The sequence below is a fragment of the Glycine soja genome, chromosome 2 (assembly GCF_004193775.1).
Source record: "Glycine soja cultivar W05 chromosome 2, ASM419377v2, whole genome shotgun sequence".
Lineage (NCBI taxonomy): Eukaryota > Viridiplantae > Streptophyta > Magnoliopsida > Fabales > Fabaceae > Glycine > Glycine soja.
This window is the reverse complement of record NC_041003.1, coordinates 44431754-44503842: the sequence shown is the minus strand read 5'-3', so window position 1 is coordinate 44503842 and position 72089 is coordinate 44431754. Positions and strand designations below refer to the sequence as shown.

The 72089-nt window shown below is 31.0% G+C and overlaps 7 protein-coding genes, 1 long non-coding RNA gene and 4 other non-coding genes across 16 annotated transcripts; 10 read left to right on the top strand and 2 right to left on the bottom strand.

Annotated features, from left to right (window-relative positions):
* Positions 1-2644: 2644 nt before the first annotated feature.
* LOC114397255 (expansin-A8-like) lies at positions 2645-5758 on the top strand. Its single transcript, XM_028359345.1, has 3 exons — positions 2645-2860; positions 3497-3809; positions 4931-5758. Exons 1-3 carry the CDS (start codon positions 2713-2715, stop codon positions 5232-5234), a joined length of 765 nt encoding a protein of 254 aa, XP_028215146.1. The 5' UTR covers positions 2645-2712; the 3' UTR covers positions 5235-5758.
* A 6530-nt stretch (positions 5759-12288) lies between these two features.
* On the top strand, positions 12289-21600 carry LOC114397235. Of its 3 annotated transcripts, none has more exons than XM_028359330.1 (9): positions 12289-12852; positions 14576-14761; positions 15480-15572; positions 15855-16037; positions 16166-16268; positions 16344-16526; positions 18335-19182; positions 19325-19761; positions 21209-21600. In XM_028359330.1, the coding sequence occupies exons 1-9, from the start codon at positions 12604-12606 to the stop codon at positions 21276-21278; spliced, it is 2352 nt and encodes a 783-aa protein (XP_028215131.1). In that variant the 5' UTR covers positions 12289-12603; the 3' UTR covers positions 21279-21600. The 3 variants fall into 3 exon arrangements, with proteins under 3 accessions (XP_028215131.1, XP_028215133.1, XP_028215136.1); XM_028359332.1 differs by having other exon boundaries at positions 12290-12852; positions 21212-21600; XM_028359335.1 differs by lacking the exon at positions 21209-21600 and adding an exon at positions 19919-20532 and having other exon boundaries at positions 12292-12852.
* Positions 16535-17908, top strand: LOC114397250. The gene is made up of 2 exons (XR_003663341.1): positions 16535-17626; positions 17746-17908. It is a non-coding gene; the product is annotated as an uncharacterized LOC114397250 (long non-coding RNA).
* Positions 21601-22532: 932 nt separating the features above from the next.
* Positions 22533-22603, top strand: TRNAG-GCC. Its single transcript has one exon. It is a non-coding gene; the product is annotated as a tRNA-Gly (tRNA).
* Positions 22604-22609: 6 nt separating this feature from the next.
* On the top strand, positions 22610-22697 carry LOC114404451. Its single transcript, XR_003664985.1, has one exon. It is a non-coding gene; the product is annotated as a small nucleolar RNA snoR114 (small nucleolar RNA).
* A 10015-nt stretch (positions 22698-32712) lies between these two features.
* LOC114397214 (probable serine/threonine-protein kinase WNK4) lies at positions 32713-38218 on the top strand. The gene is made up of 7 exons (XM_028359315.1): positions 32713-33480; positions 33861-34126; positions 34522-34745; positions 34849-35006; positions 35087-35390; positions 35541-35876; positions 37191-38218. Exons 1-7 carry the CDS (start codon positions 33430-33432, stop codon positions 37676-37678), a joined length of 1827 nt encoding a protein of 608 aa, XP_028215116.1. The 5' UTR covers positions 32713-33429; the 3' UTR covers positions 37679-38218.
* A 3344-nt stretch (positions 38219-41562) lies between these two features.
* LOC114397225 (transcription repressor OFP1-like) lies at positions 41563-43119 on the bottom strand. The gene has a single exon (XM_028359322.1). The coding sequence runs from the start codon at positions 42838-42840 to the stop codon at positions 41689-41691; it is 1152 nt and encodes a 383-aa protein (XP_028215123.1). The 5' UTR covers positions 42841-43119; the 3' UTR covers positions 41563-41688.
* Positions 43120-47866: 4747 nt separating this feature from the next.
* Positions 47867-48766, top strand: LOC114397205 (transcription repressor OFP17-like). Its single transcript, XM_028359308.1, has one exon. The coding sequence runs from the start codon at positions 48049-48051 to the stop codon at positions 48604-48606; it is 558 nt and encodes a 185-aa protein (XP_028215109.1). The 5' UTR covers positions 47867-48048; the 3' UTR covers positions 48607-48766.
* Positions 48767-49202: 436 nt separating this feature from the next.
* LOC114397186 (protein GRAVITROPIC IN THE LIGHT 1-like) lies at positions 49203-51767 on the bottom strand. Of its 3 annotated transcripts, none has more exons than XM_028359291.1 (2): positions 51434-51767; positions 49203-50977 (listed from the first exon to the last, which is right to left on the bottom strand). In XM_028359291.1, exons 1-2 carry the CDS (start codon positions 51540-51542, stop codon positions 49650-49652), a joined length of 1437 nt encoding a protein of 478 aa, XP_028215092.1. In that variant the 5' UTR covers positions 51543-51767; the 3' UTR covers positions 49203-49649. The 3 variants fall into 3 exon arrangements, with proteins under 3 accessions (XP_028215092.1, XP_028215096.1, XP_028215105.1); XM_028359295.1 differs by having other exon boundaries at positions 49203-51077; positions 51434-51765; XM_028359304.1 differs by having other exon boundaries at positions 49203-51046; positions 51434-51765.
* A 3733-nt stretch (positions 51768-55500) lies between these two features.
* Positions 55501-55571, top strand: TRNAG-GCC. Its single transcript has one exon. It is a non-coding gene; the product is annotated as a tRNA-Gly (tRNA).
* A 7-nt stretch (positions 55572-55578) lies between these two features.
* LOC114404459 lies at positions 55579-55666 on the top strand. Its single transcript, XR_003664990.1, has one exon. It is a non-coding gene; the product is annotated as a small nucleolar RNA snoR114 (small nucleolar RNA).
* A 1979-nt stretch (positions 55667-57645) lies between these two features.
* Positions 57646-60238, top strand: LOC114371808 (premnaspirodiene oxygenase-like). The gene is made up of 2 exons (XM_028329139.1): positions 57646-58536; positions 59397-60238. Exons 1-2 carry the CDS (start codon positions 57646-57648, stop codon positions 60030-60032), a joined length of 1527 nt encoding a protein of 508 aa, XP_028184940.1. The 3' UTR covers positions 60033-60238.
* Positions 60239-72089: the final 11851 nt, after the last annotated feature.

Below are 72089 nucleotides of genomic sequence, written 5' to 3'. Positions count from 1 at the left end.
CTAAAATGGTAGGCTGCCAAGTGCCAAGTCGAAACTTGCATGTGCCTCTCGATATACTAAAATGGTGGGTCGTGTCGTGTGAAATTAATTACTTTTAAGATTCAAATTTTAACGACGATGGTTTCTTTTTTAAAAGTTTGATTTATAATATTTTTAGATTAGAAATATCTTATTAAAAGAAGAAAATGTATTAATAAATTATTATAAAAGATAAAAATATTAATGATAATGATAATTTAAAAAAAATTATAAATTATATTTAAGATAAATTTATTGTTATTAATTAAATTAATCATTTTTTAATTTTGATGAATTGAGTAATTAAATATTATATATAAAAACAGATATACTATGATTTACCAAAAAATAATAAATGCAAATTGAATTGATTAAAAGAAAAATAAAAAAATATCTCAAAAAATTACTCGTTAACTTTTCAGCTGCTGAAGACTATTCTGAACACCCAAAAATAAAAACCGAACCATATCTGCCTTAATCACAATGAATTGTTCTTGTTCATTGCATTTGCATGTGACCTGTATGCAAGACATATATCTGACGAAATTATATATCCACAATGTCTGCTGCCGCATCCCATTGCAACTTGCAACACACATATCTGACTTAAAATTTTCGTAAAATGTCTTTGGAAATCAATGAAAATATACAGAAGAATACACTGATCGAACTTTTCCAAGATGAAGAAAAATTGAGATCCTTAGTCTCCAAGTCCTTTTTTCTTTATGAACAAATAGTTGACGCTACTATCCTAGCTACTAGCATGAACTCGAGATTAAACAATAAGGGAAGAAAGAGGCATATTTTAATGTCATTTCCTAGAGATAAGAAGGGAAGAAAGAAGACAAATTAATTAATAATTTAGTCTTAATTACATAAATAAGTTTTTAATCACTATAAAATGTGTTTTTTCGTTTGTATTATTCTCTTCAGCGGATAGCAGATCCAACGGGCCTTAGATCCAGAAACCTTAGCTAGATTAGATTTTATTAATGATGTGATAAAAAAAAAAAAAAAGAAAGATATCCAAGGTAAGAAATTAAGTTGTAAAAAAATCATAATTTATAAGTCTTGCGTATTAGATTTTAAAGAGAAAAAATTGTACGACTCTACGCTACCATGGTTTATCCGCATGCATTTTGGGTGTCAAATACATAATTAATGATCGAGTGTGATAAGTGCAACAACTAATTTCCATCTCATCCAATATATAAAGAATTCTGAGCATGCACATCAATTCAATCATTCTTCGTGTTACTTTTTGAACACACACGGGGATACATTAGGCCATGTATCACTCCCACCACGATTTGTCAAAGGCTCTAATCTTAATTGCAACAGATTGGAGGCAAGGCTGTTTGTATTAAATTATCAACCAAGCACTTTAATTATATTCAAGAACCACATAGTTAATGACACATACCCTATGTAATCCTGTCTTTGTGCCAAACTGTGAAGCACATAGAGGATACTATCCTCTTTTGCTCGTGGAAAAGGGGAGGCATATATCATGCAAATGCCCTCAGATGCTCCTGCTTTTGGTTGCCCAGATAGACCAGATACCCTTTCATGTGCTAAGATAAAGTTGAGTTTATGATTTCCTTAATTGAAACCCTACCCTACCCAATTTAATAGGGAATGCAATTATAGCTGCTGTCGCTCAACACTCTTAAACACCAAGCACCACCTAATGGTACTTATCAATAACACTTATTTGTTAAAGATTCAGAGTTAATTTTTTTAAAATTTAATTATTGTTTTAGTCTCTGAATTTGAATTATGTATCTTTTTTGTCTCTGAAATTTAAAAATATTATTTTTAATCCCTGAATTTTTGAAAAATTATTCTTGTTAATCTCTGACATAAAAAATTGATATATTGTAATGATTTTTAAGTATTTTAGGACAGCTTTCAAATATAAATTCAAACAGTTAAAAAATAAAAATTAATATAAGATAGCTAGTGTCAATTTAATATGTTGAGGACTAAAAAATACAATTTTTCAAAATTCAGTGACTAAAAATAACTTTTTTAAATTTCAAGGAACTAAAATAGTGATTAAATATTTTTCTAATGAAGACAAATTTGATTCTTTTTAAAGCCACTAAATTCTAGCCTTTTAGGTCAATTTCATGGGGAGATCCCCCGACTCTCATAGACTAGTTGAGTAATTGTGACCAAATAAAACTATTTATAATTTAGGTTTAAGTAACCATCATATAAATATGTCTCTACTGACAATTGATTGCATGTCGTTGGTGTCCTGTCTGATAGCTTTTGAAGATCTCTCCCAATTCTGTAACTCTTGGCCAATGAAACAAATGATACCCAAGCTCTTAACAATTTTAAAGAAGATAAAAAGAGAAAAAAAGAAAATAAATTAAAAAAAATACCCTAAAGTAGTAGCTGAAAGAAATATGATAATAGGCCTATAAAGTTTGTTGGGCCGTTGGGGATGCATGTGCTAGGAACTGGCCTACTAGATTAGCGGTTGGGAATCCCAACTAGAACCAAAGCATGTGCACTTAATTTGGCACTTGTTCTGTGCCTTTAAGGAAACAACCCTACCATTGTGCTTGTAAACCAAATGATGTTTATAAATAGAGCTCCCCCTATTGCCTTCAACATCACAGCAGAGCAAATTAACTACACATTCCCCTGTTTTGGCTCCCCTGTTTAACCAAGAAGCTTCCAATGGCACCCCATGCATCTTCTTTTGCTCTAGTTCTTCTCATTTTTCTCTTTGTTGAAATGCACTTCCATGGTGCCACTGCTGACTATGGCGGTTGGCAGGGTGGTCATGCTACTTTCTATGGTGGTGGTGATGCTTCTGGAACAATGGGTGAGCTTAGCTTCTATCTTTGCTAACAAATTTTCTTGGTTTTTTATATGAGAATCGGGTTGTTTACAGAAACTATTATGGGATGGTGTGGTTAATTCAAAAGTTCTTAAAATTCTTGTGTAGCCAAAAAAATGTGACTAAGTATCTTCAAAGAAAATTATTGAGTATTAAAAACTATTACAAATATGAAACACTGACAAATTAAGACTTTTATTCAATATTATTGTGTCTTCAATTTCCTACACATATATTGGTCTTGACTATCTTAGTAAATATCTTTAAGGGAAAAATTTAAGTAATTTTGATATTGTTTTCTAATTTGAATTGGAGTTTTACCCGTATAATTCACATAATAAAGGTTTGCATTACAAGTTAGCATAAGTTACCAATATCAAACTTTAATTCAAGTTAGAGAACCGATGAGGTTTAAATCAGTTGGTTGAGGAGTTTGCCCGAGTTGTTGTAAACTTTCTGGTAGCTAACTATTAAGTACGATTCCTACGGAAAAAGAAACAAACAAATCTAGTTTGAGAGTAACACAATAAAACATTTAAAGAATTGTATCTAAGTTTTGTTCTATTTTCTAAGTTTGCATATGGTAAAGGTTTACTATACCCTTTTGTTTGGTACATGCAGGAGGTGCATGTGGCTATGGGAATTTGTACAGTCAGGGATATGGAACCAACACTGCAGCTCTAAGCACTGCTTTGTTCAACAATGGCTTGAGTTGTGGGGCATGTTATGCAATGAAGTGTGATGATGACCCAAGATGGTGCAAGCCTGGCACCATAATTGTCACTGCTACAAACTTCTGTCCTCCAAACTTTGCTTTGGCCAACAATAATGGTGGTTGGTGCAACCCTCCTCTACAACACTTTGATATGGCAGAACCAGCATTCCTTCAAATTGCTCAGTATAGAGCTGGAATTGTGCCTGTGGCATTTAGAAGGTACGTGAAACCATAAACTTGGTCATGTTCTCAAAGCTTAGAGGTTCTATTAATTCCCTTATATAGCTATACAATTATGAAATATACTAACTATATTGATTCAAGACTAAATTTTGAAAAACAACTCCACCTACCTTCATTAGAGACCTAATAAAGTTCAAGAACTTGTTCTTTGTAAATTGTAACTCCTGGCCCATTCATCACCATTGAAAATTGCGGTTGCTTACTTGCTTTTACCTAGCCTCAATTTCCAGCTTATATATAATATATCCATGAATTTGAGCTTGAAGGACTTGATCTTTAACATTATGTTTGTACCCTTGTTTTTTAAGGGTGTTGATAATTAAATTAGTTCTTCAAAACTTTATATAAATTAGTGTTCAAAAAAGTTATATATCTACATTAGTTTTTAAAAATTTAAAATGTCACTATATTTATTCTTAAAAAAAAGTAAAGTGCTGATAAAAATAATCTTAACAATGTGTTTAGATTATGTTGGCAAATTATGGTTTGATTCAACAGAACTGCAACTATTTTTTAACTTATACTCAAATCACAATACGAAGCCAAAAATTATGTTAAAAAAATAACTCAATCATAATTTTGCTACATTTATGAATAAGAAACTCTATTTGCATTTTCCAAACTAAGTTATGAAGTGTTCAAACTGTAATCCATCCATGCACAAAACTTGTGATACAACTTATATAATGATATTTTCAAGAGATTAATTTAGGGACCAAAATTTTAAAAGAATAACAGAATGACACACTTATGAAACTATGATTCATGCTTATCTTTCAAAGTCGTACTTCTTCATTATGCTTAAGTTTTTAACTCCCTTTCCCTACTCAAATTACCAACTACATAACACAATAATCCCTTTCCTTTTATGAATAAAATGTCTCATCCTTTATGATTAGCTGTCTATAAACTAATAGACAGTCAAATTGGAGCATAGACACTAATTCCTTAGATCCTATATTTTTAAACTTTTTATCTGTACTTGAGATCTTTAATTAATTGATGATGATAGGATAGGAGACTGTATTTACCATGTTCTAGTTTCCTACCAACCTACTTACAAAGCTTTTTTTTCTCCTATTTGGTGATGATGACAGAGTGTCCTGTGTGAAAAGGGGGGGAATAAGGTTCACAATAAATGGCCACTCTTACTTCAACCTGGTTTTGATCACCAACGTCGCGGGTGCAGGGGATGTTCATGCAGTGTCAATCAAAGGGTCCAGAACTAGTTGGCAACCCATGTCAAGAAACTGGGGGCAAAATTGGCAGAGCAACTCCTACCTCAATGGACAAAGCCTCTCTTTTCAAGTCACCGCAAGTGACGGTAGAACTGTCACAAGCTTCAACGTGGCACCATCTAACTGGCAGTTCGGTCAGACCTTCCAAGGGGGTCAGTTTTAGGAGAGAAAAAAAAATGTTAGCAAGTAACATTTTCCTATCGATCTAATATCTAAATTAGAAAAGAAAATTATTAAATGAAATGTGAATCTACTCAATGACTTTTAATAAATTTTAATTAATCATAATAAAAAAAATGATCAAAAAGGTGTTGTTAACATTTTTAAAAAAAATCACCATTATTAACTTTTTGTTAGTAAATTTAAAATGTAACTCACAAGTTATAAAATGTGTTTATATATCATATCATGTGGAGATTAGTTTGGAACTGCATAGTTCGAGACTATACAATAATGTCTCCAAAATAAGACTTTGCAATGTGGGGTAGGTTAATTTAAAAGCTTGTAGGTATTGTTGATGCAAGACTAGCCGAAGAATGTTAAGAGAGGCATTTATTCTTGCAGCTGTGTGATTCTGTAAAGTAGCTGAGGTGATTTATAGCATATGTATTATGGCACCCGCTGGGGACTTCACAAATGTAATGTTATATACTTAAATATTGAATTCCAATTACAATTAACTTCCAACCTTCTTTCTTCTTCTTTAAAGATAATGTTATCTCTATTATTTTTTAGTTTAATTTATATACTAGTTAGTTACCGTGTATATGTATGGGTCGTTTCATTCTGCTATATTTTTTTTTGTTTTAATATTAAAATTGTGCTTAGATTAAAAGTAAAATATTTTTTTAATGTTTAGAAGATTAGAATATGAGATAAATTAATAGACTTTAGTTGACAATATTTAAACACAATTTAAATATAATTATCATTATACATTTTTCTTGATATTGGTGATAGTTGATGTTAAACTTTAACTCTATTACATTAAGCACATAATGGTTTTGCTTTGTCTGTAGCAGAGGAATAGCTATAAATTATTCAAATGATGTAAGAAACATGATTTAGAATGAAAGCACCATTTTGGTGCATCTTGATAAGTTTTGCTAAGGCATCACTACATGTTGGATCCTTCTTCAACATATCCCAAAAACAGCTATGAAGCAAGAGAGAGTTGTTTCCATCAAAATGCTCCAAGAGAGCAGTCGTTACTCTGCAAGTGCATACATTAGTAAATTTACTGAACATAACAAAAAAGCATTATGAGTAAAATATAGAATCTTACTCAAGCATAAAATGGGATATATATATATATATATATATATATATATGCCTTACTGGGAGTACAGAGGCTGAATTACAGCATTGCTTCTCCAGCATATTTAGAGGCTCATCAACATGACCTCTAATCAGCAACAACTGGCAACAAAAAAAATGTGAAGCTAGATGCAAAATATAGATGTGCATGTGCATCCAGAAAAAGAAACATGTTGTTAGATTGCAGAACATAGTCAGTTGCTTTGTGCAAGTAAAGATGAATAATATGCGTGTAAAACTATAAATAGAATAAGCATGTGGTAAAGTAAGGGCCAATTAGTAATAGCAATAGCATGCACAAAAGGTCAAGTGAGATGCAAGGAGAGAATTCTGTGCACAGGTCTACAAATTATCATCAGTATGATTGTTAGTGACATAGATGCAGTTTGGGCTATTGGAAGATATTTAATTTGGCTCCCATTTTGATGGTATAGTTCAACCAATCTATAAGGAAAAACAGAAAAAAAAAAATCAATATTATGAGTATAATATATAAATTATATAATTGACATTATTAAATAAATTGTTGTTTAATGTATATACCTATGTCGTAAAATTCAGAGATATTTGGACTGGACACAACTTTCGTCACTTGTGGGAAAGGTTGAATTGGAGGGTTGCTTGAAAAATGCGGGTGACTAAATTGTAACTAAACAAAATTAATAAATATGTTATATAGTTCATATATTAAAGGCTACCTACTTCATAGATTATCCAATTCTGAATAAATTATAGTCTATTTAGTAGAATCCTATTGCTTAATTTCTACTCATATGAGGGTGGACTATGTAAGTCCTAAATCCAAATGTTGGTGTAGTTGAATCAATGATATTTGGCTTGCTATTTTTCCCATACCAAACGTACCCAACAAATTAATGTCAAGAAGAAAAGACAATTTCAGAAATGCTTATACTTAATGATAATTATAATTGTCATGAAGTTATAAGATGCTAGTTAGGTTCTAATCATGCTAATATCATGAATGAATAGTAGATAACCAAATGGATGAATTAGTGTATCACTAATCCAGCACAAGCCCAACAGAAAAAGGCTTCCACATGTCTCTTATCCGCCATGTCCTTCGGATGCTTCATGTAACACAAAACCAAAATGTAACTATTAGCAGACATGCCATTCAAATCAGTTTATAGTTATGAAAAATGTCTAAAATATAGTAAGGTAAACACAGATAATTTTTTTCCAAGAGGAAACAAAAATGCAGAAAGAGTCGCTTCTGAAAAGTACATCATAAAATCCATATCATAAAAGCCAGTATATGCAGCAAAAGAAAACAACCCCACCAACAACACAGTCAAATCAGCTTACTTATGCGTTAAAAAAACAGGACGACGACATTCTGACCACTCTTACCGACAAAAAGAAGTACTCTTATCGACAGACAGAGAAAGGAGAATGGAGATTCAGATTGTGATTATTAATGTTGGAGCATATTGATAAAGATGCAGGAATGGAATTTGAAGCCCTAGCACAAAGACACATAATGTGTGTGAAAAGAATGAGTGAGAAGTATGTTTTATAATTACGAAATCTAAGTTAATTTTATAGTTAATTTTGATTAATAATAATTACAATTTTTTATTTTACTATTATTTTTAATGAAATAATAAAGAAATTAACATCTTTACAATTTTTTTATAAGTAGGAGTTAAAAAAATAAGATTTCAAATGTTTTAGAGAAAAATTGATGCAAAAATTAAAAGAAAAAAACTTTAAAGAAAAGTTGAAAGAATTGAACAATTCATTTAACACATGATCCAGGCTTAGTGCACATCATGCTTAGCGAGCGATCTCAGTCTTAGTCTTAGTCTTAGCACAAAGAAGACATATGAAGAAGCCTAAAGATGCGCTTAGCGCGAAAGTTCAAGATATCAAATGTCTGAGTCTATCTCTTAAGGAAAACTCTCATTCTTTAATCATTCTTCCCTTTCTTTTAGTCATCAGTCCCTTTTTCTATCCACATTAGATTCTGAAGTGTAACGTTTCTCATGGCTTTGCTTTTTTTCTGATCTTCATCTTTATTGTATGGTTTGATCATCCATGCATTAGTCTTAGGGATTATATATGGGAAAATCAAAGGAATTTGGGAGAGAGAATAGATAAATTAGGTTCTTCATCGTAAGAGATCAAGGTTGAGTGTCTTAGCATATGTGGATGGAAATTGGGAAAACATTTAATAGAGAAAAACATTAATATTGCATCAAGGATAGATAAACATGTTAGGCCCCAACATATTTATATTTTGATATTATCTTTTGCATTAACTTTTGTTTATTTTATTATTCTTGCCATTTTAATTTCAAACTCTTTCTTTCTTTTAATCTTTATTATAATTTCTTATCTCCTACTTGAAAATTGGGAATACATCAATTCAAGTATAAACAAATATAGTTTCTATGAGTTCGACACTTTGACTTTCATTTTAACTTTACCACAAATTAATATACTTGACAACGGGTTAACAATGTTCGAAGCTCATGAAAGGGTGAAAAGAAAAGGAGAGAATGAACGAGAGAGTTTTAAAAATTCACGCGTATAAATTTTTCAAAATTCTCATTTTGTCAACTATGAAAGGACAAGTGTCAAAGAAAGGAATGGGGCAAAAATATATTTTTGATAGACTATTTTATATACATATTTAGAATATAATTTTTTCACACAGGCATATAATAAAAACAGACTATTTTATCATGTCATATATTTATTATATGATGCAATGATAAAGTAAAATTTTATTTTATATCTTTGGGAAAATCAAATACAAGTCATACCTACAAATCTATTGTGTGTTATTAACTGAACTATATTTATTGAGTATAAATTTTCCATCTAATAGCATTGTTGTTATTTTCTTACAGCAAACACTTTAAATTGTAGAGTATTTTAGTTTTTTACTCGTACAATACGAGTCGATAGCCTAATTTTATACAATAAAATTAAAGGGTGAATTATGTAACTAGTATGTTAAATAGTTATCATGTGTTTGCTTTTAAGCTATTTGATCAATAAAACTTAAAACATTTTTAACTTCTCAATTATTACCTTTTACCTGATCTTATTAGATTAAATGTGACAAAGGTTTTTCACATATATTTCTCGAAAATCAACCCTCCAAGCTTGATTGATAAGAACTTTATCTAGTCTTTTAGCAATAAACGTCTCTTGTATTAAAAAAAAGCAATAAATGTCTTAGAATTTCTTCTAAACCATGTAATTGATGTCTTATTTCCCTCATGTTGAGGAGATGACAATAGTTAATCATATTTCATGTTGAGGAGATGACAATAGTTAATCATATTTTAAAATTTAGAAGCTTTAGAAAAAGAATATTTACGACAATGAACTTTAGATGGCTTTAGCACTTCATTAAATTCACCAGTAGCATCCAAGGATCCACAATTATACTACACAACCCCATTAAGTGCACCCACAAGTCATTTCTTTGACTAGATTGAGTACTCACATATACTATCATGCACATCCACCAATTCTTTCCCTTGGAAAATTTTAAAGTAATTGCTTGTGAAAAAGTGTCCATAACCTAGATTTCAAAGTGACAGATGTTTTCTTCAAGAACCCAAATACCTCCTGCATATCCCATAGCCTCCACCAAATGACACATCAAAACCAATAACTTCCAAAATTGTTTAGCATATGCAAAAAGACAATACGTCTCTAACAACATGAACATAGATGGTTGATATAGATGAACTATTTCCCTTACTCTCTGTCTTCCTTTGCCATTAACAACCCCATAAAATGTTTCAAGCTATTAATATTCATATCATTCGACATATTCTTCATAACATAATGATAAAAAAAGTAAAAGAATCCACAACATGGAAATCATGTTGCCTTTGGCACATCATGAATTGATTTAACTTCCAAGGCAATGCCATTTCACACCATGCATCTCAACAATCTCCATATCTAATGTTCACTAGTCTAGTGAATTAGTGGGTTGGCTTATTTAATTCATCCTCAAAGACTCCTCCTTATCCCCTTCCTTGAACCTAAAACGATTTCCTTCCACATAGACTATATCCATGGCTGAAAAAAAAACTTTTCGTAATCTCCATAGAAGGTCTTGCTGGTATCTTGAAAGTCAGAACAAGGGCATGTCGTTCCATTAAATTCATTGCTTTTGATGGAATCTTCTAATTTATTGCCTTTCAATCCTTGATTTACTTCCTTTTTGTTTTGCAAGTAATAGTCAACTAATCTTCATGTGGGGCTGAGGGATTGGAAAAATTGTTGAATATTAGGCACATTCGCATTTTGTTCATTAATTGTGATGGTTTAGATCTCCTCCTACACCCCGACTGCCAGTTTTGTTGGGCATTGATGAGTAACATGCCCATAACATCCACAAGACGAACAGAGGATATGTAAACCCTAATATTTTTTGACATTATACCACCTCTCATTATGCCCAAACTTGCCAACCACTAAATTGTTTGGTCAATCTCCATACACACCCTCACAAAATGCCCTCGGAGCATGCATGTTTAAGGTATTGGAATCAACATGTAGAGGTTTCAATGGATTACAATATACCACCATCCTCATAGTACACTATTCCTAGACAATGAAATCTAACTCAAACCAAGGTCTTATTAATATTAACATCATCCACAAAAAAACTCAATGTCCAATGACGTATAACTAAGTAACGATAATAGATAGTCCATGAGACCCTAGCTTATTGATATCTTTCTCATGATCTAAACTAACCATAAAGCACCATGGCCAACATCCACCAAATCAAAACTGCTAGACAATTTTCACAGAAACTTCAACTTATCATTCATGATGACAAGAAACCCCACCTTTCTCCCTAGTAGCTTCACGATCGATCAAACACTTACTCCAATTACTCCATGGTTTACATAATAAACTGTTAATGTCTAGAGATTTTAGTTGCAACCCATCCCCATTGAGAGAATTTTTGCTCATCTCCATTAGTTTAAGAATATTTTTTTTATCACAATATTCATATAATTACTATATATATATATATATATATAAAATTTCTTTTAGTTTAACCGCATGATGTCATTTTTTTAAAAAGCAACCACATGATATCATTAGCATTGTCAATAGTAGTATTAATTCTAGATGATATCATTACCATAATGTATTATCACTAAGAATTTATCTTTCATAATTTTGATGACTTTTTGGTAAGTTTTCTTATAAAATTACAAGAATTTCGACACTATTTTCCGACAACATTAACATTGTTGATTGCTATTTTAAAGCAATTTTAATATCCAGATACGTGTCTATATATATAGATATTTTCCATCTATACTTATTAATAAAATTATTTTTCTTCCCAACAAGAGAAATAATTTAAATTTGAATGCAACAACAGCCAAATTACAAAGTACAGTGCATTTTACACAAACAAAAAAAGTCATACATATAAAGGTTATTTACATAAACCTATAGATTACACAAAGCCTATATATACCTACAAAAGTCAAATTTCTTAGATCTTAGGTAGTATAATTGTTCATGATAATTCCTACAGTTATAAACCAAGGCCAAGGTCCACATTCCCAACATACATTCAGTGTAAGTTAATTACAAACCCTAAGAGAAGGAAGAAGAAAAATAAGAAACCTCCCACGCCCATCATACTAAACTCACAAATTGTCCATTAGTTTATAAATCCACAAGTTGACTCATGAATCGGCAGGAATATAAAATAAAAACCATTTTCTTCATTGTTGATACACACAAAATTATCTTAACTCTCACGATTTTATTTTTTTGACACGGCCCAAATATTAATTTGATCCATTTATTATTATTATTATTATTATAATTGCATCAAAATCAGAAATAGGAGCATGCTGGAGTCGGTTTCTTCAAGTATCGAGTACTACGAAAACAAAGACAAAAAGCCCTATTGCCCTATTTTTCTTTCTTTCCCTTTTCTTCTCTCTGTCTTCTCTTCTCTCTCATTTTTATTTTATTTTTTTGTTGAAGATATTCTGATAGTCATAATCCTTTTCTTTTTTTTTTATTTCTCTTCTTTTTCCTTCGATTTCGTTTTCGCGTCTTCAAAAACCAGCCTCGCGCCACTGTTGCTAGATTCACACCAACGCTGTTATTTTCTTTTGTTTTGTTTCTCCGCTGCCCCGGATTGTAAATTCCGGGTCGGGTCGTGACCGTTTTTGACGACAGCGATGGGCGATCTTCATGTGAACGGCGTCGTTTTCGGGGAGGATCGCCCCTGCGCGTCCTCGCCGCCGTCGCCGCCGCTTCCGCCTTGGAATCCCGATCCATCCTCCGTCGCGGCCGACGCCTGGGCGGCGGCCGAGAGAAACACCGCTGAGATTCTCCGCCGCATACGGCCCACGCTCGCCGCCGACCGCAGGCGCAGGGAGGTCGTCGATTACGTACAGAGACTCATCCGGTACGGCGCGCGCTGCGAGGTGATGTTCGATTCTCGTCAATGTTCAATTTTCGTCGTTTTGGTTTTGTTTCTGTATGCTTGATTTGTTTTTCAATTGAAGTGAATTGATTTTGAATGATTCTGGCGTGCTTGTTCGGTGTTTAGGTTTTTGTTTTGTTATGGTTTTGATGACTGTGAAGGTGTTGGACACGCGCATTTGGAGTTGTTTGTGTTGTTTTGATGGTGTTGTTTTTTGAAATTAGGGCTACATTGGTGAAAGTATGATTAATGATATGTTCTGCTTTAGGAATGTGTGTGGTAGTTGCAATGGTGAATTGGCAATGGAATGAACTTGTTTCTCTCTGCCTTTGGTCATGAGGTAGAGAAAAAAAATGTGCTAGTTGACAGATTCGCAAACAAGTTCATTTTTGGCTCTGGTGATTAAGGCTGCTAAATGCGAAAGAAAATGTAGTGTGGTTGGTTGTGTCCTAGATTCTTTTGCTCTGATGATGTCAAGATGGAACCATGGGACGAAGTAAGGACGGACACTTCAAAATTGTAGTTATGTTCGTTTCTTACCGGTGATGGACTCGTATTAATGACAGTCATTGAACTCTTCGCTGGCACTTTGAATAATTTTAGCTGCATTTTACAATTTGTTTTTTCAATTAGGTATTTATTATTAAACCATTATATGAATGGGAATGTCGCAATGATTAGATAAAATGAAGTGTTTTATTATGTCTTACATGTCTCGCATTTACTTTTGAAATATCCATTCTCTCTTTTGATTTAAGACACGTGTTTTATGTTAATGTTTTATTAATTTATATGTTGTTTTATATCATTTTTATGTCTTATAATTAGTGTATGCGCTGTATTGTTTCCATGTTGTCGAATGCATGCTTTCTAGCATAGAACATTTGGTGATGATGAGAAAATCAGTGATTTGATGAGTGAGTTGGTTGTTGAAGGGCATTACTCTAGTACTCTTCCTTTTTTTGGTGCTTTGTCTAGCATTTTATTAGCTATTAATTGTATTATATTTAATTAATATATTTTTAGATGTTTATTTTGATATCAACAATCGATAAGTGTTTGACAACTCAGCCTGGGGATTGTATCCATAAGGGGGCATTTGGTAGGGGATAAGTTTTTTCATGCCCGGGATTCATGATTCCTGGGAATCATAAATCGTAGGAATCATGATTCCTGAGAATGAATAAAATCTGTTTGGTTGGTCATAAATGTTCTTGGGAATATTTATATAAGTTTTCTGAGAATCAAAGAGTTGCATGATATTTTTACCAGTTACTTTAATTATTTACCCCGTGAGAAAGTTATTTTATAATCAGTAAGGTGTTAAAGACATTCCTTACTTGAACTAGAAAAAGTGTGCCCAAGGTATCATAGGCTTCTTCCTCATTGAAGGCACTGAGTTGACAACCCTAATACCTAGTGGCACCTTTCATTGAACTAGCTGTATCACATGTATACCATGATTTCTTGTTTTTATTTCAATTCTCTTGTACTAAATGAAGATATTTCTTTTCTTCCATGTACTAAAAAATGGAAGATATTTTTGCCATACAAATTGAGGCTGGTGGTTCATGCCTTTATTATTTCTTTGAAAGGGTATTCAATTAAGTGCAGCTGATTGGTGTGCAAATTTGATGAATAAATTTTCTTGACTTCAGGCGGTGATGATGGGATTCTTTCTAGTGTGGTATAACATTACTGATGTTAAATTTTCTTTGTTACAGGTTTTTCCATATGGGTCAGTTCCGTTAAAAACATATCTTCCAGACGGAGATATTGATTTGACTGCACTCAGCTGTCAAAACATTGAGGATGGCCTGGTATCTGATGTTCGTGCTGTTCTTCATGGAGAGGAAATCAATGAAGCTGCTGAATATGAAGTAAAGGATGTTCGTTTCATTGATGCAGAGGTTCTTTCCACTTGATTGATGCCTTATCAGAAATTGAATGCATTTTAGTGTGAAAATATTTTATGCTAATTGCCAAAGTAAATTGGAAATAAAGAACTGTTAACTTTGTTATGAGCCTGAAAAATGCTGAATCTGCATTTACTTTTATTTTCATTTTGAGGGGAATATTATATTATACTCAAGGATGAGAATGGGTCCAAGCATTTTTCCCTCTATTGAAACTGAGATGTTTTCAAACATTCAGATAATTGCCTCTTCCCTTACTTTTTATTTCTCTTTTCTGAATCTGGCAGTGCTAAGAATGTTTTGTTTGTGCTTTATGCTCAGTAAGTTATGGAATGTCTTTTCCCCTCCCCAACTTGTTGCTTTAGTCTATGTAAAGGTAGAGTTTACTTTATTTTGGTAGCTTTGACTAAATCTAGAGCAGCTCCTGGCAATTCTTGCTGATTTTAAATCTGTATTTTTTCATATCATATTGGACAGCAAAATTGCTGTATCTCTGTTGATTTTGCTAAGCTAACGCGCTAGGCTGATTCTGTGGGCCAGTTTGCTGTTTGACTTAACTTATTTTCTCTGTATTATTTTCTCTATATTGAAATTTTTTATTTATTGAAGATGCTTGATTTGTGTCTTCGGTGCTATATTTTTGAATTAATTTTCTTTTTTGATTTTGTGTTGATATTTTTATGTTTCATATGTTTGGGTTCTTTTTCTGCAGGTTAAGCTTGTTAAATGCATTGTACAGGATATTGTTGTAGACATCTCTTTCAATCAGTTAGGAGGACTCAGTACATTATGTTTTCTTGAGAAGGTATTATTGAAAGTGACCTCTTGAGGCCGCAATAATATTTGTAATGCAATTAACATTTCAGAATGCAGAATGATTTTTAATTTAATTTTCTTTATTTTATGAGTCTCAAGACTTTAGAAACAATTATTATGTGTTGCAGCATCTATATGCATCCACACGTCATAGTTTTGAATATTGTGCATTACTACAGTTTGACCCTTCCTTTTGTTTTATATTATTATTATTATTATTATTGTGTCCCATTGTATCTGATATTAAGTAAGTTTCTCTCACAATTTATAGGTTGATCGACTTGTTGCCAAGGATCATCTCTTCAAACGTAGTATTATCCTTATTAAAGCTTGGTGCTACTACGAGAGCCGTGTACTGGGTGCCCATCATGGTCTGATTTCAACATATGCTTTGGAAACACTGGTTCTGTATATTTTCCATCAGTTTCATGTATCCTTAGATGGTCCTCTAGCAGTAAGTTCTCCATCAAATCTACCTGGATCATACTTTTTCTTGAACAGATGAAAAAGAAAATCTGCATCACATGATGATGGCAATGCATCCTTTCAGTAAGAATTTTGTGCACTCTGCCCTTTTTCCAGGTTCTCTACAGATTTTTGGACTACTTCAGCAAATTTGATTGGGACAATTATTGTGTTAGTTTGAAGGGACCAGTCAGTAAAACTTCTCTGCCTAATATAGTAGGTAGGCAGGCTTTTTCGTATCAATAAGTAGCTTTATGTTCTTTTTTTATTATTATCTGTTTTTGACTGTGTGAAGCTGAGGTGCCTGAAAATGGAGGGAATACATTACTGACTGAAGAATTCATTAGAAGCTGTGTGGAGTCATTCTCAGTACCATCAAGGGGGGCTGATTTAAATTTGCGTGCATTTCCCCAGAAACATCTTAACATCATTGATCCTTTGAAAGAAAACAACAATCTTGGCCGCAGTGTCAATAAAGGCATGTATCGTTCAACTTTTAGTCTGAATGGCTATTGAATTGTGTTTTAATGTTATGTAGTTAGATTGTCTAATGATATTCTTTACCTAGATTTAACATGTTATCTTGCTTTTTAAAGATTTTTTTTGTTCATTTGATCCTTTTAAGAAGGGGAGAATCTATATTATTGACTTTATTGAGAGATAACTATTCCTCTTTTGAGGAGATTTAAATATTATATAATAGATCAATCTGAATAGTTACATATGAAGCAAGTCCAGCAATTACTTGATGATAGAACCTTGTAAAAAGGAGGGAAGGAAAGAGTATGGAAGGATTTTGTGCTGCCCTTTAAATTGAAACTTTGCTCCTTGTTCACTTTGTAAAGACCTTGTCTAATCCTAATGTATTGCTACTGTGGACAGATCTCAGCTTTCTTTTGCATGCATTAATCAAAGTACTCAATATATTTTTAGAAGTTTTAGCCCTTTAGGTCATCAATAAAAATACTGGTTCTTCATTCTTTTGAAATGCCTCTATGATCGAAGGAGACTTCTTTAGGGGTTATAGTTTAATGCTTCACTTTTTAAAACCTAATCTTAATTCCTTGGGTGATGGAGTCATCATTCATTGGAATCTGACTTGATATCCATAACATCCCCCCTCATTTTTGGTAAGAAAGGCCATCTGAAAAGCACCATTAAATCAGCTATTACCATCTACCTTCTTATGCCAACATAGATCTCACACCTCCCGTGGAATGGCTTTTTGGAATTTGAAGGTATCCTTTTCCTTGTAGACACCCTCAAGACTAAAATTGCAGCGTAGACAATTCTCTCAAGTCACACCAGCACAATTCATATAGAGGTACTTGTTAGAAGAAATGATAAAAGATAAAATTTTAGTGCATCAAAGATCTGTGATGGAAAATTAGTATCTATTAGCTAGTTGATAAAAGCAAAGACGCTTAAAATTAGTTTTCATGCTCTTGATGCACCTACATCATGCTTTTTGTGTATTTTAATGTGCTAATGTTTCTCTTTTGTTTCATTTTTTTTATGGAAAGTAGGAACAGTTATACATGGATGAAACCGACATTGTAAAACTATTATATTTTAAAGGTTGACATATATTACCTCAATTATGATTTTGATCCCTATAGTTTACCGTAATTATGATTTTGATCCCTATAGTTCTTTCTTTTTTTGTGTTGTCCCTGCTGCCAACAATATGCCACTAGACGGACGAGAGAACTTTCAAGACAAATGTTTGGTGAACTATAAGAACCAAAATCTAAATGGTACAAAACTATGAGAACCAAAGCCTAAACAGAATCAAACTATAGAGACCAAAAGCCATATTTTTAATGTATAGGAATCAAAACCAAAGTCAAGGTAACTATACGGACAAAAAATTGTATTTAAATCTATTTTTTTGAGAAACCAAATTCAGAACCAAAATCTATTTTAAAATTATAATGTGCTAACATAATTGCCAAGGCATGCTCACATGAAGAGTATAGTAATCAAATTACCATGTATTTTATTATCTGCTAGATTGCAGGCTGTAAATCAATTAACATCCCTCCATTCTTGTTTGAGAGATTGTGCCAGCTTAAAGTAAGCACACAATATGTTCTCTTCCACTGTACTATAAATCAGTGTCAGCATTCTACTACCTTTACAAACTTTGCCACTGCAACACTACTGAGACTATGTATTCTTTGTTTATATACTATCCATGGGCACAAAGATGCATAAAGAATTAGTCATAAGAGGCCTTGCTTTTGTCTAATGTCTCTTCCGGATGGTAACATTTGTTTATTTCAGGTAATTTCTATCGAATACGCAGTGCTTTTAAGTATGGTGCCCGTAAACTTGGCTGGATTCTTAGGTTACCAGAAGACAGAATAGCTGAGGAGCTTATTAGGTTCTTTGCAAACACTCTGGAAAGGCATGGAAGCACTCAGGGGAATGTAGACAAGTCATTTTTGAGCTTATCTACAGCATCCGGAAAGGATAGGAAACCTGGAAATCAACATAATTTTGAAAGCAGAGATGAAAGAGAAAGATATGTAGTACAAGATGCAGGGGAGTTCTTTGACTCCTCTAGGGATGGAAATGCAGTTACAAGTTTTAAACTTGGTGAAGATTCTAAGGATATTGCAACATCTGGGGTCTTGGATCGCACAAGCACTAATGGTTGGTCTTATTGTTCAAATGAGCAATTTGAAAATAATATTTCTGATAGTGAACCTGCCCTAAATTCTGTTATCAATGATGAGAAAGAGAAGCAAGTTATGGCAGGCAATTCACCCAGATCACATACCGATGAAAAGCATATGGCAGTCTCCGAAGCTTCAAAGTCATTGTTGGACCTTACTGGGGATTATGACAGTCACATTGGGAACTTACAATATGGTCATATGTGTAATGGTTATCCTGTCTCTCTCGTTGTGCCTAGTCCTCCTAGGTCTCCGAAGTTTCCAAATAGGAATCCATGGGAAACTGTTCATCAATGTGTACCGATTAATCACAGTATTCGTTCTCAGGCAAACTCAAATTGTGTAATGGGACAACAAGTTTACGTCATAAATCATCCTACTCTGCCAATGACTTCTTTTGGTTCAGAAGAGAAGAGAAAAGTACGAGGAACAGGCGCATACTTCCCGAATATGGTATTTATAAAGTTTATACTTATTAAATTTGGACACATACTTCTAATATACACAAACACAGACACACACACACTCACTCACACAGACTAGTTTTCTAGTGATCCCCAGTCATCATCTAATTGCTAAGCTCATAATTTTGCAGACTTCCCGTCCTTACAGGGACAATAGGCCAATACCAGGAAGGGGAAGGGGTCAAGCACCAGGTACTCATGGACATCTGCAGAGACACAGCCGTAACAATGGCTTTGCCCTAGCTCCACAAGAGACAAATTTGTCTGTGGATGGAACTTTTGAACATGCTCTAGAAGGATATTCTGGTTTTGGTAGTACCAAAACCAGATCATCTGAAACCTATTTCCCTCAACCTTCTACATGGGGATCACATTATGCTAATGGTTTCCTTCATTCATCTGAGAAACCTGAATCTGGACCTGCAAGCCCTCAGCTTCGAGTAGTGCCAAGAAATGAAATGAGCAATTACCCAGAGTCAGGCATTTCTACTCCTAGGGACACTGTGCCTAACACTGAGGAGGTGACAGAGGAGAAGTCTGATTCATTGTCAGCAGTTGATTCCAAAAGGTAATATAATTTTTCTATTGCTGATTATTTGTTGCTACTGAGATTAATTATGATGTTAAATCATAGCAACTTTCTTTAGAGCTTAAAGCACTATAATTATAGTTTGTACTCCTAGTTTTCCTCTCCTTTAAGGGGGTGTCTATGGTTTGAGATTCAGGATTGAAGAGCAAGCTTATCGTTTGAAGAATGATGATGACTTTCCTCCACTTTCCCATTGAATGCCAGTGAAGGATGGTGAATATGTAATAGCATTAACAGTAATGGTCATACATGGAAACTATTATGACTTTGCCTGCTTTTCATCAGGTGCTACCAAAGGATGGCGATTTTGTAAGAAGTAAGAAGTAAGAACAGTGTGCATTCGTCTCAAAAATGAAGATAGCTTCCCTTAACTCTGGGTCTCTTCTAGAGATTGTTGAACACATAAAAAATGAGAGTACCAACTAAGTAGAAAAGTGCTGGGAGTAGTCTTAGAAACTAACGAACTAGACTAAACTAGATTGAGTGTTATGTTATCTTTATTCTCTCTTTTCTTACTTAAGTTGGTCCTTTGTACAAAAGTGCATGTATATTCTGGTTACTTTTTTTTTGGCTCTTACATCCATGTTTAATTTTCATTATTTAGGGATGTATATATCAGGTGATTTCCTGAGGTTGAGTTATAGTTCTGTTCTGTTGTTCGTAGCTTTGATGTGTGAAACCAAAAGTTTAGATATCTTACTGGAATGGATACCCAAAATTTTCTATCAGTTGCAGGAAGTATATTTTAGTGTTTTCCTTGGCATTTGGGTGTTTGCCCATGATTTTATTCATGGCCTTGCTTGATGTTCTCAGAATTTGAAGGCTTTAATGTTTGAAATGCTTTGTATCGAGTGATGAGAGGCGACTGAGGAAATATCAGTGATTCACCCAATTCATTACTGGCCATGTTTTGTTTGCAGCCAGTAGAACTTAGAAATAATATGATAGATTAGGTGTTGAATTGTCGGTTTATTGTGATACTATTGTTGAATAAGATCATGGATAATTGGAAGCAGAAGTAGTGTACTGAGGACAAGATGACTGGCTGTCTCTTAAGATGGCTTACTCACTATGTCAAAAGAAAACCAATACAGGTTGGTTTAAAGAAAATTACACTGAAAAGAGTTAGAAGATGATCGAAGAAAACTTTAGTAGAAGCATTACATAAGATCTTTAAGTGTTTTTTTTTTTTCCTTGAATGCAATTTTTGGTACAGTACAATGACTTGTTTTGATTACTCAATGTAATGTATCTGGAATTTAGATGTTTCTAGTGTTAAGTGGAAAACAGATTGATAACCTTTATGTAGGCTTCATGCATGGATAGTATTTTGCCTAGCAATATGTTGTCTTTCATTTTATATAAATTGAGACGAAGTAGTTTTGTTGAATTTATGTGATGTTTTACCTATTTTTGTTAATGACAGCAGTGTCTTTGGTGGAGTCCATGGCCATTCAAATTGCCGTGATGATGCCCCCGAGAAACATGCGTGGTAGTTTTCATCTTGTTGTGTAGCTCATAATGATAATGTTGAGTAGACATAGGCTTTGTTGAACCTAATCCTGGCAAAAGCAGGATTCGAAGTAGAAGAATTAGCATATTCTGAGTCGACGTAAGTTGTATCTTTATACTAGTAAAGATTTTATCGTTGTACATAAGGAACCTGTCATGAAGAGGGACCCTGGTAGAATGTTTCATCAGGCTAGCTAGTGTTATAGGCAGAGTTTGATGCGAAGAAAAGCCGAGCAGAACTGCTTAGTTATTTTGTTCTCTATATTGTTTTTTTTAGTACAATTAAAATTCGTCATTTTCCAAACTTGTTTTATTTTTTAAAGTATCGAATATGAAATAGAATTCATGTGTTAATTTCGTTTCAGTCTAATGTCTATTAAACTGTATCATGGAGTTTTACCCCTTCCTTGACCCCACCTAAATAATTTTTTGAAGCTAAAGAATGAGTAGTGTTTCTCTTTTTATATAAATGAACAATATTACTATACCAAATACCTCAATGTTTTCCTCCATATATAATACTTCCAATTGAAGTTTACTAAGTTTTAAGCTACTATATTTTGAAACAGAATTAAGTATATTTTTATACATTAATTTGATAGTAGTCCTACCTTTTTTTTTTACTACTTTTGGTTGTTATAATTTGTAATTTTTTTTGAAAGATGTGTGTGTGAGAGACATAATATGATGATAATTAAAAAATTACTAATTAGAGACTTTAAACAAAATTGGGAAAAAAAATTACTAATCTCATTCCTCAAGCTGAAAGCGAAAATCTTACTAGGGAAGATTTTCACAAATAAGGACATTACACGACATTTTCAATTCTCCTTATGTTATTATTATTAATTTTTTTGTCATCATCTTATTGATATGGGATTATCTATTGATTTTGTTGATAACTAATTTTGTTGAAAAAATTGATTAATCATTTTTAGTATAATTTTTATTGAATAGTAATGTGCATGATTGAAAACAATATTTACTATTACATTATGTGATGGCGGAATGAAGTTTAAAAATAATTTATGTATTTATTTTTTGAGAAAAAAAATAATTATGTATAAGTATTTTATAATTACATTGACTTGATTTGGAACATTTATTTTCACCTGGTGAAATCAATTGGAAGAGTTTAATTAAATTTGGATGAAGCACACCAGTTAATATCATGCTTAAGAAAATCAAAGTTTAAAAAAATTTATAAATATAATTTGGTCTAGAACTTAGGCAACAAAGCACCAGTGGTCTAGTGGTAGAATAGTACCCTGCCACGGTACAGACCCGGGTTCGATTCCCGGCTGGTGCAAATTAAGAGCTGTGACGATAATTGTGTCAATTGTGATAGATGGGTCTGTCACTTCCTTCTGATATTTCAGACGAATCGTGGCACTCCTGAGCTCTTTCTTTTTCAATATTTTTCTTAATTCATATATTCCTAACCCTTAATAGATATTCATTATTCCTTCTCTACTCTCCTAAATGTTCTACAACACCAAAATTTTTAAAATACTATTACAAAACATAATAATATTTAGAATTTGTTCTATTTTCAGCTACTTTTCTCTCCTTCTCTTTTTTTTATTCTCTAACTATCATCATTGGCAGCATCAATAATAGAGCCAACCATTCTCCTAAACACAGTGATTAATTCAAACCATTACTTACCCTCACAATTAAGAGTGCCGGGCATGTAATTCTCCACATTTTCGTTGCTGGGTCTCCCCACTAAGCCAACAAATTCGTAGTGCCCAAATAAGGAAGTCAATGAACAAAATCCACTTTGCAAACCTTGTGCATGCATGGCTGGCTTGACCCCAACTATATATTCTAATTCTACCATACAATCACAATGTAATGTCTTTCTTTGTCGGCAATGAACCCTCTTGGTTAGGGATTAATTCTAAAGCCTTTTCTAACATGTGTTTCTAATCTCAAATTAATCGTTGACTACACCAATTTTCAAATATTTTTTTTTAATCACTTCTTTAAATTTGAAGTATTAGAGTGCCTTAGAAACACTTTCACTTCTTCAATTTCACTCTTGTATGCCTTAGAAACACTTGCTTTTAAATTTGAAGTATTAGAGCGCGTCAGAAACACATGCTTATTTTATTTTTCACATTCTACTTGAATCCTATTGTTTTCCAACTAGTAAGTGACAACACTTTCACTTCTTCAATTTCACTCATGTATGCTTCTTGTTTCTATATTATTTTTTTAAGATCGATAATCACAACCGACCGCATCAGAACTTGGATCTATATGTAACCTACGGAAAGCAAAAACTTATGACTTCTTGTATTGTGTCTAAATTTAATCCATGCATGTTTCTTTCATTATTCTACATTATTTAGGTAATCACACCTAAAACCACTAAGAATTCAAAAAGTGAGATTCTCTATAGATAACCTAGGGACTCTCTGAAAGCACACAAGGTGGTGAGTGGTGACTTGTTGAGTTATATTGTCCTTTCAATCAAGCATAAAGACTCGTGGGGTTTTATCGTGCTAATAATTGAGAGCAAAAGCTTCATCAACCCCTATAGGTCATACAATAGGAGAATGGAATTCACTAAGAGTTAGTATTCTGATTTCTGATCACGAAAATTTCCTACTTTTAATTCATTAAATATAAAACTTAATCCTGTTAAAAAAATATAAGACATAATCACTGAAGTCTCCAAAATTATAAAATTAAAGAGTTTAATTTTGCTACATCAGTATAATTTTTTTTACGATCAATTAGAAATTATTCTAAATATACATCTTTAAAAAATGTTATAGTAAAACTCAATTATCTTAACATACATGATAATAAATAATCGGATGACAGTATAATTATTTTACACTTTTAATAAATTATTATTAAATTTAACTTGAAATATATTTTCAATCTTATAAAATTTGTGTGTTTTTAATCCCTAGCAAAGGATTAAAATTTAAATATTTTTATTAAATATAAAAACTAAAATAAATATTTTTTACAAGGTTTAAAATAAAGAAAATATCATACATTTTAGAATAAAAAATATAAGGTTTAGATGAAACTAACATTTTGTTTTACAATATTTTTATGCATAATTTTTGGTAATTTACTTGTGGCATAAGGAAGAAAAAGCTTCGCACCTATCTAGCTTGTTGTACGAATAATCCAAAAATAACGTTTCAACTTAATTCCATGCCTATATAAATCGTGCACTTTCGTTTGTTTTCATTCGATTATTCTCAGAAAAAGAGAATAGTAAAAAAAGAATAGGAATGAAACGTGTAACACATTGAAATAGATTGAATCTGGAAATGCATGCGCTATTCGAAATGCAACATTGTATGACTTTTCTTATTGGAAGTCACCAGTCATATACACAATTATATTATGATCTTTTTCCTTGAAATTAATAGCTATTAGTTCTATTATTATAACCAACCCACTACTCATTGTTTTTTTCTTCTTTTTTCTCTCCCAATTACGTAATTACTAGCAAGTGGAAAAACACTGTATAATAAACAGCATATATAACAAGAATGGGGAAGTTGAACTTTGGGTTAGAAATTAGTTAGGAAAATTAATCCTCTTATCTGTGTTAACCTAACATAGGTTTACGTTTTTAAAATCATTAATCAGAGAGAAATTTATTAGGTTGGATATGTTTAAAATCTGTGTAAAAAAATTGGTTCTATAATTTTGATTCATTTTCAACATAGTTTTATATAGTTTGTTTAATCTGTTTTCATACTCAAATTTTAAAAATAGCAGTATTTGGTCTCAAATTCTATTATAACAACACTATCAATTTACTAAATCTAATTAATTTCTTGTTTCTAGTACAGTGATTTAGTTTTATCTTCCCTTTTACTAAAACATAAGGTAAATGATTTTATATATATATATATAAACCATAGCGAAAACTAAGGACAAATGGTTATCTTTAAAAAGGTTTATTAGTGGGAGGATTGAATTGAAAAAGAAATAAACGCTTAGAATCATTTTAGATCTTTAAATTTGAAAAAAAAATGTTTTTAATCATTAAGCAATAAATTTAAGGGACTAAAATAAATTTTTAAAACGATTGAGGGATCAAAATCAAATTCACTCTAAATTTGAAAGACTAAAAATGTAATTAACAAAAAAAATTATACCGAATAAATTACTAATCTATGAATAAAAATTACAGATTAAAATATATTTTAATCAAAATAATTTTTCAATACGAAAAAAATTGGAAGAAAGTTTAAAAAGCATGATATCATTTAATATATTTAATTTAATTAAATTTGTACAACCCATTTATGAATTATATGAAGTGAATACGTTTTTTTTTTATTCTCTCTTGCTACATATTCAGCTGAATCGCAATCAATTAATTTTTGGCTGCATGACCATGTCATCTGTGGATGGTCCAACAAAAAGAAAATCTTATTTGTGTTTTATAGTGTTATTTTGATTGTCCTCATTCCACGAATATGGACATATATGTTTGTGCAAAGTTAGAAGTGATATCATCAATGACACAGACCTCGCATTTTAACATTTTTAAAAAATATATAGAAACCTGTCGTATATATAATTAATGTAAACAAATATTTTTTAACCGATGAGAAAAAGTCTTTTTTGTGATATTGTTTTTTCAGTTAAATAAATGTAATAAAAATTGAAAATTCCTAATTTTCACAATTATTGATATTGAAAATTCCTAGGTTTCATATACTACAATAAATTATTAACAATAAAATATATGTTTAATATGAATTCCATGAATCCTTGTCTTTTATCAGCTGGGAGAGAAAAAAAAAACACAAGGTTTAGATAGGATTCATTTGGTGGGCTCACGTGAATCCTTTTTTTGTTCCTCTCCTTGTTATGCAGCAGCCAGGGAATATTCAAATTCAACCAACAACCATGAAGGGGTGATGCTTTAAAACTCATTCAATTATACACATAACAACTTCTCCTTTTAATTTTTTTAATTAACAATTATTAAGAAAAAAAATGTTATCAATAAAAATTAACAAATGTCAGTTTTTAGTATTTCAACCGAAAAATTAAATTAGCTATGTTCAAAACTTTAGTTCTTTCTTTAATGGTATACCCTGTGTGTGGGATAATCCACTGATCCAATTCATCATTCATTTTTTATTATAGCCACTTCACCTCATAGGTTTGAGGCTGGAGGACTATCCTTCAAGTCGGATTATCCATCTATCCCATCTATCATTCATTTTTATTTTAGCATCTTTGCCTTTTAAGCTCAAGGCTAAATGCTTGTATATATATCTTCTGGGTCAGATCATCCATCAATCCAATCCTAACCTGACACATGTATTAGCCATTGGTGATGCTCCTGCCATGTTGCCAGTAACTAATCCTTGATTTCCTAATGATAGGAGAATATATGGCAAGACAACTTAAGGATAAAATACCTAATGAACTAGGTAGAGGGGTAAATTATACTTTTGAATGTTTTGGTTAGGTCGCATCAAACCCTGAAGGAAACTGGCCTACACCAACAAATAAAATCCTATATGCAAAATAAACCAACAAAGAAATGGTTTTCACAAAGTTGTAAATTAATGCTTGTCTAGCTAGTACCTCCATGCGATTGTGTTCACTATTTGTAGTTACATATTATTTTTTAAAAAAATTTAATCTTTGTAATTACAATATTTTGTATCTGGACATATTTGTTAGAGTTATGAAATGATAGGAACATATCAGAAGAGAACAATACTCATTTTAATAAAGTAAAGTTATAAATATGGATCATGCAAATATATTTAAAATTACAAATTGTTAATTAATGGTTACATATATATAATAACTTAAAAAATTATGTACATTTACCTTTTAATATCTGCGCATTCAAATATAATTTAGTAATTTATATTTATTATTCTTTTTAATAATAATAACAAAAATAATTCACCTAATACGCTTCCATGAAATCATTACCACACATCTGGATAAAAAATAACCACCAAACCATCCGATTCATGTTTGTTTGTATCAAATTTTTGTCTTTGTGGCATTACAAAAGAAACACCCACTTGTTTGTTAGGTCGATAGAGACGAATTTTTAAGCAAACTGGTATAATGTTAAAATGAATAATGGTATTCTTTAAAATTAGGTACAATATAACACGGTTCACATAATTTTTTACATAAAGAAAACTTTGTGGTATGCAAAAAGTATTAACCTAAATATTTCTCAAATAGGATCATTCGTTCCTATAGCTCATAATGAATCTGACAGAATTCTATTGAAATACACAACATTTGCCTCTCAAATTCAAAGTTAGCTTGGTAACAAGTAAGTAGGTTAATAAATTATCGACGTGTGAATTTGCACGTCCTTGAAATTGGCTCATCCTTCTGAAAAAAGTTATTGTTCAATGTATATGGCAGTCATCATCAGCAATCAATAGTTTTTGGGCATGAAGCAACGGCAAGGTTGATACTAATTGATATGTTGAAACTCGACCTCCAACACTGATTGATGGCAATTAATGAAAATCCCTAAAATTGTTTTTTTCCCTTCATTGATAGACTAATTTCTTGAAAAATAATCAGGCGTTTGAAGGTTCTATGTCTAAAAAAATAATAAATAATAATAATAATTGAATTGTATATATTCCAATATATTTTGAAAGCTGGTAGATTCTTTATGGTACAAAATTTACAGACTATATATGGTATATTATTGACTAAGTACGTGAATGTGATAAAACTATTTGAAGATAAAAAAAAATTCTTAAATATAACTTAGTTGATAATATATATTAAGTTTGTAAAAAAGAATTTGAGTTTGATGATTTTCATATATTATATTTTTGGAGAGAGAGTGTTTTAAATATGACTAAATTGTAGATTAATAATTAGTTCAATAACCTATTAAAAAATCAAAACTTGTGAAAGTGAAAGACTCTAACAATGACTTACGACAAGATAAGAAAAAAGTTATTCGTGGATAAACGAGTGTGTCAAGTGCTAACTGCTATATATTCTATTTGGATACATATTATGAATTATCATATTAAATAATATATCCATTGAGAGTAACAAGAGACAGACTAATTAGGCCAAGGTTCCGTACAGGTTCTAAGATTAAGATATTAGAGTTGAAGATCCTTTTCTGAAGTTGTCCAACTTAATTAACTTACTTCATTATTGTCCTTCTTGTTGTTGATATGTTTTGACTTAGAAATGGTGGCACTTTGCCAGCCACTTATTACTGTTCTTTCTGATAGTTCTTTATATGTACATGGGACAAACAAAGACGAAATCAACTCAAACAATACAAGCATGTCTGCTAACAAACAGAATGAAGTCACAAAAGAATGATTAAAGAATTATATTATTTATACTAACGAAAACACAAATTAATATTATTGTATGTCTATCCACATTTTTAATCTTTTGGTAAAATTAGTAGAATGAGAGTAATTAATTTATAACGCAACATTATTAAAAAAAAGAGGTGAAATTAGAGTGTGAGATTACAATACAGATCTAGTATGTCGAGAAATGAGTACATATATTAAAAGTTAGTATCATCTTTTTGCCTCAAAAAGATGTTAGTATCATCTTTATTAGTTATAGATAATAAATGTATACGAAAATTTTATCATACTATTGTTTTAGTTAATTCTCATGCATTGTCAATTCAATTTTTCATACATCTTAGGAATGACTATAAGATAGTTAATATAAAAATCAATAAATTTAATTATAATGTATAATAATTCATAATTAAATGATAATACAATTCTTTTTACGCTATCAAAACATCCTGATTAAGTAATTGCATTTATCTTTCTCTTCTTATCAATTATTTTATTTAAGATACTTATATATCTTTTTATTGTATAAACTTTCTTTTAGAAAAATTGTATGTACAAATACAATTATTATTTATATAACATTCACCCAAGGAAGAGTACCACTCTACCAGCATAATGCATGTATTTTTTTAATTTATATTTTTTATTTCTAATAAAATATGTCTCTTAAATATTCTAAAATTTATATTTTTATAATTCATTTATATATATATATATACACACACACACACACAATATACCGGATATTTATTAGTAAAAAATTAAATTAAACATACTGCATATGTATAAGATGTTAAAATGTTAGCTTTCAAAACACTACTTTAAAGTTTAAACACATTAAAAAAAACTTTCAAAGGGAACTCGTGCATTAAAACGTTTATATATTATCAATTAATTAAAAATCATTTTTATAATAATTTTTAAGATGATTATTATAAAAGTTAATAAATTTAATAATGTAAAATTATTTTATATTATTAATGTATATATCTTCTAATTAAAAATTATTTTTTTTAATTAACATTTTATTTCTTTAGAAGATATAAGATTGACTTATGTGAAGGGAGGAGGACATAAAATATATATTTCACTCATTTTCTTTACTTTCTTTTTCCCTTTGTTCAATTATGTAAAATGCCATTTACCCCCAGTTGCCTAGGTGGTACTTTGGTACAATTAGTTTTGGGTCATGTGACAGCATAACTAAAAGCGAATAAAATTTACGGGTTCTTTATTTGAGTCAAGAACAATATTCATTATTCTTTTTTTTAGGAAAAAAATTCATTATTCTGTATTTGCTTTTGAAGGAGAGAAAAATTTCTTAGATCTTATTCACTTTCGATCATGCTATTGGAATAGCCTTTTTTAAGTCCTATCTAGGATCACTTAAGGTGGAAAATCGGATCTTGACCCATCAGTTATCCAAAACATGATCAAAGTTGAACATGGCATCTTATGAAATGATATGAATGAAATTACATCTTTTTTTAGGGATTAATGAAAATACATCTTATATGGTACTTTTTAGAATAAATTCAATTCCTACTTAATTGTAAATAGATTTGTGATCTCTGAGGGGACCCTTAGTAACAATGGTCCTATCTATACAAATTAAACCAATCCAATGAAAAGTAAAAGGAACAAAACAATTTGTACCAACTTTCACACCAACTCACACAGCTTGAACATTTTAGTATTTACTATTTTAGTATTAGTATCACTACAAAGAATCTAAAATATGAAAAATTCTTATATGTCTAGGTAGAGTAACAAAAAGGATAAATTAATTATTTGATCCTTATATTATATTATATATAGGATACACTTACTTAAAAATCAATCTTCATATAAAAGAAATTAAATTTTAGTTCCTATAAAAATGTATAAGGATTGATTATTTTTTTTTGGAGATATTGATTTTTAAATGTATATCACCAATAAAAAATCAGATAATTAGTTTAGCCAAATATTTATTTAGGATAGTTATATTATAAAATTAATAGAAGTAAAATAAAAGAAAATAACAATATTCCCTACCATAGCGTAACTCTGCCATTACGCGAATAACAAGAACAGATCGAGGACTCAGATTCATTGATTCAACCAGCACCAACTATGACAATTCAAAAACACATGGTGGAATATAAGTCATTAAGCTTCAGAATTTAGATAGAAATCTGAAATATATCGGATAAAATTTGATATAATATTAAATCTCTCTTCTTTTTTCTTACAATCTACGACTATCTTTTAGAAAAACCATGATGCTTGAATTGAATAAGACTATTAATAATAATAATAAAAAAAAATCTCTTCAAATATTCAAATTAACGGATGTTTTATGATAATAAGAACCAAAAATACAGATTTTAGACTTTAGATAAGCGAAAGTAAAAAACACTTTTACACAGATCAGAAGAAAATTCACTCATTTTACACAAACAAAAACATATTTAAGCACGTATTACTCTGGACGACAATAAAAGATGGGGAAATGGATATCAGAGTGACACACACAGAGCTACCATAAAAGTCTGATGGGCATAGGATAGGACTAGCAGCCTAGCATAACCGGTCCAGAGTAAGTGGTGGGGTAACATTATTCCACATTCCACTCACTAAAATCAACTTTGTCGTCCCAAAATTGCATTCTTCTTACCAAGCTACAAATTTTCACATCTTTCAATTGATATATATTTATATGTTTTATTGTTTAATTAATTTTACTTATTTTTTTATGCATTTATGTTCTAATTTTATGGTTTCTTACAAATAAAAAAATATTTACTAAATCTAACACTATTTTAAATTGGAGAAAATAATATATACGTTGACGCTGTAATTTTTTATATACTGCTATCTAATTATAAACTATCAAAGATAAGTTTATTAATTTTTATAGTAATTATTTTAAAATTCATACTAAAGTAATTTATGATTGATTAATAGAAAAAAAAATAAACTAAAAATACCTGACTAATAAACTTTTTAATGTTTAAAGTAAATATATATTTGATGATGATATTAAGGATAAATTATACTCTTCACTTTTAGATTAATCCATACATTGCACTAATTTTCTTTTTAATTTTAAAATTTACATTCTATTTCTCTAAAAGATAAATGAATCTCTTAATAAAAGTGAGTAATTATAAATGAACTTTTCCAAGGACATTCTTTTTATGTTCCTTCTTTTTACAACTTTCAATATCAAAAATAGTTAATTTTAGATACCCTATTATCCACTTTAAAATTTAGGGGGGGGGGGGGGGGGGATGCTTGTTTTATTCAATAATTTTAAACATGTATTTTAAATTTATTCATAATTTTTTTGGAAAAAAAAATTTCAAACAAAATTGAAATAAAGTCTCAAATATGATAGTAGGGAAGAGTGTTGTCACACATATTATTATTATAACTTGAATAGGAATAGGATAGTCTTTGGTAAAAATATTTGTGGCCTATAAAAATATTAAAATGTTCATTCAAACAAAAATAGAATAAAATATGATATGTTAAGTCTGAGTATAATTTTTTAAGGTAGTAAAATCATTTATACAATTAAATACTTTTCTACCATCAATTAATTAAAATAATCTTATATAATTTTTAAAGTAATTATTAAAAAATTAATAATTTCCACTTATATAATTGAATGATAATATATATATAAAAAAAAAGATTTCTTCCATTAATATATTCAATTAAATTCATATAATTAAACATTAATCAAAACAAGGTATAATTTTGCATTAACATTAACTAACATTAATATATATAAAACCAAAATTGGAGAATGCATATAATTCAAAATCAAAGCTAGAGAAGTTAAATGCTGACAGAGCATTTTACAAATTGTCTTTCTCCACTCACTGGCCCCACCCTCAATGCTGCCAAGTAAGTTACAAAGAGGTTCCCACCACCAACCCTAGCTGACATCATCATGCTCTATAGTTCTACTCTCTTTATTATTATTATTATTATTATTATTATTATTATTATTATTATTATTATTATTATTATCATATGAACATCATATCACCAACCATTATTCATTATAAAATATACTTACAATCTGACAACAACAACAAATCACCACCTTCACAACTTCATTTCTCCCCTGTAATTGTTACCTCCCCTGCATCTCCTCACTCTGTTTTTTTGCATCTTCTTCCTCTGTTTCCCACCAATGATTACATCAAAGAGGGTCCACAGATTCTTCAAGTTCCGTGCCTTAGTGCTTTCTCTTATCTATGCCAACCATTCTTTGTGCCTTGTGAATGCCCAAAACTGACCCTGTCCCAAACTCTTACCTGCCACAAATCCCCTGCTAATACCCTGAATCAAAAAGGGGTACTTTGACACGAACCTGTCACTTTCCTTGTTAAATAGTATCTGCTTATTCTCCCATCCAATCACACCGTGCACCACTTTCTCTCTCTCCCCTTTGTAACTTTCGTTTTCAAATAGAACAAGAAACGAGAAAAACAAAATCAAATGGTTGCTAAGGACTATAACCACTTAACATGTACGGTTGTGAGCATGGGAAAAATGATGCAGAGCATTGACTATTCTAGACTTTTCTGGCTATTTTTTGGGATCTTCTCTCACGTAAATCATGAAGGAAAGCCTAGGATATAGGATAATACCATATTGAAATTTTGTTCTGCTTTCATTTTTTTCCCTTCTTGTTCTTCTCTGCAGTCTGCACAATTAAGTTGCAGCGTAAAAAAATTATAGTGTTTCAATAAATATAAGAGGTGGTTGCGAAGTTGGTGCATATAAATACGAATCAAACATGGGAGAAAATTGTTATGTGGAAACCGACCCAACTGGTCGGTATGGCAGGGTAAGTTCTAACCCCTGTTTTTCTCTGCTTTCATTCCATTTCTTGTGCCATTTGTTATGTTTATTTATGTTGTGCATAGGGGAAAAAATATACCCCCCCCCCCCCCCCCCTTGTTTTTGTGTATCATAGGTATTATGTACGTGTTATTTTTAGATGAGACATAATTTTTTTGCCATTTTTGTTCACATGGTTAGTATTGTAAGAAAGTTTAAGCCATGTGCTATTTAGTTACCATTAGACTTTGATAAATAATCTCCTAAAATTGTATTAAGTTAAGGAGAAACAGTGTGTTTCTAAAACTGTATGTGTTATGGATTGTAAATGATTGAGACACTGTTTCTTATGTGACACGTTATGTGTTGCTTGTGATTGATTATTAGTTTGGAGATGTTCTTGGAAAAGGGGCAATGAAGACAGTGTACAAAGCAATCGATGAGGTGCTTGGAATTGAGGTAGCATGGAACCAGGTCAGACTCAACGAGGCGCTTCGCACGCCGGACGATTTGCAGCGGCTTTACTCAGAGGTTCATCTCCTCAGTACCCTCAAGCATCAGTCCATCATAAGATTCTACACTTCTTGGATTGATATTGATAACAGGGCCTTCAACTTTATCACAGAATTGTTCACATCTGGGTCACTGAGAGAGTAACTAACTTCCTTTCCAACTATAACTTAGGCAATTACTGCAGTCCCATATTGTAGTACCTTACAAAAATTAGGCTACTTAGGACTAAGTCATCACATGGATTTTGTTTCATACAAGTGAAGCTATTGAAAATTTTAACAGTTTATAGTTAATAGACACTTATAAGAGAACAGAAAAGAAACGAGACTATAATGTATATTGCAACTTTCTGGTTTTATATGTTTTATGAAATAACTGATGGTTTTCATAAAGCATGTAAAAGTACAAAGTTGCAATATACATTTCATTCACTGATAATTTATCTCAGTATCTTGAGAAATTAGTATTTAACTCCTGGCAAGGGATACCCTAGGTTTACCTAAAAAAATAACTGATAATTTTCTGGCATGTGCAGATACAGGAAGAATTATAAACGTGTCAACATACAAGCTATAAAGAATTGGGCTTGCCAAATCTTGCAAGGTCTTGTTTATCTACATTGCCATGATCCACCAGTGATCCATAGGGACCTCAAATGTGATAACATATTTGTCAATGGTCATCTTGGACAAGTAAAAATTGGTGATCTGGGACTGGCTGCAATTCTTCGCGGTTCCCAATTAGCACATAGTGTTATAGGTACTCACTATGATTCCAATAAGTGTTGCACACTTGCAAGTACTGTACTAAGAAACTGCTACTATTTATTATTGTCAAATAAAATTTTCTCTTTTTGTGCTAGGCACTCCTGAGTTCATGGCACCAGAATTGTATGAGGAAGAATACAATGAACTTGCTGATGTATATTCATTTGGCATGTGTGTTCTGGAAATGCTCACATCTGAATATCCATATAGTGAATGTTCTAATCCAGCACAAATCTACAAGAAAGTGACATCGGTAAGTTCAGATTCTAGTGTAAGTTTTCAGGATATATGTAAAGCTAAATTTTTATTTAGAGGTAGCATTTTATATTTCAGGGAAAACTACCAATGGCTTTTTTCCGGATTGAAGACATGGAAGCACAAAGATTTATTGGAAGATGCTTGGTACCTGCAGAAAAGAGACCATCAGCAAAAGAATTGTTGCTTGACCCTTTTCTTGTGTCTGATGATCCATCATCAACAAAGAAATTTGCAATTCAGAAACCATTTTTGAATGTCAATGAGATGGAGAAACTGCAATTAAGTGATGATCTTCCTAGGACTGGAATGAAAGTGATAGGGAAGCTGAACCCAGAAGATGACACTATCTTTCTCAAAGTGCAAATTTCTGATAAGGATGGTTTGTAATCTTTTGCTTAACTTGCAATATCTAGTTGGTTCGTTTTAAGTAAAAAATTCTCTTAAAATTGACCAAGACTCTAAGTACATGCTTCTTGAGATTTGAACACTAAACTATTTATTAGTCATGTTTTACATATTCTTTGTGCAGGTTCTGCTAGAAATGTATTTTTTCCCTTTGACATATTATCTGACACACCTATTGATGTTGCAACCGAGATGGTGAAAGAGTTGGAGATTGCAGATTGGGAGCCTTTTGAGATTGCAAATATGATTGACAGAGAGATATCTGCTCTGCTACCTCACAGAAGGCAAAGTAGTTGTTCAGATGCCTTCCACACATTCAATTATCTGGATGATGATTGTGATGATGATGAACCTCATCATCATTTCCGCTCGTTCTCTTCTAGTTCATCGTTCCAAGAATCAATGTCAGATTTAGTCAGCAAAGCTGAGGAAATATCAAGTGGATATTATTGGCTCCATGGTATGTATTCTTGGTCCATTTCTCTAATGATGTTGTGGATGTCCTATTTAATAGCTCCACTGATTGAATATTAGGCGGTCGCGTCTAGTTCAGAACATAACACGCAGTTGAATGTTATTAATTCTTTCTTGTAAATTAAAAAATTTGATCAGGTGTCACATAGAGATTGACATGGAATAACAATTTTCTTTAGCACATAACTAGTTAACTACTGCATGTAGGGAACATGGTGTTATGAAATCCTACAAATAATATTTTTAGAAAGGGTATACTGGTATAGCCTGCCTGATAACATGTCTTCCACCCACTTCCCTAATCCTCTCTTATTTCAATTTCAATTTTTGTGAATAATTGAAAGAAGAGTCTAGTTTAAAATCTAATACAGTTATGAAGCCTAAGTATACTCTAAAAATGACAAAGTATCGGTGTTGTACGTATTGATGCAATACGCATACGATGTACCTAAATACGTGTCTGGGGAGCCTCTAGCTAGTTTATTTTATTCATATATTTTTTTTAAAAAATTGTCTTATATATTTGCCATACAGTTCTGATACTTTGAAACTTTGATTGCGACTAAACTTGTGTATGACTTTATCTTCTCATCTGGATTCTTAAAGCTATTTTTTTTTTTTGGTCAACGAAAGCTATATTAAATAGTAGGCAATTATATAAGTCAATACTTCTTTTTTAATAAGACTATTGATGCTTTCTTTGACATTTTGACATGAGTTAGGGGAAAATATGTAGTTTTCTTGACTTTTTCATAGGGGAAATAATATATTTAGATAGGGGCAAGGAAATATATGTAACTATGGCTTCATGTTATGATCACCAGGCTGCCTCAAGGTCAAGGAGGCAGCAGCTTAAGGGCCCCTAAATTTAAGACAGCAGATTAAGATTCATATATTTGTTTAAGGCTTCAAATTTTTAGGAAACATTCCTAATAATTACAAATATACTTTAGGTAATTATGATCATCATCTATTATTAATATAATTTTTTTTATCTATAAGAATAGTTATTTATGTACTCATGTAATTATGCATTTCTAAGAAATAATCGATGTTTTTTTGTAAATAACTAAATATTATGCATTTATATAAAGTGTTTTTTTTTAATTTATATAACGTGTTTAGACCATATCATATCTATGTAACAAAATAAAAGACCATATAATATTTTGAATTTTGAACTTAAAGAATTTCCCATATCCCCCGGCCCTAATCCCTAAACTTGCTTAATAAGAATATGGCTTAACTATTTTTGGTCGTTCTCTGTATAACACACTAACATGACCAACTATTATTGCAGATGATTTGCATGATGATACCAGTTCACGATGCTCTTCACAAGGGACATATTCCAACTTGAATTACTATTCTCTGGATGATCATCATCAAGAGTACAACGTGCCATCTTTGAGAAAAGATAAACTTCCCATCACAAAGAGTCACAACAAGGGCAAAAAGGTTTCCTCAGGCGAAGACTTGAGCAATTTCAACCAATATAAACTCATGGTAGGATCACAGGTTCCTCTCACTAGTAAAAGCAAGATGATGATGAACAATCATCATAGATTAACAAGGAACAGGTCATTGATTGATATAAGGAGCCAACTATTGCACCGTTCACTGGTTGAAGAGGTGAACAAAAGAAGGTTATTCAAGACAGTTGGTGCTGTGGAGAATATTGGATTTCAGGCACCTTGTGATGTTTCCACAAAAAGGTCACAGCATGTATGTGTTGCTCCAAATGAGAACTCTCCAAGGAGTGGCAAGGGAGGAAAAATTAAGAGATGATTTTTTTGAGAAATGAGTGTCTCTTAAACATTGAAAAATAATAGATGTGATGCATGCATAGCCTTCTGTGTTATATTTGGCCACTAAGATAGGAAAATATACACTGTTTGGGAGTTAGGTTCAGATGAATGTGATTATGTGTATAGATTATGGAGTGTGCTGAACAAAAAATGATTTTAGGCGATGGAGAACTTTTCCCAAGATGCTGGACCAACAAGCTCTACTATTTCTGTAGATGCATGGAAATGAAAGGAGATGCAGCTGGTCGACAAGCTAGGATTAAGATTCACTATGCCAGTGGTTTGTTTTACTAGTTGCTTTCTCATTTTTGGAACATACACTGATTTGTATGTTGTTAAAGATGATTGTATGTGAGCCCTTTGCTTTTGCTATCAGTTATAAAATTCAAAGAGCCATGTGGCAAAACTTTTTTCTAACAGAGGTCATGTGTGTATACGTAGTTTGTTTGTGGCATTGTTATTGTGACATGAACTTTGTCCATAGCAATCAATTTAGAAGTTTTAGATGTGATTGTTGATACTCGATCAAATTTGTCCAATTTAATCATGCATGCATAAAAAAATTAGAGGAGAAATTTCAAATAAAAATTAATCTATTTAGATTTCAAATAAAATGTGAAAAATGAATAATTGACAATTTGTAAGTAAGGTGGAAGTAATAATTAAATAACGAAAATATGAAGAGGTATATAAGAAATAAAAAAAATTCTAAAAAATCAATCTTTTAAGATCAAAGAGACAGATGTTAATGTCAGCATTATTGTAGTAACGATTTGATCCCTACTTATGATTGACCATTAACATAAAATCAAATATTAATCTTAATTGATTGGCTTTATCTATAAAATAAAAAAATTTGATTGATTGACCTTACCCATAAATTAACTAAAGAAGCAAGAAATAAAGGAATAATAGCCATTTCCATTTCCCAAACCTCATATATTTAGATTTAAATTTTGATTTTCATCTCAAGCGCTGCTCCTCTCGGAACAATTGTGAAAATAGCTAGTTGCTAAAGCTGGCTGAGTATCCATATAATAACTCTGTAGAGTGTTCATGTGCCTAGTTTTATTGCTAGGGTTTCGAGTTGCACTATTTCACACCAGGGGTTATAGCACTTAGATGAAAAAGCTAAAGATAAATATCAAATAATCATTAATTTTGAATCCAAAAGCGACATCCTTCGTTTGACCATTTTAATCTATCCTAAGAATTTACTTATGGTAAAATGATGTATTTATAATATGTACCAAAAAGAGAGATTTATAATGATGAACCACATTATGACTAATGTACTCAAATTATGAATGGTGTGGAGCTGTATCACTATCGCTTGTCTCATTTGTTAGATGCAGCATGGCGTTATTTTCTAGGCTATGATTAATTGTAGATATGCATATTTGAATAAATCTATGGTGTTTATATGTCCCTTGATCGTGAAGCTTAATAATATTGGATCATCGTGGAATAATGATGTTTTAGATCGAGTCTGTTCATACAAGAGAGCGTAAACTTTATCATAAGCTCATTTTATAGTGTGGAAAGGTATGTTGTGGTTTCAAATGTCAATGCTGCTTGAATTTTTAAACTTGGGTTCCACACAGTACTTCAAACTCAGGTGAATTGGAGCAATCTAGAATTAATCCACGCTCTAGTAGATTTTTCAAGAAACATGACCAGAAATGATTAATTTTCTGTATGTGAAGAGATTGATCGTGTAGGTGTAGCTCCCATCTAAGCTAGAAGTCTTCAAATTTTCTTAATCAAGCCCTCCTCTAATTTTCTCTCCCTTATCCTTGTCCTTAAATTAAAATTAAACAACCATGCATATTCTTCTGACAAAATTAATCTTTATCAGTAATATTGCAAGATTTTCAGAATAATCAATAATGGTACTAATAATCAATTATTCTTTTTTCCTGGTCTATTAACGTCTCCAATTAACCCCACCCACGTACTATGACATAAATATTTCTGCACCTTTATGATGGTTTGATAGATTATGCATCATCATCAATTTGTGATGAATGAAAGCAGCAAATATTCCACATTCATTCTCGTCTATCATGCTTCCAAACTCAACTTCATGTCCCACATATTTTTCATACCATTCCAGCCAATACATTTAACTCTGGTGCCCAAATCAAGTAAAAGGAGGGGGTTAAAGAGAATAATTATTTTAGTTCAAGATCTTTCTATTAATCCTTCTATTTACTAAATAAAAAATATATTCAATACTACTTATCTTTTCAAAATAATAAAGGAGTCAATAGTGTAAGTATTGATTGTGTAAAGATTAACATGGTCTAACACATGATTGATAAAAAATATTATTCCTTAAACATGATCAAGAATTTGATATTCACATATATGAAAAAACATGTTAAAAAAAATTAATCCCTTAAATAAATTTTAATAGAATTTATCATTGACTCTCAGTGAAATAATATATCTAAGTTAAGAAAAAGATTATATAAAGAGTTTTATTTTGATATCTACTCATAAATCATAAATTTGTTAATTTTTATAATAATTTTTTTAAAAATAATACTGTGATTTTTAATTTTTTGATAGTATAAATGTTTTTAGACTGCTTAGAAATCAAACACATATTAAATGCATTTACTTTTTATATAATGTCTTTTTGATGCTAGGTGAATTAATAAGAGGATCTTTCATAAGGGTGTAACATTGCTCGAGTAAAGAGTACAAGGGTACCACATCAATTTAGTTTGCCCAAGATGGTAAAAATTTAATGTATAGAAGGTATATGCTACTTGTCTGGGAGCAACCTAACTTTCCAATATTTATGAAATATTCTTGTATTGAGGGAAATATCTTTACTAAAACGTTGACTAAAAAACATTTATGGTCGCTACCGATCTTAAAATTATCATAGTTTTTTGTGAAGACCTACCATGTTTTATGTCATTCAGGGCTATTAGTTGATATAAGTAGCCAGAAAAGAGAGTTACATTATGAGGAACTTTCATATCTCATTCAATTTGCTTTCATATGACCCCGAAAACAGAATTGACGACATCATTGCAATGTTATCTAGTGCATTTGACTGATTTATCATTGACAATGTGGATGGCAATTTTTCTTATAGGGAATGTATACCTTTCTGATTCATGACATATCAGCAACCATAATTGTATGATCGCTTGCCACTAATTGCGGTTGATACAATTTCCAAGTTCTAACACCATTGCTAAAGGAAATGAGAATCTGCTACAGGGCTTCTTGTCACAAATTTCCTATATAATTAGAGACTTTCTGTAAAGAATAGTCATTACCTATTTCATAGAGATGTGAATAATCATATTTTTATCTAAAGGAACACTTTGTCAAATTCGTGTCAAAAAAACACTTGGTCAATTTATTTTTTCCTGTGTAACTTGTTTATACTGCAGAACTAACTTTTCCACAATTGGAGTAATTTGTCAAACCGCACAACTAAAGATAATTAGATACAGAGAGAGCTGTTTTTTATTTTTGGTTTTTCTGTTTGTGGAGTCTGGTATGCTAGGTTGCAGAAAAGAACTTAAAAAAACTGACATTGAGCTCTAGATTGTAGAAGCTGTTTTTGCATGTCAAAAAGACATTTAACTGACATTTGAGTTTGACACTACAGAATATCCAAAACAACTCAAATAGTGACAACAGTGGAAAGGAAGTAGCAAGGGAATTCAGCAAGTGTTTCTGTCATTTGTTTGCAGTCATCAGGTAATCCAGCTAGAGATTTTGAATCATATAGTGGAGAGTGGAAACAGTTTACGCAACCCATATCAAAATTCTAAAGCAAGTGAGAAAATCAATTGATTCTTAACACAAATTCAATGTTTCTTGGCACATTTAAGGTTGTCAAAACTTGAGGATATTCTTTATATGAGGATACCAAATTTCTGATAATTCAGAACAGAAGTTGATCAAAAGACTGGTGATAGTTACAAGATTATAAATATGCATTGGATAACAATAAGATCTTTACATTCTTAGTTGAGCCAAGTCAAACCAAATTTGCTCAAATGCCTTAACAATGAGATCATGGTATTCACTTGAATTGAGGGAAAGGTAGCAAGCAAGTAAGTCCTCCAAATCCTTCGATGCGCGGATATTGTTCTCCACAATCATCTCCACCATTGACTCCCTGAAGTCACTTTGTGGATCAAATGAGGACTTAACAACAGCAAATCCATCTGGAAAGCCTGTACTCCTTGAACCTTTGCTTGCAGTGGATGACACACTCCTTCTTGCACATGCTTGAACTTTTCTGCTTGCAAGTTTTGGAGAATTGACTCTAAGCCTTATGCCTGCAGAATTAGCAAAGGGCTTTCTATGATTGCTTTTCCTCCTCCTTTGAGTTCTAATGCTTTCCTCTTTGTTAATCTCAATTGAGAAAGACTGATCATCCTGCATTTCATCCAAATCAGTTGAACTTCTCACCTCAGCGGCTTCGATGACCTTATCATCAAACTTCACTGGCCTTGTCAATATTGGAGCAAGACCAAGCTGTGAAATTGCATCAAACCCATCTTGCTTTTCTGGATTCCCAAGGAAGGACTCACTGTTCATGTCAATGATGATGTCATTAGTGGAAGAGCTAACTCTGCAGCTGCAATTAGTGTCCATTCCATTAAGCAAATCAGGAACAGAAAAGCTGTCACATTCAGACTCTGAATAAGCATACTCATGAAGATCAGACTCAGAAGAGCTTTCAGCTGAAGACACATCATAATCTGGTGACTGAACCTGGCATGGCTTGATCCAATGATTCGCGGAGTCATAGCCGGAAGAGGGAATGAAAGAGGACGAAACAACGGTGGGAGAAGGCTTGTAGATGGTTTTTCTCCTAGCCCTTCTCTTGGAAGACCTTCTAGGTGAATCAGTGAATGGCATGTCCAAGTCTTTGGTGTGAATGGGAGTGTTGTATAGCTTACCAGCTCTAATAGGCTCAGTGGAGAAATAGTGTGAATATCTTGGCAGCGACCTTTGTGATGTTGTTGTTGTTGGTGGTGAAGACACTTTACTCTTCATAGCATGAGAACCATTTCTCTTCCTTGATTTGCTCATGTCTTTCAGCTTGTAAAACCAAGCATTTGGTATCATATCTGATAACTTGAACCTGTTGTTACCCATCAGAGAAATGACACAAACACTTGCTCTCTCTAAGTTTTTCTTTGTGTTTCTTTATTGTGATGCCTCTCAGATGTGTTTCCAATTCATTCAAGATGAAATGGAAGATGAATAAAGCCAGAAAGATTGGTTTATAACAGGAAGAATAAAAAGAAAGAAAGAAAAAAAAAAGTTGGTGGTCCAAATTAAAGTCTCTAGCATGAAAGCAAGGGACCAAGTTTGTCCACCAAATTACTTTCTCTCATGATTGCTTACCAGCAAACATGCACAAAGCTCGTACTGTTTGTATTACTACAACATTATTGGTTTTCTATGTTCACGCTCGTCTAAGCTAATCAATTCCATTTTAACAAGTGTAATATAGTTGTATATAAGAAACATTCCGTAACACACACTATTCATCATTATGATAAAAGGGGACGCCCAAAATATATTTAAGAAATTGATTGGAATGCTGAGATTATAAAGTTTAATTTTAGTACTTGGTCTATTTCTTAATTTGACATTCTATATTTAAAAGAAATGTTAATGGGGTTGTGCATTAGTGCTCACATGACTTTACAACAGTGTTACATCAACATTTCTATTAAATATTTTTTAGTGAGATTTCTATTAAATATTAAATGTTAAATTAACGGATATATTAAAACTATGTGATTAAAGTAGTGGAGATTTCTCTTAAAAAAATAGTGGAGATCAAAATTGCAAAATGATTATAGTAAGAAGACTAAAAGTGTAATTAAATTTTAAATTTAATTATTAACTTAAAAGTTAGATATAAAGTAATTTCTAATTAATTAACTATTTGAAAATATTTACATTACCAATGTATCATAATTAAACTTTACATTTGGGCGCTATTAATAATAAATTTTTAAAAAACGCCGATACTCAACTATTCCGAATGAATATAAAATAGGATTTTCTCAATAAAAATATTTCTCATTTTATATTTTTAACTAGTGTTTTAAGTATATTAATTAATATTTGTATATAAAATATTAACAGGAGAGGACATGAGATTCGAGACCCATATGTTTAGGGATCATCACTGGTTTCATGGTTTTTGATAGGTTCAAAATGGATAGATTATTATACTAAAATAGATCCCAAACAAAGAAATATAGTACTTTCACAAATTACTCCACAATTTAATGCGGTATAACTAAGGTGTTAGGCACCCAAGATAGCCAAGTTTGCAGTGTCACTACTAATTTAGTTTATATTAGCATTATATAATTGAATTTGAATTTAAGGAAAGAAAAAGTATTTTAACAAAAATTTAAAATGGCACCTACTAGATTGGTTGAAGTGTCCCCCCATAGATTTCACAATCCAAGATACACGGTATGTCAAAAAGTTGCATGCTAAAAGCGTGTATGTATCATAGGCTTTTCATTATGGTTGAAGTCTCTACACACACTATGTACATAACAAGTCATTATATTACTATGCAACAAGATTGCATGCTTTTATTTCCTTGCTTGCTTACGCATTTTTTTTTCTTTGTTTTGTCTGGACTGCTCTGAGTGCCTACCAATATTTTTGCTGGCAGTTGAAGGATTGAATCTCATGATCCGGTTCTCCACGCTCTGTCTGGCCGGGGGTGTATATATATGTATTTGACCTTCAACAAGTAATCATGATGAGAACCATTTTTTGTTATGGGTGCTGATTCATTTATCCCCCAATTCTTGGCTTTAGGAATCATGACATTCTTTCTCTTTTTATCCATAATCCCCCACATGCTTAGTGCTGCCTTAAACATCTCTCAAGTCTTAGATTCGTTTCCTTTATTTAATATTTTTGCAGGAAAATTAAGACCAGATCTTGACCAACAAAAGATTAATCGAATGAATTCATATTTCACAATGAAATGGTTCGATTGTTATTGTCAATGTGATGATATCTTAATGAACCTTGTTGGTAGATAATATGTAAGGATATGTAAGTGTTCATTAAATCTTAGAGCATGTCCTCGTGGTGGTAAGCTCCCGATGAAACTCACCTAAATTTCCATTGATAAAAAAAAAAAAAAAAAAGCAACTCGTATTTCAGATTGGGCTTCTCGAATACAAATGAAGGTTGGAAAAAGTTTTGGATGTAGTCTTGTTGTGTCAAACTACTATGGTCTGTTTGTCTATCTCTCTTACAGGCCCAATATATGGCTATATCTTGGGACATGCTAGGCGCACCCAGCAGCATTATTGGTGCACCCAGTAATTAGATGAATGGACAAAATTGTCTTTATACCAAAGTTTGAAAATAAAACTAATTTTAAAAAAAATAATTTCTTCCTCCGGAGAAGTTACCGGAAGAAGTTCTTCCAGTAACTTCTCCGGAAGAAGGTTCTTTTGGATGAACAATTTATTCTACCGGAAGAACCTTCTTCCGGAGAAAAGAATTATTTTTTTTAAAATTAATTTTATTTTCAAACTTTGGCACAAGGGCAATTTTGCCCATTCACCTAATTGCTGGGTGCACCAGTAATGTTGCTGGGTGCACCTAGCATGTCCCCTATATCTTTTAAGTATGCCAGCCCAGTGTCTTTAGATAACTATGTAATGTCATGAATATTATTTGTATCTATCTCTTTTCATCTCTTTCCTATTTTTTAATTTTTTTTCCTCAAAAATACTCCTTCTGAAAACCAATTATTTGAGTTTTTTTTAATATATTTAACACATTTCTGAAATTAATATTTCTGAAAACTACTTTCCATCAGATAAACCTATTACTAGTTACAGCGAGAAGATCCAAACAATCAGTTGATTTACACTTGCAACAGAAAAAATAAAATAAAAGGATAAGGCAATTAAGGGATGAAACTTGAAAGATAGCGGCATACTGGAACTAATTTAAAGACTGACTGACCTACTAGAGGGAAGGATTACTCCTATTGACCAAAAGCTTTTCACATTCTGTGCTTGTACATTTCGTCCTAGCTGTCAATAATCCCTTTTGTGCTTTATACATGACTTCCAGAAATTTGTTTATGGAAGATTAAATTTCCTTTAATACTTCTGAAATTTAGTTTTTGAAATATATTAATCTAAAGTTTCAGAAATTAGTTTATGATAAATCTACCAACTTAGGTTAAAATAAGTTGTTTCAGCAGCCACACTCAAAGACAACAGAGATGAGGATAGAGATGTCAACTACTAAGTGTATATTTAGATTAAAGTTGAGTCTAAAAGTATTATTAGACTAGAAACAACAATTTTTTTATTTGTTGTATTAGAATTGTTTATTGTACTTTTCAAACTTTAATTTTTTTTATTTGTAAGAATTAAATACGGTACAAGAAGATTTATAATATTCGCACACCATATTTAATGAACTGAGTTAGATTTTCTTAGATTTTCAAACTTTAATCTAAACATAGCCTAATGTGTTTATAAACTCATTGAGAATGAAGCAATCACATTTGGAATATAGAAACTATAAATTAGCTTAACTAAAACACACCCGAAACGTGGAATGAGAAGAGGGGATAGGACAGAGAAGGGAGGTATAAATAGAAAGGCCCATACCTTTCATGTAAGTGATCGAGCCTGTTTGAACAGTTTATTTCAAGCCCAATAAGGTTGTAAATGATTCCAATTATATAGTTTCGTCGTAAACGTGGGAAAAAGAAAAGAAAAGAAAAATTCATCCTAGTTGGCTCATTTATATCAATAACAGTTTTCAGCATAATTAACATTTTTGAAATTTAGTTCTCTTCTGCAATTCTGCTAAAAATTAGCATTTGTTTAATATAATAATAATAATTTCACTTATCTGATATCTAACTTTACTCTATATTTCTTATTCATTGACCAACAAAATGCCAGGGAAATAAAATAAGAAGAGAGACAACACTCAAGACAAAGCCGGAAATCCTTTCACCCAACAACTCCACTAACTCCAATTATATCTCACCTAATATCCTTTGCTATAAAGCTAAACATATTCTTAGAAAGACTAGGGCGTTTGTTTAAGCTTTTATAGAAGAAAAAGATATAATTAAACCATGTATTTGGACTGTTAATTATAAGAAAAATGCTAATAAGTTTGAAACAAACATATTCTTATAACTTCACGAAGGCCTTGTTCTTTTTGCTAAATCTGATTTTACATTTAGTTTAAAAAGGAACATTGGTCAAGGTCATCCTTTTGTGCAACTTTTGTTCATAATAAATAGCACCACTCTAATAATAATTTAATATATCTTGTAGTAAAAGGAGAATTTTTTTTTATTACCAACATGTTGGTGTAAGGAGAACTAGATTTGAATCTTTTAAGCAATATTTTAGATTCGAGGGGAAAGGTGTTATTAAAGATTATCAATCAAGTTATTTGAAGAAAAAAAATAATTATTAACAAAATTTGTGATATTTCACATAAATAATATGATTAACCATTTTTTTAAAAATATGTTTCAATACTTTTCTTTAGTGTTTTGTTTTGAACTAGATGTAACTAGTTGCTTTGGCGTGTCTGCATTGGAACGCGTATTTTTCTGTTCAACGTGAGTGTAACACACTAACGCTTTTCCAAACAACTACTAATGGTTAGAAAGAGTATTTTATGAAAATAATAAAAACCATGTCATAAGTTCACTTTTGGTAAAACAAAACATTCAAATTGGCCCACACACACACACAAATTTTCTCATAATTTGTGTACATTATCCTAGAAGTCATAGAGCAATGAAGAATTCTACTACATTCATGATTGAAACTCCGCATATACTCATATACATGTGAGAGATCAGAATGTTGATGACAATAAATAAAATGTTTCTTCTTTTCTTTTTCAAATCAATGGTCATAGACTCATAGTACAGTTAAAGACAGCACTGATTCATTCCCTTAACGCGTATATTGTCTTGGTAACATATTTCATGCCACTGCTATGCCAATTTTTATCCAATGCCACATCACAATAAGACGTGAAACCCACACTCACCAACTAACTATTCAATAATAAGCATAACTTATTAAAGACCTCACACCCCTCTCAACACACCAATAGACTTCCTCTCTCTCTCTCTCTTTCTCTAACCAACATCACAACCTCATTCTCTCCGAGTTAACAACAAACTTAGGTTCCAACAAACATCCTCATCCACCTAGAATAGTAATCACAAGCAACAAAGCCACCACCCTAAAGTAGCACACTAAAGCACTCCACTTTCTTCAGCATCACTCCTCTCTTTACTTGTTAGAGATGAAAGGGAAAGCATTGGGTGTCTTTAAATCCAAGCTTCTCAAGCCATGCAAAAAACTATTATTATTTTTCAGACTTAAACCCAAGAAATATTTGTTTATAAGAGCTCTCAAGTTCCGTGCTCACAAGTCCACATTCCCTAAGGCCTTCCCAAGAAAACCAACTATAATGTCTTCCTTGTTGCAATCCGTGTTTCGTTCACCCAAGAAATCTAAGCACGCTGACACATTGCAAGGACTCAGGAGTCCCTCCAATGTGCATGAAACTCCGTTCTTTCCTTCGCCACTTACCCCGGCTTGTGTGATGGCTCACGGGGCAGAGAAGATGGAGGCTTCGAGGCAGGAGGTAGAAGATGCATGCAGGAGTTTTGAGAACTATTTGGTGGAGATGATTGTGGAAGAAGGGAAGACCAGGGACTTGATGGATGTGGAGGAACTTCTATATTGTTGGAAGAACCTTAGGTGTCCTGTGTTCATTGATTTAGTTAGTAGATTTTATGGAGAGCTTTGTAAGGACTTGTTTTCTCCGGATAGTGAGGAAGGTGACAGTTCCAAGTGAAGGCCTAAGGAGAAAGTGTGAGAGAATAAATAGAATAATAGATATTAATTTTTTCTAACTATAATTTTCAATTGGGTGTTCCCATAAAATTGGATGTGTGCAATCTATGAATGCAATTTATATAAAATATTTAATGAAATGATTTATCTTGATTTATTCATCCTTAGTTTTGAGGAAATAACTGATTGTCCAAAAGTCTCAACACCTTTGGTTTATAACTATTGCCTTTTCATATAAATCCAATTCCTGATTTGGTTTGAAAAACTGAATTCAGATTTTGCTTCTTTTGTCTTTTTGGCAACTATCAAGATTAGCATTGAGGATGAACCCATATTAAGACTTCTAGCATGTACTTGCAAATATGAACACAAGTCAGGAAACTGCAATTGGCATTTTTTAAAATAAAAGAAAAAATCTCAAATCATTCTATTCCATTGCGTTTCGAGTCTCCAATATGATCCCTACATATACTAATAACAGCATGTTGTCACATACATAAGCATAGTAAATAAACATCCGTACAAAAGATTAATACATCAACAACAGTTTAAGAACAAGATATTACCCTAATATATTATGATTGAAAAGAGATAAACTAAGGACAAAATTTGGATACTGTTTCTTAGGTGCTTTGGGTGTTGATCTACTATCTGAATTAGAGTTTCACCTTGGTAAGGGTGATTACATAAAAGCCAAAAGTAATTTGTAGCACCACTGATGAGTGATGACCACGGAATAAACTAGAGTGCATTCATGAAAGGCAGTTTTAGATGCACACATATTTACAGTTTAGAGAGAAATTTGAAAGGTTTTAAAAAAATACAGTGCAGAAAGAAATTTAAGACCACTGTAATGTAACTACTACATATCTCAGGTCTCAAATTAATAGGAAAGATTACAAACATAGAACTGGTGGGTGAAGTTCTAGCATAACCTAGTAGTCATGGTTATCTTGACTAGCTAAGGTACCATTAAAAGAACTCTCTCTAGTACAAAAATTATTTGGTTCTGTTAGCTGAATTACCAGTTAAAAGGTCCACCATTTAGCTTGAAGAATGTTTCGAGATATAAACTCGAGACTTCACCACAATATTTCCAATTTGAAACCCGGGTATGATCATAAACTGAACTTTGTGTGTCGCTCTTTCTTCATCTTCATCTGAAAGAATTGCACTCTCCTTTTCTTCCTCAACAGATTCCATGAACAAGCTGGAGAACGCACTTCCTCTACTCACCGAAAACAGGGTTGCTTCGGGATCTATTGACACAGCATATCCAAGTAAAACCCAAACCCATTTTGCCATTTTAGCAAACAACTGATAGAACTCGGTTCTAGGGTGCTTGCCACTCATTATGAATGTTCGGTGATCCAAATTGCCAAAGAATGACTCTTCCATTTTCGGATGCACAACAAGAAGGTACTTTGCTTGACAAAATTTGGCAAAATCTGAATGTGGATTTTCCATCAGTGCATCAAAAGGGTCACCAAACTTCATAATATCACTCACATCATAAGAGGTTAACACAATCCCATGAAACATTCTGCGCGCAATGTAGGCCTCAAAAGCATACTTCTTGTCACACCTTTTGGAATAAACAGCACCATTCTCAATGGAACTTGCTGCCCTATCAAGGTCCCAGCCCGAAGCTTTCATCAAGCTAATCAGCGGTTTTGCAAAATCATGAATGGACTTTGAAGCAGCATTGAAGACATCCTGAAACTTAGTAACACTCAAAACACCTGCTCTCCTTTTCTCTGAACTTATCTGCTTGATCTTCTCGCTCAGATTTTTATTCCCCATCTCCAAATCTTGCAGCTCCCGCCACAACCGAAGAATCTCAGAATCTTTGGCACTGTTCTGAGACTTAAGCTTCCCCAAAAGTGCCTCTTTGGCCACAATTTCAGCCATCAAAGGAGCAGAACGTGCGGCATTGAACCTCACTTTCTTGCAGTGTTTCTGCGCATATTCGCGCTTGAACTTGCAAAGCTTCTCAAGCTCAGCAACAACAAGGTCATCAGCTGCAACAATCTTCTGAGGGTCATAAGGGATATGAGCCTGCTGAAGCTGAAGGTATGCCAATTTCAACACCGAAACAGCATCAAACATCTTCCTCATGACCTCCAAACAAGCACAAGCATTCTCTTTGGCAGGAACTTCAATGGGGTGGGGATGCACTTTTTGGTCATAGCATCTGTTCTCCTCACTGCTGTTTTCACTCAGAAGGGTCTCATTGCAAATGGATCTTTGCAAGTGAGGGAGATTGGGGATTTCGGAAGAGAACACCCCAATAGACTTCAATTTACAAACTTTGGCAAACTTGTACACCATTTCTGATATATTATTTGAGCTTGGTTTCACAGGCTTAGTATCTGAGCACTCCATGGTAAATAAATATCAAACCTTAAACTCATACAGATCGAATCCAACAGTGATCCTTGCTTCAACAAACAAGTAAACACTCTACAAAATCTAGATTAAAAAAAATAAGAAAAACACTCACTCAAAATGCATTCGATGAAAAGGGTTTTTCTAGCCACATTGCACACCCCCAATAACCCAACCAGAACCAAGATTTCAGGCACAAAAACCTGGTAGTGGTGGCAAGTAGGATATTAAAAACATGCAGATGCTTTTTATTTATTATTAAATTTCATGCAGCAAGTGCAAAGGCAAGATTTTTACTCTTAAGGGCACATTTCAGAACTCAAAAGGACACATTGTTACATTCAAACTTGGCAACACTAAAAATCAAAAACACCCCTCAAAAAAAGGCAAACCCCATTTGAGTTTGAAAGGAAAGCAACAATGTGAAGCCAAAATCTAACCAGAAAGTGGAAGTGTAGTTGGAGGAGCAGAGAGGAACAGTACAAGGTTGCAAGGTGCTCTCGGTTGGAGTTCAGTGCTGGTTGGCACCATCTTCTGTCTCTCTGACATTTGAAAGTTTGAAACTTAGAGTGATTGAATACACATTACACAATACACACTAACACACACATAGATAGATACATATACGTGCGTGTTAGCGTTGTTAGCTTTCTGTGAAACGCGAGAAAGTCATTGTTTATTTATTATTGTGATGTTTTTTTATTATTATTTTGGGTGTTTGGGAAAGGGGTGAGAACTGAGAACCGGGAAAGGGAATCTTAATCTGTACTGTTTCAAAAAAACTGAAAGATTTTCTTCACAGAATGGAGAGAGAAAAAAGGTGTGTGTTAGTGTGTAGATGTACATGCATTGCAGGAAGGGACACGCGCAATGTAGTACCAAAAATGAAGCCTCTTGGAACGTGAATTTGAATTTAATTTAGTGCGTGTTTTTGGTTTCACGTCCATGAAACAAATGTTTTTTAATTGAAGTAATTTTGATTATTTTTTTTATTGAATCTAAAACTATGTATTAAATTTTATTTTTAATTTAATTTTATAATAAAAATATCCAAATTAAATCATATTATTTTAAAATAATTTTAACTAAAATTAATCTTATTAACATTCATTCAATCACATACTTAATCTTATAAAATCATCTTCAAAATGATAGTTAAGAAAAAGAAAAAGAATCCATATTTTCTGGTAATAAAAATTAACAAACTAACAATTAATATTTATAATAAAAAAATAAAAACTATCTTATATACTATTATATTTTAATCATATAACTAATTGATGTAAAATTTCTAACATAAGCTTTCATATTATATTTAAATGTGAGTTTGATCTAATTTAATCCTATTGCTGAGAGTTATTTTTCCTCTATTTCACTTTATATAAAGTTTTAACAAAAATAATTTGTTATAAATTAATTGTGGTTTTAAAAAACCAATGAAACACTAAATAACATTTTTCATAGAATACTTTTGGTAAAAAGTACTAGTTGTTACTTAGTATTAATAAATAAGAGAAAATGTAATTTAAAACATCTTTTCTATTAATTCTTTTTTCACAAAAATATCATCAATTAAAGTTAGTCTTAAATTGCATGACAGTGAAAAAAAATATAACTTAATAATGTTTATTAGTTTTATTCATAAGGATAATTTTAATATATATATATATATATATATATATATATATATATATCAATTTAAGATAAATATAATATTATTAATTAAATTAATAAATTTTCTTAATATTAATTTATTAATTATTTATATCTTAAAATAAAAATCAAACAAAGTATTAGAAAGTTATATGATACATTTTATAAAATTTAAAATATTAATTATATTTTTAATAATTGTGTAAAAATGTTAAACCTCACCGAAGGAGTACTTGGCCATGTCAATGATATGAGCCAACAAAGTTTGAAAAAAAAACAATGAAATGATAAAGAAATAATATGGCACGCGAGGTTGTTACTACTTGTTTGGTTTCTTTCGAAATCATGGATCTCTATGCAGATGCAGTGCAAGTGACTGATTCCGTTGATAGTCAGAACAAGCAATCATAACCGTTCAACTGTTTGCGCGTGAACCTTCCTCAGCTATTAAACAAACCTCGTTAATACCAACACTACGACGCCGTTTCCCTTATCATTTTCTTTTTAAAGTTATTCTCTTAAACTTTATTTACTCGCGTGCGTAATGTTACAGTTACTTTGAAGTAAAAAAATAATGTTTGTATAATCCACTGTAGTTAACAGATGCAGATATCATATGAGATTCAATTCCTGACAATCTGAATTTTAGTGATTTTTAGATAGTCAAAAGAAACTTTGTGCACATAAAAAAAATGTGTATAATATTGATACGAATCATGTAGGGCTTATTAGTAATTAATATATAACGCATGTTTTTTATACACGTGGTGTCATATTATTTCATTAAGTATGTTTTTGAGTTTTTTTATTAATAAATATTAGTTGTAGTATTGTTAGTTTTTGTTTGTAAAATGATTCAAATTCATAAATTTTCACTTTTTTCTTCATCGCTAGACCTATTATGTATGTGTGTTTTTGAATGAATGTCTGTAAAATTAATTTGAGTTATTATTAATTTAATGTGAGTTGATTTATATTTAAAGTTTAGTTCTAAAACAAGTTAATAATATAATTTAGTATACAATTTTTTTTATCTAAAATAAAATACAGTTCAAGTTATTTCAAGTCAAAATTAATCTTAGACAAAAAGTTAATTTTCCAACATTGGAATAAATACGTGAATGTTTACCTAAAATTATATTAATTAATATTTTACTATGATTTTAGATTATTCAATATGAATTCAAACACTCACATAAATCACAAGTTTAATTTTCATGCATTCACGGTGTCAACTAATTAAAAATTATATAAAAAATATGACTTTTAAATAATTTTTATAAAATTTAATAAATTGGTCAAAGTAAATAATGGTGTATTTTTTAGATGGTCCGTGCATACACTATTTTATCAAATCAATTGTAATTTAAGAGACCGTATTCAATTAGGATTTAAAAAAATGTAAAAAAATTTTAAGATATTTAATCAAGATTTTTAAATAATGGAAATAAATCTTGTGATATTCAATCAAGATATTTATGATTTTTTTAAAGAATTTAATAAAATTAGTTGGTACCTTATTAAGATTTTTTACAACTTTAAAAGAAGTTTGGTGATATTCAAAAAGTATATAGATTTCGATAAAAAAAAATTAGGATGAATTTTATGAGAATTTCTTTTTTCTTGTCATTTCACATATTTTTGTTTTTCATACATAATCTATTATCTTTTGGTTGAAAGCAATAAGTATTCATAATTTTTTTACTCCTTTTGGACATGTGGATAACATGTCGTGGAATAAGTGACATGAGAGATTCTCGCAATTCTTTAAATTTGGGACATCTTAATTACATGTTTATTTTTAATAAACTTGAGAAATTGACTCGTGTATAAGCGGATAAATATATAAATAATTTTTATACATCTATAAATGAAACAATTGTGAGACATCTTTCTTTTTTGTTTGGTGGACTATTAATGTGAGAATGATTGCTACGAGTAGACATTGCGGAATATAATTTTTATACAATTAATATTATTGATGATTTAATAAGAATGAAGCTATTGTGTTTATAAATATGTTAAGAGAAATTGATTTATTATATTTTTTTGACAAGAAGAAAACTAATTTGTTATATAACATGTTTAAGGTTCTTTTTATAGAATGGATTTTATTAAAAATATTAGGTGAAAAAACTTCAAAGATCTCTATCAATATTTTTTAAAAATCTACAAAGTCCTTAAAAATCAGTAATATCATTTTAGATATTATAAATTCATATTTTATAAATGCATTAAAATCTAAACTACAAAATTCTAAATCTAAAAGTCTTTTAAAAATATATTAAAAATCATTACATTCTTACAAAGTATTTTAAAATTCATAAAATTATTTATGTGAAAATAATCTTTTAAAATCTTAATTTAATACATCCTCTTTGTACTTTCCCATAAAACTAGAAATGTCTACATAGTAATATACTATTAATTTCTATTCATTTTGGGTTTGAAAGATCTTATGCTATTAACCAATACAAAAATATTATAAGATTTTTAGACAGTTATTATAAAAATTAATAAAATCTATCATTTATAGTTAAATATAAGTATATATACTATTTACCCATACGATATATACATATTTTCATAGTTAGATGATGAAAATATAAAGAATTTAAAAAACATGCGGATTTAGTCTATTTTAATTTTAAAAATTATGATAAATTCTTAGGGAATACGGACTAATCTACTTTTTTTATTGAATTTTTAATAAATAAAAAAGCCATAGCATTTTTTATTGAAATTATTTTAACGAATATTTTTATGGAGTCACATATCTCTCTTTTAAATTCTTAACTAAACACATTCTTTATGACCCTATAAATAAAATACTGTGTAGCACAGTACTAACAAAGCACCAGTGGTCTAGTGGTAGAATAGTACCCTGCCACGGTACAGACCCGGGTTCGATTCCCGGCTGGTGCAAATTTAAGAGCTGTGACGATAATTGTGTCAACTGTGATAGATGGGTCTGTCACAATCTTCTGATGTTTCAGACGAATCGTGGCACTCCTGAGCTCTTTCTCTTTTTTTTTTATTCTCTAACTATCATAATTGGCAGCATCAATTTTTCAATATTTTTCTTAATTCATATATTCCTAACCCTTAATAGATATTCATTATTCCTTCTCTACTCTCCTAAATGTTCTACAACACCAAAATTTTTAAAATACTATTATAAAACATAATAATATTTAGAATTTGTTCTATTTTCAGCTACTTTTCTCTTAACATCAACATTAGTAACCAAGTCATAACTAACGTCCAATATGATTATTCTAAGAAACTAAAGAAAGAACTTGGAAGAATGACTTTAAGTAATTAACATTTTCATTTCTTATCATAGAAATAGTGTCGACAGCAAGGGATTTGTAGGACAAGCATCATCATCAGAATGTAGAAAATAAGTGGCGAGAAGCTCGACGTTGGATTCGACGGCAAGATCCGCTACGAGGATTTCAATCCCCTGTGGGTGGACCTGAGGGTGGAGACAATGCCATGTTAATTATCAACAGGGAATGAAAATGTGTTTTTTAAAATAGGACATTTAAAAAAAACAAATTGAAAAGAAAAGTAGATAAACAAAGAAGAAGAGTGGATATATATAAAAAATCCAAAAAAAGAAAAAAAAAAAGTTAAAGCCTCTAGTTTCACAATATTAATTAACTTAAATTTAGTTGGCTAGATAACATAAAATAGAATACTAACTCACCAAAACCCATGCATCAATCTCACTGTAATTTGAGTTTGGGGGAGGGTTAAGTTGTTGGTCATGCGGTGAAGGCAAGGGCATGACAGTAATTAAGCAAGAGAAGTTTTTTTTCCCCATTTTTACTACCTTTTTGTCCTTGTTGGTGTATTGATGAAAAAGAAAAAGAAAATTATAAAATAATGTGCACTAGATACAACGCTATAGCTATAAGTTAATATACAACATATCAACTTCATCGGAGATATGTGATGAGCCTGTATTGTAAATTGTAGTGATTGCAGAACGAACATGTCAACTTCATCGGAGAAAATATTGGCAATGACCAAATGAAAGCAACGATAATGTGTTTCGTAGTGCCTGTCGTTTACCCTATTTTAGAGGAGATTAAAGTAGAAGAAAAAAAAAAGTAATATAATAAAAATTAAGAGGAAGTGAACATATTATGTTTGTTCATATGCTACATTCGCCTCATTTTAAATATACGTTCAGCATGAAAATTACCCATACAAAATTAGAAACATCACAAATAGCCGAATGAAAACCAGGCGAATATCTCATAACCTTATTCATGGGCCGGCATGTCAATAATTTAATAAACTGAATTTGGACTTATTCATAATATATTAGAGAGAGTTTTAAAATGCTTTGTAGGTTAAATCGTGGTTTTTCATAAACTAATATTTGAATACATATTTTTTTAAAAATTATCTTTGATAGTAATTGAATCTGCTGAGAAAAATTGCATTAAATTAATTTCTTTAATGATTTAAAGTGACACTGAAATGGCTAGAAACATGATGGACGAAATGTTTTAATAGGTTTAAATATATTTTTGTGAGAATGCTATCAATTTTTTTTTTAAATTTATTAAAAATTAAAAAATAAACTCAAATTTTTTAATGACCAAAACTTTAAAATAGGTACTATTATTCAATTCGTCTTTTGGCTATAATGCAAGACTCTATCTTCCACTTGAAAAGTGTAATCGGTAGATAATGCAGCTGCACTTTTTAAGTAGGGTAAACACACAAGACAAAACCTCTATTAATGAGTAATTAATAATGGTCACAGAACTACTTGAAGTACTAATACGTACTGTTGTAGATATTTTATGATTTAATTTCTAGAAACTAAAACCTAATTAATTAATGCCTATTAAATTATCGTGTAGTTCAGCTATGCAGTATTAACTTAAAATTTGCGACACTATGAGGTGGATCAAAAGTTCTATATATATAGCCTTCAATCACATTGATCAGATATGTTCACTTACAATAAAATTTCCTAATGGAGCATCAATTGATCACATTCTTGTCCTTTCTTCTATATTCACTAAGTTTCATCCTTTTTCTTTTCCAGATTTTGAAAGTGGGAAAGAGATCCAAAGTGAAAACAATGAACCTTCCCCCAGGGCCATGGAAGTTACCTATCATTGGAAGCATACACCACATGATTGGCTTTCTACCCCATCACCGTTTGAGAGAGCTAGCCCTAAAACATGGCCCTCTCATGCACCTAAAACTTGGTGAGGTACCAGCCATTGTGGTTTCTTCTCCAGAAGTTGCCAAAGAAGTGATGAAAACCTATGATTCCATCTTTGCTCAAAGACCCCATCAAGTTGGTGCAGACATCATGTGCTATGGTTCCACTGATATTGCCACTGCACCATTAGGAGGCTATTGGAAGCAGCTTAGAAGAATATGCTCACAAGAGCTTCTTAGCAACAAACGTGTGAGGTCATATCAATCAATAAGAGAAGAAGAAGTGCTGAATTTGATGAGACTTGTTGATGCCAACACTAGATCTTGTGTGAACCTTAGTGAGAAAGTGTCTTGCATGACAAGTGCCATCACTGCTAGGGCAACTTTCGGTGAAAAATGCAAGGACCAAGAAGATTTCATTTCCCTTGTCAAGAAACTTCTGAAACTTGTCGAACGTTTATTTGTTTTTGACATTTTCCCTTCTCACAAGTGGCTTCATGTGATCAGTGGGGAGATATCTAAACTGGAGGAGTTGCAGAGAGAATATGATATGATCATTGAAAACATCATTAGAAAGGCAGAAAAAAAGACTGGTGAAGTAGAAGTGGATAGTCTCCTCTCTGTTCTTCTAAATATTAAAAATCATGATGTCCTTGAATATCCTTTGACAATCGACAACATCAAAGCTGTAATGTTGGTGAGTATGGATGATTTTTACTGCATATTAGGATTTAAGGCCAAACCTTCATTTCATGTCTATATAAAATTAAATAAACAAAAGCATAGAACATGGAATGTTAAATATGAAGAAAAGAACTGACTTCGTAAGATTCTCGAAGACAAAGAGGAAGGTAGGAGTAGAATATAAATAGGATGATAATTTCATAAAGTTAGAAGAATAGCATATTTTTATTATTGATTGCAATATTATTTTGTGTGGAGTTATATTATTTATAGCTACATGTATTTTGTATAACACCCTTCACAATTTTTTTTTATCTCTTTTCATCATATTACATAAATAGTATATGACTTCTTCTTTTAAGGTTATTTCAATAATTTTCTTAGAAAAAATTATCAAAATAAACTTTTTATTAATTAACTTATTTTATAGTAAACTGTTTGATAGAAGCAGTGTGAAGCTGCACATTTTGCAATCAATACAACATGACTATTCATCTAGCAGTGTTATTTATTAACCAATATATATATATATATATATATATATATATATATATATATATATTCTCTTTTACTTATATATTTTGGAAATGTATAAATAGACACCCTAAAAACACCTACAGCAGGAATAGAAAGGAACAAATGAGAGATAAATAATAAGTATGATAGAAAAAAAAAAACAGAAGCAAGAAAGTGTCAATAGGGTATTTATATTTTTGAGTGTCTAAAAATTAAGACTGCTTGTATATTTTGTTATGCAAGTATTTCTTCTTAGAGTCTGCTTTTGTAATTATCAGAAGGCTTTGTATACGAAAGACACATGCCGGTATAAATTCCAAAGCTAATAAATTTGAGCTCATGATTTTCCTACTGTAGAACATGTTTGGTGCTGGAACTGATACATCATCAGCAGTTATAGAATGGACCATGTCAGAGATGCTGAAAAACCCTAGAGTAATGACCAAAGCTCAAGAAGAAGTTAGAAGAGTATTTGGTAGCAAAGGATACACCAACGAAGCAGCACTTGAAGACCTAAAGTTTCTGAAAGCAGTAATCAAAGAAACACTTAGATTGCACCCTCCTTTCCCTCTTCTTCTTCCAAGAGAATGTAGAGAAACTTGTGAGGTCAAAGGGTACACAATACCTGCTGGGACCAAAGTGATAGTGAATGCATGGGCTATTGCAAGAGACCCTAAGTATTGGTCTGAAGCAGAAAAGTTTTATCCAGAGAGATTCATGGATTCTCCAATTGATTATAAAGGTTCCAATCATGAACTCATACCCTTTGGTGCTGGAAGGAGAATATGTCCTGGCATTTCTTTTGGTGTATCTAGTGTTGAACTTTGTCTTGCACAGCTACTTTACTATTTTAATTGGGAACTGCCAAATGGAAACAAGGAAAACGACTTGGAAATGACTGAAGCTTTGGGGGCCTCTTCAAGAAGGAAAACGGATCTGGTCTTAGTTCCCATTTCTTACAATCATGTTCCTGTTTCATATATAAGACCTTAAAAGTTTTAGTCACTGTGAAGGCAGTAAATTTATGTTAGGAAGGAAAAAAAGGTGTTTTTTAATCCTTATATTTTGGATTAAATGTGACAAAAAAATATGAAGATTAAAAACACATTTTTTTTTCTTTCTTTTATGTTACACCGATGATTAAGCTATTGTGTGTGAGGGTGCCAATAAATTAAATGGGAACTTGATATCTTTGTAAATTTGTAACGTACCCATTTTATTTTAGGCTTGTTGTAGTACGTACACATGGGAAACGTTCCTGATTTTCCTTTTTGTTCCCTTTTTCTTTATTTTAAGTTGTTTGTTATCCCACTTTTGTCTTTATTAAAATTGGCTGGAACACTTCTTTCATCTAGTCTTACCAACTAGCAACTGCCAACTTCAATGTTACTATAAACTTTGCAAGTAATTATGAAATACCTATTAGGAGAACAAGGACGACGTTCCAACTAAGTGACCATTTTCTCATATATCACTATGATTTCAATACTTTATTAAGAGATGTTTTTCAAAGTAACTCAATCAATTTGGTTTTTGAGGTGAGAATTATTTCTTATATACATTTTTTTGGTTTTATTTATAACCAATCCATGTGAACTAAAATTTTTTCTAATACACCTAATAATTCAGTTAATAGATCTAGGATAAATATTAATGAATTAAAGAATCTAGTTAAATTGATTAAATAAAATGTGAGTGTTGTAAATTTTTTGATATTGTATTTAATTTTCATGGATAAAAAAATAATCTTAAATGTTATCTTATAATTTAGATTTGAGTTTAAGTCAACCCACAACTCTTAAGATGAGTGTTTTCTTTCCACTTTTATGTACTTTTTTGGTTAAATTTCTAGTTAATATAAGACTTGATTTTTCCTTATACATCTTTTAACATATAGTATTATATTGACTTTGGTGTATGAATAATATGATAAATGAATCTAGGATATAAGAGCATTGGCATCCCTCATGAATCGATTTTGCTAATTTTTTCCTCTTCATTTTCTATTTTTTTTCTTAAGAAAATCTATTGTGCAGATCCTGTGTTGTTTCGTCTTTCATACTATTTTTTGTTTTTTTGCATCTTTCTCTCAGTATTGGATCAAATCGTTCACTTTCTTTTTCATTTTCTTAAAAAAAAATCCACTCAAATTGACACTTATGTGCGTTCTCTGCATTTTCTGAAGTTCAATTCATCGCCCTTTCTATGGGCTTCAAGTTGTTGTTTGGTGTTACGGCAATTTGAGATTTTGATTACAATTCCTGATTTCAAATTGCAATTTTGAGATCCGTTGTTTTCAATGGCAAGGCTAGACAACGTTCAATAAAAGCTTTGTTCTGCGACCTCTTTCGGATCAGATTCTAGTGTGTTCTTCTCAATTTTAAAAAATCCCATTCAACTTTTTCAAGAATCTTAAGTTTTTTAGTACAAAACATCACCTTAATTAGTCTTAAATATTCTTAATATTTTAGATATTAAAGGAGAATGTCAAATAATTATGCCTTTATAGGACATCATTTAAACAAATAAAATAAAAATATTATTTATAATCATTTCCGACATATTTTATAATTGGACATTTTTTTCTTTTTCTGAGGGGTTAACTTTTTATAATTGAACATCAATTAAACAAAATGAAAGAAAATTATTTAATAAAAATAAATTAATTTTTCCATAAGCTAAAATATTTAATTTATACATAAGTTAAAAATCATCTATTGAAAATTATGTGAAAAATTTTACAAATTAATTTTTTTAAGCAAAGAAAGGGAGGTGAACTTAAGAGAAGAGAAGGGATTGGCATCCCAATTATGTTCATACTCATTTCATTTTTTTATTTTTATTTTGTTCTCATAAAAGTATTTTTAAAGAAATTAATCCAAAAAGACTCTAAATGTGAAAGAAAGTTAATGATAGATTCACATTAGACATAGTTTCTATTACCTTTTTAAATAAACACTTTTTTTTATTCTTTCCTCGTAAATAATTTTATTCAAATCGAATGAAATTATTATGAGCGTTAAACTATTCCTTTTAAGTATCTAACGTAATTATATGTGTTACTCAAATGATAAGATTACTTGTTAAACTTAAACAATTTCGCATCAATTAATTTATGTATGAACTTATTCAAAAGGTTATTATAAATAATTTATAATTATTGAATATTATATAGAGAGAACCCGAAAAAATGAGAACAATTTTTATCGTGAGAAATGACTTATATATATATATATATATATATATATATATATATATATATATATATATATATATATATATATATACTAAATAAAAGAAGTATAGACCACTAAATCATATTTAAATTCTCCAAATTAAAAGAAAATTAATTACATATAATTTTCCTAAGAGATCATAAAACTTTTAATTTTCACCATAACAATTTACTTTTCATTTTTTTTATCAATATATAATATCATTGTATGACTTATTCTTAAGACTGTAGCATTATCATGAATGCAAACGAAGTACTAAAGGAAAATTGACTAGCCAGCTGTTGTCCAGGGCTCACCTCAAGTTGAAGGACATATGGCCAGATTTGACATGGAATATTGGATGCAGAATATATGTATCCTAGGTTGTTAATTCATCTACAAAATAAATTATTCACAGATAAGTAAAACACCACTCAAGGTTAATTATATTGGAAGACAGTAAACTGTAAAAAAAAAAAATCAAGAATAACTCCCGTGGATATTTTTTTTATAAAAAACAAGATACAATATATATATATATATATATATATATATATATATATATATATATATATATATATATATATATATATATATATATTATCACTTATTTTTTTATAAAAAAGATCGGAGGTAATATTCTCATCAAAATTAATCATTCTAGGAGTTAATTTACATCCTCAAAAGAAAATTGTTTGATGAAAGTAAAACCGATAAAATGCTGTAGATAATTTAGATCTAGACGTACAAAAACCGTAATTTTGCATAAAAATTAAATAAACTTGGCGCGACACCATGTACAAAACATATCCATAATTTCCTACACAGCGGGTAAATAAAATGGTGGCACATGATAGAGAAAGAGATCAGAGAAGGATTCTTCTGTCAAAATCAAACAAATTGAGGGAAAAACAAAGAAGAAAGGAACTGTCAGCTTTATTCAAAGTTGAAATAATTGAGACCTGCACATTTCACCCTCACATTTTTCCCATATCACTATCAAAGCTCTAGGTATGGTGGGACAAGGATCAATTTTGAGCTTGAAAAGTATATACGATTCGATGGAAACTGCTGAGACAATGATATCTATTGGAGAGAGGGCCTCTAAGTGAAAGAGATCGATTGAGACATCTTAGAGAGAGAAATTTGAACAACAAGGGCATAGCATAGGCACATTGATATGATGGACCTTGCTTGAGAACAAGAGAAGGAGAACAACAAAGTTACAAAGGTAATGAAATGAGGCTTTTCTTCAATTTCTCCAAGTATGTTGTTTTTCTACCAAGACTCACTCTCTCACGATATATGCAACAAAATTTGTTTCATTGATCATAAGCATGTGGATAGGGGAATATATAATATAAAACCTGCAGTATGTATATATTATGTTTTTGTGTAAGTATTATATATTATATGTGTTGTATTAAAATTTAAAAATTGACCTACTTAGTGCTTGTCCATTCCTTTCTTCCATGACATACGGATCATGTTGTGGATTTACACTCTTTGGATATCCTTGTCTTCATTTCGTAGACCTAATTAATTAAAGTGCACGGAGACATTTGGTACTTTGCAATTAATAGTTCTAACGTACAACAACCCATGATGCAGCTTGATCTGTTTCGTAGACAAATGTATAGAGAATCTACACAGAAAAGTGAATTTTGTATTAAAAATGTATTAAAATAATATACACGACTAATTTTGACACCATAATTCAGTTTAGTTGGTTAATTAAACTATAGGATGTGAATTGTGAGTAAATAAATTCGATCTAAATTCACAATACATTTCACCCTTTTTCTTGTTTTTTCATCAATCAACAGGTGATATCTTAATACTCTTAAGTATTTCAAATATGTCACCAATAACTTTCATTTTTTTCTTCCTATCCTATCATATTATATATTATACTTATATTTTTCTCTCTTAATAAATGTCCTCTAGCATTCGTGTCAAAAATATATTTTTCCTTTTTCATCCCTTCCTCTCGATCTCCTTCCTCTTTATAAAGTCTACTATATGAACATTTCTTTGGGGAAAAAATAATTTTTTATTTGATATATTGTTCTTTCATATAAGACTTTTTAAGCTTTAATCTTTTATTTTAAAGCTTGAATCTTTTAAACTTATGGAAATTATTCAACCGTTATGACTTTAAATTTACTGATCACAGACAAATTTTTATGGGTTGATAATTAATTTGTTAGCTTGTCTAAATTAAGGGGATTGATTTCAATTGTATTAGCGGACAAGCCAGTCATTCTCAACCAAAACTTTTTGAGGATCAGTAATTAAAATTCTATCTTCTTGTGTATGTATGGTTATAAATTATGGTCAACACAACTACAATTGGTCGCAATATATCGAAATCAACATCGACTAGAACAGCTGCTTATCGTTATCTTGATCCACAATGGTTGTTTCTAATAATAGCATACATGTTTATGCAATTGTCCTTATCATCACGCACGAATGCGTGTATCTAACTATTAGGCTAACCATAGACCATAACAATTTGAATCATTGACATATATTTTCACAACAGAAAGAACCTACATCTCAATTAGGTAAGGAAAACCTTGTTTATGATCCTGCGTTTAATAGAAACTTTCAATTTAGCGATACAGTTAATTTCATACCCCTGTACCAAAGTCCTTTTAAGAAAATCTGTAGCCATACATCAACATTTTCACTTTACCTTATGCAAGTTACTTATTTTTCTAAGTACACTTTTACCAATAAACATTATAGAAACATTTTCATAACCGCGCATAATTCCGCTAATGTTAGTTACGCGTGGAAAAAGATAAATTGTAATTGTAATATAATAGAATGTTTCAAGACAAAAGTTATATTTTGGGTTCTAGCATGTCTTATGTGTGTGTGTGTATGGATATAAAGTTCAAAACAAAAAGTTACTCAATAGCGTCTGGTTTTCAAGTTTTTAAAGTTTTGAATTCTTTGGATATGGAATCAAACAAACACAACATTGTAACTATATCTAAGTTTGTAACTATTTTTGGAAATTAATTAACTATATGTTTTTCACAAACTATATTTCGAAACTCAAATGTAAATATATATTTACATTTTTAAGGTTTAATGAGGCTATATATATTTAATATATTTTCTTTTGCATTGCTCTAAAAGACAGATAGCTAGCGTACTTTTAGGGGTGATTATATATGTGTGTGTGTGTGGATTGATAAGACCTTTTTAAGAAAATAATTTCAAGCTTTCATTAAGCTTATATATAGATATTATAGAGAAATTAATTATTAAGAAAATTTCTAGCAATGTCGAGATGCATAAATTAATTTTTACTAACTATTTTTATGGTAAACAATATTCATCTAATATATATGTATAGGGGTAGATTTCTACATGGTTTAATTTAAAAGAGATACTACATGGTCTGTTTGGTAATAAAGAAAAATAAAATAGATAAAAAAAGATATATAAGAGAAAAATATGACAAATTTTATGAGTGTTTGGTTTAATAAAATATCAAAGAAATAGGAAAGAGAAATAAGAAAAAAATATTTAATTAAAATAAGTAATTGTCGAAATGTGATTATTTTTTTCAAATCAGTTGGAAGGTGAAAATTGATTACGAAATGTTTTTTCTTATATACGTGATAAATATTTTTTTAATTATTTAATTTCTAATAATCTTAATTTATTTTTAAAAAAAATCAACAAATTTAAAATTGATTAAGAAACTAAAAATCACATATTTAAGAAAATAGAAAAATAAAAATTATATTTTTAACTTATTTTTCTTGAAAAATGTTCCACTATTCATTTCCGCTTAAATTTGCAAAGAAGTATATAAAAAAAACATGGAACTAACATTAAATATATAAGAATAAATATGACACACATAAACAAACCAATTTTTGCCATAAACTCAAACTCACATCCTAATGAACTACTAATCCAAAGCAGAACAAATTGTACTAGTTGCTTCACTTACTTCAAATACAACCAACTAAAACAAAGTGGAGGCCGTGAGAATGTTAATTTGCGTTGTTGGATTTAATGAATTTGAATCAATAATTTAGTTTTCTTCTTTTTTTGTTCTCTTTTCTCCTCTTTTTCCCAAATTCTTCTCTTTTACAATGCGCATGGAGGATTTGGTGCAAAGTAAAAAATGCACCATGCGCGCAGGAAGTCAAAGGAGGTGGTGAGGAGGGTGTAATAACCTTGAATGTCATTACATAAAACACTAAAGCAAAGAATCATTTTTAACCCATTTAAGACTATTGAATTAGTTTAATTAATGAAAATACATGTAACCTTTTTTTCATGAATACAAGTGTGACATATAAACTTCATTCGTAAAAGGTCTTCAAGTTGTAAAACATAAAGGTACATGTGCCCCAAGACACTAAATCATCAAACATCATAAAAAAATATCCAAACAAAACTCAAGGGTCTAATTGAGGGAATAAATACAACATAGATCCATGAAGATATGTAAACCCTAAGTTGATCCCCACTAAGACGAAACATAAATGACAAAGGATCAGATCCTGCCCCTAATTCCACCATCAAGTCCACATCAACCATAAATGACATGCTCATCAAAAACTACATCATAATATGCTTTCATATCAAATGACATGATCGTCATAGTTTAATAGAAAATGCAAGAGTAAGTTCATTTTAAAAGAAAACAACATATAAAAGAAATATAAGATCAAAATGTTAAAAGAGATATATAAATCTCCTATTTTTCCAAAAGTCATCTACTAATACAACTCCTCAAGTAACACATCAATGCACATGTGTAACTATCATGTTATGTCATGTTGACTCTTTATTCTCAGACGATTTCACCTTTTGAGCGATTAACCCAAGTACATCTCTTAACATAGTCGCACTCTATGATATAACCATTCAGGGGGCTTGAATTAACCCTGCAGAAGAAATATCATTTTATCGAAAATGGATTAGTGTGGGTAATGACTTACCTCGGTAAGACTTGCAAAAACCTTAACCTATCTAGGAATTCGTCCACTCATCCATTCTATAGACCCATTCGACGTTAGCCACCACGACAACCTCCAACACTAGGTCGAGGGCTTTTCTAGAACCCTCAACTTACGTGCCTACTCCATGCAATGTCATTCATCAATGCATGTATGATATGATCATTCAAATTAATATCATACGTCATCATAAATTCATTCACCAATCTCAACATCATAAGAGGTTATGACATCATAGACTCATTATTCATACGTTCATCACACTCATGAACCCACATATGGTTCAATAAGCATAGCAAGACATTCCAATACCTTGAATTCTTGCAAACAAGACACCAAAGACTCATATGAATGTGAATATCGTGATCTTAATATAAAGTCAACTCTAATAATAAAATAATACCATCTCAACCGCATCTCATATCATAATAAATTCATTAAGATTTCAAAATAGTTAATTCATGCAGGAAAAACAAACATTAATCACATACATATCAAAACTAGTCATTGGGCTCAAAACTAATCATTGAACTCAAAATTGATCATTGAACTTAGAATGATCATTGGATGCGAAAATAGTCACTAGACTCTGGATGCAACACTAGACGCGACATTGGACGCAAAAATGGTCATTGGACGCTGGAAGCGAATTCTGCAGAATTTCAAATTTTCTGCAAAATTGTCTTTCATGACTTCTTAATCATTCCAAAACAAACTCAAACTTTTTTCCATCAATTCCAAATACATAAAGAACATCAAAACACTTCACAAATAAATTTTTTTAATCCATATTCATTAAATAAACAAAAACCCAAATTTTAAAACTCAAAACCTCAAATGTTCAAACTTCCATTTTTTTAACAACATGATTCATTTTTCAACAACCTTGAAACCAATTCACAACAATCTAAGCATATAAAATGATAAAACTTTCCTTACCTATCAAACCCAAGGTGATAACTCTTTGATGAAGAAAGGAAAAAGGAATGAGCTTTTGGTCCAAGTGAGGAACTTTCCTTCAATCCCACAGGAACTGCACTAAACTAGCATCAACTTAATCCCAAAGCCAACCAAAAACAAAATCAAAACCCCTTAACATCAATTTTTTTCATGAAAGTTCATGATTGCTCTAAAGAAAACGAAAATGAACTCAAAGAAAGGAAGAAGGGGAGATTATCTCACCTAGGACAAGTCAACAACCACTATAGGGAGAAGAAATGAGTTCTTTTTTTACACAACACCAAGGTTCAAGGTTCTCTAATGGTGGTTCTTAGAGAAGAAACAATTGTGAAGAGAAGTGTGTTGAGAAAGAAAGAATTTCAAGCACAAATGAGGGTTTTAAGAAGATATGGGACTGGAAAGGTTTTTTCTTCCTACACCTAGTATCTACTAAACTCACACCCTTTCACTAACCATCACAAGCTCATCTTTCTCTAGGTCGAAACTCACCCAAAACTCACAAAACACATACAAATATAAGCAAAACACCATCACATCAATCATTAATTAATTATAGACGCTTAAATATAAATTTAATTACTCTTATAATTTAATTAAATAACTTTAACAATAAATTACGAAAACACAATGTCACAAAGGGAAGGGTGTCACATACAATGGAGTGATTGTTGGCATCACAACGTTTCCGACTAAAAACTCAAATACCAAATTTGGTTTGATCCCTTACCCAGAGTTGTCACTACTCACTTCTCCATCCTAAACGTCGTCTATATATATAATAAAAAAATAAATTATATACTAATAATAATAATATAAAATAATTTTATATTATTATTTAACACATATATTATAAATTTATTAACTTTTCAATAGTCATTTTAAAATCTATTTCATCAATATATAATTTCTAAATGATTGTTTATATAAAAGTTTATATATATATATATATATATATATATATATATATATATATATATATATATATATATATATATATATATAATTTGGAATTCATGATTATTGTATTTTGAATTGATAAGTCGAAAATTGGTTCCTAATTTTTTAAAGAGTAGAAAATTCTCATCTATGATCTATGTATTTAATTTTTTGTTATTATGTGTTTTCTTCATTTTATAACCCATGTTATCTGAACTTTCATATTAAATCAAATTAATTTCTTAATTAGTTATTTAATTAATTAAAAACTATTTTTACATTTTTTTAATTTCTGACTCAATATTCATTCTTTTCAAACAACATTAACCATAATAAATATTTGTGGATTATCATTAAGAAAATGCTCGATAAATTCAATTAACTTTTAATATTTTAAAAATTCAAATTTTAAATTATTGTATTTTATGATCAATAAAATAATTAATCTTCTATTAACTAAATTAGTTTTTAAAATATTTCCTAATTTATACTTTTTTTTAATATTTCATTAGTACAAACAAGTATTCAATCAATCAATGCATGAAATACTTTCCATGCTATGTTATAAAACATTTTCTTTATGCATACATCAAATCCCAGCCTTTGATTATTTGGATGTTCCTTGTCCTCATCTAAGCTCATCCCTTCTTCTTCATGATAGCTGTTTTGGTTGAGTTGTTTTGCTATTTGTCCTATGAATAATATAAACAAGCAAAAAAGGTGCATTTAATTTACATTTTACCAATTTCGAACATGATTGGTTTTGAAACTGTTTGATGGAGTGATGTGCCTGTGAGGCATCTACAAGTTCTCATTCGTACAAACACTAGACACATCGTATCTTCTACAGCTTTTGTATGGCATAATCTGAAACAGTTTCAGTATAGGGATGCTTGTACGTGACATCGTATGTAGTTATATCTCTCACTTTTTTTTGTATCTGTCTTTACATAAGCATATTAATATATATATTCAAAATCAAATGAAACAATTTTTTAATGTTCCATTTTTGGTGTTTAAGAAATAAAATATTTTCCAACATGAACTACTGTGAGGGTTGTTAGTAATATATTATGGTCTTTTGGTAGAACGTACTGGCCTTAAATGATTGAATCCTCACTTATTAATTTTTGTATGATCTGTCTTTACATAAGCATATAAAAAATATATTCAAAATATCAAATGAAAAATCGTTTATTTTTACATTTTTGATGTTTAAGAAATCTTTTCTAACATGAACTACTGTGAGGTTTTTTTGCTATAATGGTCTTTTGGTAGAACTGGTCTTAAATATGGATTGTGATAGATGATAAATATAGTTGGTGGTACATATTATTTTTCAAGGAAAGTGAAAACTTATAGCTAGGGCCCTCAGTTTCAAATAGTCTCCACAGCTTTAAGACTCAATATCTCTACCGAATGAATGGAAAGGAATAAAATATTGCTACATGTGATATCTGAATAGCTGTGTGGTGAATTGAAGTAAATGGTAAGCTGTAACCGACCAAGACCTAATAATCTTAATTTCTTAAAATTGAGAAGTTGAGAACAAAGATATGGTCATGTGAAATTTCATCCTCAAGGTCAATAACTCAATATGCCTCTTTAGTCTTAATTTACTCGGGTGTGGACACTACACTATAGGTTTAGACACACTGCTAATTTTCAAATTTCAAGCATGTCTTCAGCTACCCTATTTCTCCAAACTCACACCTACTAGTCATAAAATTAGCAATGGAAATTAGAATAATCCAAACTCTGAAAGGTTAAGAAAATAGTCATCACCAGATAAAAAATTCAATCAAGATTCTCACCAAATTATGTTATAAGAAAAAGGAAATGCCATGCAAATTAAGAAGGATAAGGTTTAACCTAGTGTAGAAAATCCAATCCAAAATGGATATCCCATGAAATCCGCTTGAAACTTAATAAAAAGAAAGTTACAAAATTTGAGTCCAATTATTGGTACTATGAAGTTGAAATTGAAGACCCTAGAGCACCAATGCAGATTTGATTTTGCATTAATGGGAACTGAGGCCATAGAACACATAGATGTTATCTGCCAAAGAAAACACCATTTTCTTACACAATATTTGTCTATACCCTTTTGCTTTTGGAATCTGAGCAAATTGATGGACTTTTTAAACAGTCATTTTGACCAAAGCCCATGACATCCTTTTCACTTATGTGTCATATTGGTCAGATATCAATTGCTTGGACTCAACAACTAGTACCCATCATGCTCACACGTGCACCCCCAGAGGCTATTCTTGTAATTACATGGGTGGTTCCTCCGTGTGAGAGATGGGCCACATTCTAAGGTACCTAGCTGCTAAGGCATATTAATGCAACCAGATATGCAGTACATTTTCAACATCTTCTACTTTTTTCCATTCCCAAAAAGTCCAAGTGGAAGCATGGTGAACCAAAATATTGTATTTATGTGAATTATTAAGTACATAATGAATCTTTAATGCAAGTACCTAGATATTCCGAAGCTTTCCATATCTCAAAGGGGGGTTGAAAATTGAAGCTGCAGTTTAAATATAATTTTTTTCAGCCTTTGAACCAATTATTTTAAGTATTAACAACACACTTTATTAAATATATTTTTCATTATCAACTATATGGCTTTTACTCTTTATTTAAAATAATTTCATTCATATTTCTGTAATTGTTTAATATATTTTATAGTTAAAAACATATTAAAAAAAAATTGTTAAAAAATATGCTACTAACATCTGGAGAAATTATTATATAATTTGGGACTTAATAATCTTAATAAATATCACACTTTAAAATCTATATAAAAAAAGTGTCAGATAGAAATTTATCAGAATTACATAATCTCATATAGTACCATATAATAAATTAATAATTGCTCAAAAACAAGATAACCAAGCAAATGATTGGTTGACCCTAAAAAATTAAAAATAAAGAAA

Coding starts and splice junctions, on each gene's coding strand:
- LOC114397255 (XM_028359345.1), top strand. CDS start 2,713: ATGGCACCCCATGCATCTTCTTTTGCTCTAGTTCTTCTCATTTTTCTC. Junction 2,861..3,496: donor TGATGCTTCTGGAACAATGG/GTGAGCTTAGCT, acceptor TGGTACATGCAG/GAGGTGCATGTGGCTATGGG. Junction 3,810..4,930: donor GTGCCTGTGGCATTTAGAAG/GTACGTGAAACC, acceptor TGATGATGACAG/AGTGTCCTGTGTGAAAAGGG.
- LOC114397235 (XM_028359330.1), top strand. CDS start 12,604: ATGGGCGATCTTCATGTGAACGGCGTCGTTTTCGGGGAGGATCGCCCC. Junction 16,527..18,334: donor TGGCCGCAGTGTCAATAAAG/GCATGTATCGTT, acceptor TGTTTATTTCAG/GTAATTTCTATCGAATACGC. Junction 19,762..21,208: donor TCAGCAGTTGATTCCAAAAG/GTAATATAATTT, acceptor TGTTAATGACAG/CAGTGTCTTTGGTGGAGTCC.
- LOC114397214 (XM_028359315.1), top strand. CDS start 33,430: ATGGGAGAAAATTGTTATGTGGAAACCGACCCAACTGGTCGGTATGGC. Junction 34,127..34,521: donor ACATCTGGGTCACTGAGAGA/GTAACTAACTTC, acceptor TGGCATGTGCAG/ATACAGGAAGAATTATAAAC. Junction 34,746..34,848: donor ATTAGCACATAGTGTTATAG/GTACTCACTATG, acceptor TTTTTGTGCTAG/GCACTCCTGAGTTCATGGCA.
- LOC114397225 (XM_028359322.1), bottom strand. CDS start 42,840: ATGGGTAACAACAGGTTCAAGTTATCAGATATGATACCAAATGCTTGG.
- LOC114397205 (XM_028359308.1), top strand. CDS start 48,049: ATGAAAGGGAAAGCATTGGGTGTCTTTAAATCCAAGCTTCTCAAGCCA.
- LOC114397186 (XM_028359291.1), bottom strand. CDS start 51,542: ATGTCAGAGAGACAGAAGATGGTGCCAACCAGCACTGAACTCCAACCG. Junction 50,978..51,433: donor AACTACACTTCCACTTTCTG/GTTAGATTTTGG, acceptor TGGAGTGCTCAG/ATACTAAGCCTGTGAAACCA.
- LOC114371808 (XM_028329139.1), top strand. CDS start 57,646: ATGGAGCATCAATTGATCACATTCTTGTCCTTTCTTCTATATTCACTA. Junction 58,537..59,396: donor ACATCAAAGCTGTAATGTTG/GTGAGTATGGAT, acceptor TTCCTACTGTAG/AACATGTTTGGTGCTGGAAC.